General features: G+C 43.7%; 3 protein-coding genes across 12 annotated transcripts; 1 reads left to right on the top strand and 2 right to left on the bottom strand.

Annotated features, from left to right (window-relative positions):
- Positions 1–8,331: 8,331 nt before the first annotated feature.
- armc1 (armadillo repeat containing 1) lies at positions 8,332–20,360 on the bottom strand. Of its 2 annotated transcripts, none has more exons than XM_018744255.2 (7): positions 20,161–20,360; positions 18,948–19,156; positions 16,357–16,448; positions 12,711–12,891; positions 12,366–12,482; positions 12,172–12,246; positions 8,332–11,055 (listed from the first exon to the last, which is right to left on the bottom strand). In XM_018744255.2, the coding sequence occupies exons 2-7, from the start codon at positions 19,107–19,109 to the stop codon at positions 10,864–10,866; spliced, it is 819 nt and encodes a 272-aa protein (XP_018599771.1). In that variant the 5' UTR covers positions 19,110–19,156; positions 20,161–20,360; the 3' UTR covers positions 8,332–10,863. The 2 variants fall into 2 exon arrangements, with proteins under 2 accessions (XP_018599771.1, XP_018599772.1); XM_018744256.2 differs by lacking the exon at positions 20,161–20,360 and adding an exon at positions 19,662–20,151.
- A 353-nt stretch (positions 20,361–20,713) lies between these two features.
- Positions 20,714–28,089, top strand: mtfr1 (mitochondrial fission regulator 1). Its single transcript, XM_018744254.2, has 8 exons — positions 20,714–21,478; positions 22,329–22,456; positions 22,780–22,878; positions 25,520–25,641; positions 25,741–25,979; positions 26,315–26,585; positions 27,130–27,298; positions 28,015–28,089. The coding sequence occupies exons 2-8, from the start codon at positions 22,406–22,408 to the stop codon at positions 28,060–28,062; spliced, it is 999 nt and encodes a 332-aa protein (XP_018599770.1). The 5' UTR covers positions 20,714–21,478; positions 22,329–22,405; the 3' UTR covers positions 28,063–28,089.
- Positions 28,090–32,247: 4,158 nt separating this feature from the next.
- On the bottom strand, positions 32,248–63,947 carry pde7a (phosphodiesterase 7A). 9 transcript variants are annotated; one of them, XM_018744310.2, is made up of 15 exons: positions 45,338–45,482; positions 45,043–45,136; positions 42,274–42,334; positions 39,891–39,923; positions 39,343–39,432; positions 38,477–38,628; positions 38,207–38,270; positions 36,758–36,853; positions 36,342–36,442; positions 35,007–35,138; positions 33,644–33,735; positions 33,360–33,504; positions 33,153–33,249; positions 32,713–32,793; positions 32,248–32,593 (listed from the first exon to the last, which is right to left on the bottom strand). In XM_018744310.2, the coding sequence occupies exons 3-15, from the start codon at positions 42,278–42,280 to the stop codon at positions 32,367–32,369; spliced, it is 1,317 nt and encodes a 438-aa protein (XP_018599826.1). In that variant the 5' UTR covers positions 42,281–42,334; positions 45,043–45,136; positions 45,338–45,482; the 3' UTR covers positions 32,248–32,366. The 9 variants fall into 9 exon arrangements, with proteins under 9 accessions (XP_018599826.1, XP_018599820.1, XP_018599825.1 ...); XM_018744304.2 differs by lacking the exons at positions 45,043–45,136; positions 45,338–45,482 and adding an exon at positions 62,829–63,947; XM_018744309.2 differs by lacking the exons at positions 45,043–45,136; positions 45,338–45,482 and adding an exon at positions 60,341–60,783.
- Between the last annotated feature and the right edge of the window lie 7,428 nt (positions 63,948–71,375).

The following is a 71,375-nucleotide window of genomic DNA, read 5'->3' as shown; positions in this document are numbered from 1 at the left end:
GCCATAATACAGGAGGCACCTTCCCGCCCAGACACGGGGTGCCCCCCCCCCTCCCCAAGAGGGATGGTATCTCAGCAGAACAGTGCGTGTGCTAACAGGAGCCGATTCCTTTTTATCGGAGCAGATTAGCGCACTTTCAATCTCAACAATAAAGTACAAAGAGGATTTTACCAGCTTTATGACCAAGGATTTTTTTTTTCTGTGGCTCTCTTCCCTGTTGGGGATTTGTTTGCAGCGTTATTAAACTGCTAAGAATGTGAATGAATAATGTCTTTGAAACTCAAGAAAACCAGTTTTAAACTGTTGGTACTGCTTGTTTCCTAATTAACTTTTAAAAGTCTCATTGTTATACAGTAATACATTCTGTTCTTACTATAGTGGCACAGCGGGTACCACTGGCGCCTTGCAGACCCTGACCTCACAGTTTGGACATGGGTTTGAATCCTGTTCGGTCTGTGTGTTCTAACCATGTTCCTGCAAGTTTCCTCTGGATGCTCTGGTTTCCTCCCACAGTCCTAAGACAGCAGATTTCAAGTGAATTTGTGACTCTGAATTGCCCGTGGTGTGTGTATAACTGTTATATGATGGAGTAGTGTTCCATTCAGGGTGTACCCTATATCGCACCCTATGCTTCTGGGATAGACTCCAGACCACCATGGCCCTGCAGTGGATAAGTAGTTTTTCTTTTTTCAGAACCGCTTGTCCCATACGGGGTCACGGGGAACCAGAGCCTACCCGGCAACACAGGGCATAAGGCCAGAGGGGGAAGGGGACACACCCAGGACGGGACGCCAGTCCATCTCAAGGCACCCCAAGCGGGACTCGAACCCCAGACCCACCGGAGAGCAGGACTGTGGTCCAACCCACTGCGCCACCGCACCCCCTGGATAAGTAGTTATTGATAGGAATGTTTTCTTGGTTGCGGCACAGTGACACAGCGAGTAGCGCTGCTGTCTTATAGCACGTGGGTGGTGTGAAAGGATGTGGGTTTGAGCCCCACTCAGTCTGTGTGGAGTCTGCATGTTCTCCCCATGTCTGTGTGGGTTTCCTCTGGGTGCTCTGGTTTCCTCCCACAGTCCATAGACATGGTTTTCAGGTTCACCCATAGTGTGTGAGTGACAGAGAGAGAGAGTGTGTTCAACTGATGTATGGATGAGTGACCCAGTAGTGTATCTAACAGTGTAAATCACCTTGGTGAATAAGGTGTGTGAGCTGATAACACAACATAGAGTTCATTGGAAGCTGCGCTGGAGAAAAGCATCTGATAGTTAAATAAATTTAAAGGGTTGACACAGGGGCAGCTGATAGTGTAGTAGTAGCACTACTACCTTTGGACCCAAAGGTTGCAGGTTTGATTCACCCCTCCAGCTACAGTACCCTTGAGCAAGGTACTTACCCTAAATTGCTCCACTAAAATTACCCTGCTGTATAAATGGGTAAATAAAAGCTGCTTTGGAGAAAAGCATCAGCTAAATGAATAAACACTTATTTTCCTTTGAGAGCGTTAACATCTTACAATACATGTAGCAGGAGTGAGTAAAACTGCAAAGAGAAGTGCAGGGACCGGCGATGGAAACAAACACAGAGGCGGAGAGATGCTGTAACGTCTGAAAATAAGCGTGGAGAAAAATCCAGAAGGAGATGAGGGGAAGCAGATCTCCTAAGGCTGATGCTACACAAAGAAAAAACCCACAGAGCTGCAAGGCCAAGTGGCTGCCCACCCCCATCCTCACCCCCTGGACTGCTAACTAACAAACAGACTGCCAACAGTTATTATTTTTCATTGGTTATGCAACACTTTTATTCAAAGCACCTGACAGTTTTACTCATTTATACAGACGGCTATTTCACTGGAGCGATTCAGGGTGAGCACCAGGGCACCAGGTGGCGTGGCGGTTAGAGCCCTCACCTTGCAAGCCAAAGGTCTCATGTTTAAAACCCACTCCCGTTGCAGTTCCCTCGATCAGTGCACTTACTCTGAAGTGATACAGTAAGAACACCCTGATGTATAAAAGGGGTAAATCATCGTACGGCTGATTATCTAACACTGCAAGTCACGCTAAATGAAAGTGTCGGGTGAATAAAGGTTAATGATACTAATAAAAGTACCCTATACTGCAGAACTAAAGCTGGCCTGGTCCTGGAGCTCTATTGTATCTGTAGGAAATACTAAAATTAATGGGCCCCTCTCAATGGGGGTCTTATTGTATGAGAAACGGCTTTATAAATTAAGCTATTAATAAGAAATAAGTAAATAGTTCTTAATCAATATTTCCCCCGGTATACCTTGTCGCTATAATGGGCAGTAGAACAGATGTGTCGCTGATCTTTTCCCCTGAGAGATTCTTCCCATGTGTCTTTAATTTGGACACATTGTTTTTTTTTAAACATTGTAGGGTTCGAATCAGTCAGTCGATCAATCAGTCAGAGTGTAACTGGTGTACCATGTTTTCAGAAAGACATTGCTCACAAAGCATTTAAAGGTAAGTTGTATTCAATCAAAGGGTCATACTGTCTTGGGGGAAAGGCTATTATGGGTGTTGGGGGGGGGGGGGGGGGTGTTTCTGAGCCTCAGGGTAAAATCAGAGTGAATTTTCAAAGTGAAATGTCGCCATCTAGTGGATCATGACCATTTCTTTGAACAGTGGAAGCAGTGAGAGCCTCTTCCAGTTATTTATTCATCTATTCCCTCATGGTTATGGGTCACACTGAAAAGAATGATACGGATCACACACGCATTGACTAAAACCGCTTGTCCTGAGCAGGGTCGTGGCAAGCTGGAGCCTAACCTGGCAACACAGGGTGTAGGGGAGGGGACACACCCAGGATGGGACGCCAGTCCATCACAGGGCACCCCAAGCAGGACTCAAACCACAGACCCACCAGAGAGCAGGCACAGGGCAAACCCATTGATATGGATCACGCTGATACCTTTTCAATTGTTCATCGATAGTTATTAAAAATATAAGGGTCCCTCTTGCTACACGTGGAATCGTAGCAATAAAATCGTGTAACGCTCCAGTGATGTAACAACACTTCACTTTACACTGAGGGGAACCGGCTGCAGTGTCTCAGAAACATTAACCAATACACCTTATATATTTCCCACTTTTGTGACTAATGGGACAGTTGGTGGCATAACGGTCAGAGCAGCTGCTTTGTATGCAAAGGTCACAGTAAAATTAGAAAGGTGTATAAATAGGTAAATAATTGTAAGCAGCTTAACACTGAGAGTTGCTTTGAGGTAAAGTGTCAACTAAATGAGTAAATATAAAAGCCTCTAACTGTGTTATATATACATATATATATAATATATATACATACACAAAGGAATAAGAATGTCAATAAATTGAAGAAAATGCATAGTTTTTCCCTTGTATTTATACATAAATACACCAAATATAGGTTTTCCCTTCTTTTATATATGTATATGTATGCATATATAAAACCAGGGGAAAACTATATTTATTTTATATGTATAATAAACTGTACATGTACACACACACACACACACATTTTCTGAACCGCTTGTCCCATATGGGGTCACGGGGAACCGGAGCCTACCCGGTAACACAGGGCGTAAGGCCGGAGGGGGAGGGGACACACCCAGGACGAGACGCCAGGCCGTCGCAAGGCACCCCAAGCGGGACTCGAACCCCAGACCCACCAGAGAGGAGGACTGTGGTCCAACCCACTGCGCCACCGCACCCCCTGTACATGTACATGTACATGTACATACATATATACAGTATGTATGTATGTGTTCAGTGCTGTGCAAAAGTTTTAGGCACTTGGAGTAAAAAGCTGTAACATGAGAATGATTCCGAAAATAATGCTCTTAATTAATGAACTTCCTACAAATCTCAGTAACCATACATCGTCAAGAAGCGCTTGTCCCGAGGATGACTACCTTGTGTCTTGTTGCAATACTGACTCTTGCCACGGTGTAAGATCTGAGGGTTAATCTTACAAAACCTCACATTTACCTGACACTTTTCTCCAAAGCAACTTACAGTGTCAAGGTTACAACTATTTACCCCCTTATTCAGCTGGATAATTTTACTGGAGCAATTTAGGGTAAGTACCTTGCTCAAGGGTACAACAGCAGGAGGTGGGGATCAAAGCTGCAACCTTCAGATCCAAAGACAGTGGCTCTAAGCACTATGCTACCAGCTGTCCCACATTCTCAGTGCGGTTGTCCCTCGCCCAGTTTTATTGCCTCTATACAGCTCTTTCTGCTTCACTTAATCAGTTTGCCATACAAAGACCTCAAGTTCTCTATCTGGAAAGTGGTTTATTACTATTTTACTTTCTTGCTTTTTAACAACATACAAAACCCTTATTGTAATACTGGAACTTTTTGCAAAAATAAATGCTTGGAAATATAAAATATGCTCTTTCCCATTGACACTAATGCAGAAGACATTAAATAACCATCTAAAACAAATATTTTTATGAAACGTCTAAGTGCCTAAGACTTTTGCAAAGTACTGTACATTTATTCATTTAGCAGACACTTTTCTCCAAAGCGACGTACATCTCAGAGAAAATACAATTTGTGTATTACATTAGGAGAAAGAGAGACATAGTTGCAGACATGTGATTCTTAAGTAAACCTAGTTTGTTACTTTCCACTTTATGCACCGATGTTCATCGCTCAGGTAGGTGCATAAAATGCAGGACAGATGAATCCTGATGACCTTCCTACAATTTTTTTTTTAAAAAGGTACACAAACATCTATATACAATGCAGGAGTATCGACTGTGTAAAGGGTTATCTGGGGATGATCATAAAGTTACGGTGCATGAACATTTACACCTTACATGAGCTTGAGAGATCGTGGGCAAAGAGGGAAGAGGGGAGTTTTCAGACACTTCTTAAACGTGGACAGAGATTCAGCAGTTCTGAGTGAGAGGGGGAGGTCGTTCCACCACAACGGAGACAGAACCCAGAACCTCCATGCTTTACCTTTCGTGTGCGGGACCACCAAGCGAGCAGAAGTAGAAAAGCGAAGCAGTCTGGTTGGGGTGTACCAGTTGATCAAGTCTTGCACATAGCTAGAGCAGTTCTATTGATGCATTTGTAGGCAATAACCAGGGTCTTGTATATGTGTGTGTCTCTGGTATATGTATATATACTGTATATATAATACATGTGTGTGTCATAATGGAGGCGGTCAAATAAAGACAATGGATTGTCATCTAAATCTCTCCTCAGTGGGGTCCAGGGTAGGACAGCAGGACAGGAGGCAGGATCGGTACAGCCATCAGGTGTCCAACCTGCAGGGCCCACTCGCCCACCTCATGGCACGACGCTCGCTGCCAGCTCTTCCGGGTCTGGTGTCTTGCTGAAGGCTGTGACCCAGTTACCTGTGCCGATGGCTCCGAGGCACCAGGTGCCTTTCGATGCCTCACCAGGATTGATGACCTGCCCTCTGGAAAGCTTCGCACGGGTAGCCGGTCTGTCACTTTCTCCTCAAACTCCTGGGCAGGGCGAAAAACGGGGTGACTCGGCCACACGGGGCTGGATGTCCTGGAATAGGAGAGCAGCCGGACAAACTCCACGAAAAAAGCAAGTGTACACCTACAACAAAGCATGTAATCATTCCATAAATATTATCAACCAGCATTATCTAGCTGACAGCTTTCTCCATGGCAGCTAAGGAATGTTACATTTCCACAATAAGCTCTTTATGCTGACTTACCCATTCATATAACTTGGTCATTTTTACAGTTTCAATTCAGGTTAAGTACCTTGATCAAGGAACTGGAGCAGGGGGTGGAATTGCAGCTTGGCTCCATCAAGTACAAGGCAGCAGTTCTAACCACTGCGCCACCTGCTGCCACAGTGCTGATTACAGATACATTATTGTTTCCTTTCGTACACAAATTTCTGCAAAGCCTCCCTCTCTCCACCTAGAGCCACACTGGTTCCCCTTTGAGTTTTGAGTCACTCAAGGTAACTTACAATGCTAGACATACTGTACACACATCCGCTCTTTGAACACACACTTTCTATGACAACCAGCTTTTTTTGGTGGTCTAATGCAGATATCATAGCTATAAAAGCACCTGTTCTCACAAGTAGGGGAACGTTGTAAGGAGACAAATATAATGATTGCATACTATTTACACGGATCACATTCTGCACACAAGTAACACATAGATGTACACATGGAAACTTTACTAATAGGAATTCATCTCCAAGGTATCTTACAGTGCAAGATTAGTGTAATAAAGTACTTTCAGATGTTTAGCATTTCTACAGCTGGGTTCTTTTTACTGTAGTAAATCGGGGTAAGTTCCTTAATAAAAGGGTACAACAGCAGGGACAGGGATTTGGATTGTGAACGCACAGTAAAATGATGCTAAATATTCTTCTGCAGAGCATAAATTGACTCAGCAGGTCAACAATATCATGGATTTTATTTTAGGCTTTGTGTCTGGACTTTGCAAAAGACAATGAGAAAAATATGGCTTTTGATTAATAACCTTCAACGCGTGACTGAATCCATGTGCTGCCGAATTATCGGGAAACAGCGACGCCACGTGGCCGCTTGGTGTATCGCACTTTGGTGCAAGTCAGTTTCAGAGCACAGGTACAAAGCTTCGAAGTTCAGATAAGTAAAAAACCAAAACAAAACTATTTACATAAATCATTTTATGATAAATGACTTCTAACAAAAAAAATTACCATAGCCAAAATAATATATATGTGGGCTGGGGCATTGAAATTAAATGAAAATTAATTCCCATAACCCCTTGATGGATTTATAGTGGTCTTTAGCGCTCAATATAATCTGAGTGGCCATAATAATAATTAAGGTTGCAGGTAGCTATGCAGATTTATAATTTAAGCATTCAGGAGTCCTCTAGTTAACCTTAAATACGATCACGCAGGGACGGCGCGCTCCTATATAGGCATGAGAAAGCGAAAGGGGTCATTCCAGACCTAATCACATCCACAGGGATGCAACTGGGTTCATCACTGCAGGGGGCGTGTGTAGTGCCTGCTGGGATACATCATGTGGCCATCTATCTGCCGGTGCCCCCGCCACAGGGGCCGTCCTGCCCTGGATGTCCACCAGGAGCGTGGACGGTGGCTGGGAGGTGATCAGGCTGGGAACTGCCTTGCATGCTGGGAGAAATCAGGTTGACCCTCCTCTCCGTGGGAGTAGTTTCCATAGCAACCAGGCACTACACCACAATACTGGGGACCCTCTAACTCGACATGACAGACTAGGATGGGTAGAGCCCCGAACCGTGTACCCAGCATGTCAGTGGCTCAGGCCGCAGTGGGACTGGCACCCATTCGAGAGGCAACTGGACCTTCTGCACCCACTAGGGGCTGCATGAGGGGTTTGAATAATAATCTCCTAAACAAAGTAATAGGCTCCTTGTCCAGCAAGGTCCCATTCTACAGGCATTATGTGTACAGATTGATGCATTCCGGAAACCTGCTCACAGAAGAGGGACCATAAATCTGGACAAAAATTCACTGTCTATGCACTGCAGGGGTACGGTAAATGGAGCCTGAACATATTTCCCATATGACACATACTGTATGAAGAACGACAGGATCTGCTGACATCTCAAATGTCAAAGAACTATCAGTAATGCCTCGAAACAGTTGAAATGGTACAATAGAGAGGTTATTCTGGAGTTCAGCGCTGAATATTTCTCAGTATAACTAAGCACACAATGGATATGAAATTATACCACGGTTCACCGGTGCTGACTGCTTTTACTGACTTACAGGAAAAGTCGAAAGTGTGAGTACACCTGCCGAAAGCCGTTAACTGGATACGTTTATAAAGCTGTTAAGGCAAACGGTGACCATTTTCAGAAATCAAAGGTTCTGGAGTATTTTTATAAACCTGCATCATGTAAAACACTGCAAATTATGAAAACAGTTGCTACCGTAGCGATTAGAGCTGCTGCCTTCAGACCTAAAAGACCCAAATTTCAACCCCACCTTCAGCTGTAGTACCCTTGAGCAAAGTACTTACCCTTAACTGCTCTAGTAAAAATTACCCAGCTGTATAAATGAGTAACATTGTAAGTCACTTTGGAGAAAAGTGTCAGCTTTTTTTTTTTTTTTTTTTTAATAAATATACTAGTTTCCATAAACTTTAGAATAGTACTGCAGGTGCTGGAAAAAAAAGCTTACAAGGATGTTACAAAAATCTTTAAAAGACCTCTGCAGAAAACATTTGATAAACAACACTGTCACACCTCTTGTTTGAAGAGGGAATTACAAGTGAAAAAAGGAAAATCCTTCCAATTTTGCCAAAAGAAGCATTTAAAACACACAGCTTTGACTTCACGTTTTATTTTTTAAACTTTTGCAGTATTAGACACTGTTTGGCAATTGCAACTAAACAATCCTGTAACACATGAAAAGAACAGCGCATACAGGTTGTGAATGTGACACCATAATGCTCAAGATCAGTGACAATTCTATAACCGCATAATTATTAAGGTGTTTTTTCTGGCTTTTAAAAATATTATCTTAAGCAAAAACATTAAAAAGGATGACAGTAATGGCTATGACAGTGATTAAAAGAATTAGGAAAAAAAAAATTCAAGTATAAATTCAGCTCCTGTAACAGCACAGAAATAGTTTTAGACCTGACATTCCTGAAATGCAAAATACTCATTTAATTAAAATTTTGTGCGTGATAGAGACTCACAAAAAGTACGAGGACACAAAGTGGATTCAACCTCCACCTCAGCCCTGTGCCCAATCCACATTTAATACTTTCAGTACCTTGTTGATATGTAGTAAAACTCCGTGCCAACTAGTAAATGCATGTTACATGATGCTGGTAGGAACTCTTAGTTCCGCAGCTTACGCGTCACAAGGTTTAAACATTTTTACATACTGTCATGCTGTCCTAATAAACCTAATAGCATCCTTTTTATATTGGATTTGCTTAGAATATAAATCCGCACGTGATTACAAGGGACACGAGTCCATGTATAGGCCACTGTATCAGGAGGATCCATCCTTTGACACACCTCACGTACACATGGTGTGTTCAAACATGACACACACACACCAAAGTCTTCTACACAAAGGTCTGCTTGGTTATTGTGTCACCAGTGGGACTACTTTACCATGCAGTGGTGCACTTATTTACTGATTAGATCTGGGTTCGGGTAAGTACTGTGGCAACTACTTCAGGCGCCAACCCTAAACATTGCTGTGCCACCCCGTGAGAGAAGTTGCTCTCTTCAACAACGTTGGCAACCAAGGCTTCTGCTTAGTTTACATATGAGAGATGATGGGGTTCTTTGCAGCGATACACATATAAAGCACATTCGGAAAGCAAGGGCCCCATTTAATAAAGCAGTAAGGGAGGCATTTAGGGACCCAATTTGAGGTGACGTGAGATAAATTTACAAATCAGGGGTTTTTTTTTTTTTTTTTTTTTACAAAAGGAGACCGCTTCCCCATCTAGAGTACGTAGTTGGCGGACCGTACGCTTGTACCACACAGTTATCATGGCCCATCTGCACAACATACACCATGTAATGGTTACTCACACCGCTCACAATCATACAGTTCATACCAACATTTTTGTAATAGCTCCGGTTAAAGAAAAAGGGTCTCCTGGGATGTGAGCTTAAAACAGTTGACTTAGCACTCTTCCACAGTGTTTCCCTAGTATGTACAGAGTATAAAACAAAAACATTTTAAAAACAAACACATAGGCTACTAGGTCAGGTCTCTGTAGATGGCACAGTTAAGTGGTAGAGTGGTATCACATGCATCTACTGACAGACCACTCTTTTGGGCTGGAGTTTATCTTGCTTGGAGAAGTTCCACGGAGAGGTAGGAAGTCCTCATACAGCTGGTAGAACCATGGAAAGAGCAGCAGCAAAAGCGCTATGACTAAATCAGGACAATTTCAGAGTTTAACACATAGCAGCTATACTCTAAACTACCAACTTTATTACACTTTGGGGTAAACATATTTAGGTAAATAATACTTCATTTTTAGCCAAATGAATTTTGCTTCCAATTTTACCCTTAATAGAAATATAGACATTGTACTGCAGCAAATAAAGTTATACAGTGTACCTGGACACCTTGTGGACTTGAACCAGTAACCTAGGTCTTCAACCAGTACGATACACTTTCAATAGTAAAACAGTATGTTATCCTTCAATAATAATTAGTGTTCAGGAATTAAAGATGTTTCTTAAAAATTCCGATGGCACCATTACAAGTGAAAATACACAAAAGAACATTTTCTTCTTGTGAGGGGTTTAGAAGTTGAAACAAAAATACTAATACAAATAGTGTTCAAAGCAAAAAAGGCAAAAAATGTAGGCAGAAAAAAGGCCACTGAAACAGACCACAGTACTCATAATGCTCTGGAAGCACACATAATTTGTGTAGACAAATGATTACAGAAAAAAACCTAAATCTTTAGTAAGAAAAAAGTGTTAAAATTGACTTCCTGTTTTTCCCCTCTATCAGGAACCTGCTTTGCCTGGGACAAAGTCAGAGTCCAGGCTTCAATCTGATTTGTGTGAGAAAAGCTCAACATCCCAACAAGCCATGGGATTCAGAAGATGAGAAGATGGACCCAGTAGTAAACAATGATTCCTGTTTTTCCATGTTAAGCCAAAGGAATGGACAAAAGCTTCAGGTGAGCCCAACCTGAACCGGGTGTTCATCGCTAGCTGGTGGGGGTTTGGCGGTGGCACTGGTGCAGCTCATATGCAGCAGACAGCGTGCATTCAGCGGGTGTATGTAGCTATGGTTGTGCTTCTTTGCTCGTTTTAAATACATGGATATATTATTGCGTATTGCCCTGCTGTGGTCCGATACCCATGGGGGCTGGAGGAGGGTCACCAGTAAAAAGAACGGGACAGAAAGTTAGCAGCAGTGGCAAGCCAGCCCACACCATCTTGCATGGAGCCTACGCGTGATACAGCCTTGTCCAATGCTTTAGAGGGGCTCTCATCCTCCGGCAAATAGTCAGGGATGTCCGTGTTCTGCTCCACCTCCACCTGGGAATCCGCCTCAAAGGGGATCATCACCTGGGTGGCAAAAAGAACACAAGTCTTAAAACTATTACAAGGTGCTTTTGCTTAACATGAACATTAAATGAACATTCATCAGACCATCTTAAATATTTTCCTCCAGGAAATTCTTCTAAATTTGTCTCGCTTTATTTGTTGTTCTAGTTTTAGAAAACAAAAATAAAACAAATAAGAGTTGGCAATATGAATGACTCAGTGCTGCCACCTGCTGGGAAAGAGCTGAGCAGATGGTAAGTACCAGCTATTGAGAGTCACAATGGCCCAACTGTAGGTGGTTTCTAATTTTCCAGTTTTCTCAACGGAACATTTAATTAAATCACGGTCAAAGGTCTGTTTAACACCTCTGAACATGTTGCCTGGGGATACAAGGCTGGCGATGCTACTGCTTGAGAGACTTGTAGCCTTGCTGAGGCTGGGAAACATTTCAGAGCTGAGACCAAGCCCTTTGCAAAGCAGTTTCATGGGGAGAACCCAGGGCCAGTGGCCTTCAGGAGCTCAACATGTCAAGATCCACAACATTCATTTCACACTGCAAACTAAGGAGTCAAGACAAGGCAAACAAAACTAGCAATTTTATACCTACAATATATCTGGGTTTTCACACATACATTTACTCATTTAGCTGATGCTTTTCTCCAAAGTGACTTACAATGTTAAGGTTACAATTATTTACACATTTGTACAGCTGAGTAATTTTTTTTTTACTGGAGCAATTCAGGGTAAGTACCTTGCTCAAGGGTACTACAGCCAGAGGTGAGGCTTGAAGCTGCAACCTCTGGGTCCAAAGGCAATCACTCTAACCACTACACTACCATCTGTCCAAATGTATGCCTCTTCCTAACAGCCAATCTGTATTGTATTTCATTATTTAACAAGATACTTTCTCCCTTATCACTATATTACCTAAAAGCTTATTTCAAGTATAAATTAACAAGGGTTGCCAACAAACAATGGAATAAAAACAAGACAAAAGTAGTAAAATGTTACAGTAGAGGTAAACAAAGGAATATGCAGTAAATATGTAATAACTGCAGGAATATTTTGTCATGAGAAACATTTGTGACTGCACAACACATCAGTAGAGTGCGTTTACCGTGTGTGAGGAGTCCTTACCTCGCTCCCATCATCTCCCTTCACCACCTGCTTGGCTTTCATTACCTTTGTGGAAGCGATAGCTGTGCCTAGCGCCTGCAAAAACAGGAACCCAAATTATAAACACTCCACTTCATTAGCTCCCTTCCTGAACGCCCAGCGTGACGAACAGTCCTTGGTCTGGATGTGGGCGTAACCCCGTTCTGTAGACTCACCTCAGCTTTGAGATCTGAGCGGATCCGGACCACGCACCTCTTGACAGCCATCTGGAAGGTGAAGCTGATGACGCCCCGGATCTTTAGCAAGGCCTCCTCGCACAAGCTTCTCCGACTCTGGACGTGAAACAAAGTGACAGCACTTTTTGTTGGACACTGTTACAGAAAAACGCACTGCACGCAAGTATTAACTTTCACATAATCCAGGTAAAAAGCCAATGAGGTTTTCACTTTGGAACACGGACAAATGCACTAGCTTTAATACTGGATTATTCCTGACCTCTCCTGAAAACACAAACAGCCTCATTTCAGGAACCTCACTTGTTTACAAGGTTAAGTACTTACAGCATCGTCCAGGCCATCAATCTCGAGGACCACAGTCTTGGCACGCTTATTGGTGGCCCCTAGGAAGAACTGGGCCTTGCGGCGGCAAGAGGCAGCCCCAGAGGCCTCTGCTTCACCAGATGATTGCAAGATCTCATAGATCTCGGAGGCAAGCAGTTTGGTCTCCCCGGGGCTCGTCGATCTGTTGAACAAAGTGTCTTGGTCATTTATGCAAATAAACACATTCCTACCAGCTACATAATGTCAACTAGCAATACTGCAAACAGAAGTGATACAAGTCTTTCATTTTGATCTCTTAAATTCACGCAAGGTATAAATGATCATATCATGCTCGGATTAATCCTTTACAGAGCCACTCCTGCAATGTAACGTAAATGTTTATGTGCATCTCCAAAAAAAGTTAGTTAGTAAACTAGTAAAGTTATTAGGGATCAGCGATATTCTGGTAAAGTTTTATGCAGCTACTTGTGTGATGAACATCAGTGCACATGGTGAAGGAAACAAACTGTACTTAATCACATCTGCAGCTATGTCTTTTTCCTAATGTAATGCACAAATAGTATTTTCTATGAGATGTACGTCGCTTTGGAGAAAAGTATCTGCTAAACATAAAATGTAAATATCATCCTTTAGAAGAAAAATTCCTTCATTCATTACTTTATTTTTTCATTCATTCATTGGTAGTAAGTGCTTTTTCTAATGCAGTGTCAGTGATTCAGAGAATGTATAGGAAGCAGAGCAGGGTGCACCCTAGACAGGACACCAGTACATCACAGGTCAATTACATACACATTCATACATACACACGCTACAGACAATTTTAGTCACCAATCCACCTGAAATACGTATTTAGATCACAAAAAAAAAAAAAAAAAAAAACCATGCAAACACAAAAAAACATCTAACTTCCACACAGTGGATTCAACCACATGTACATACCCACCGCCCTGGGACTGTGGGGCACCAGTATTACAACCCACTGCATGCAAATTAAACTTTAAAGGACATGCTGCTAAGAATTACAGCCGAGAAAAACAAATCAGGAAGGCCACCTGAATGAATCAAAGTGCTTGGAAAGTATGTTGCCTATTCTAAAACTTTGCACCAAGGACTGTCCTAAGTGTCACAAGACCCCGTGGAAACTATATGGTAGCATGCGAGTTCGTTTGCGGGCGGTGGAGCCAGCCAACCTTTCCACTCTGAAAAATTGATGCCCTTGCAAAATATCCACAGGTTCAGTGCATTGGAACAGAACAGCTGAAAAGACTTGATAATGACCTAACCAAGAGTGCTTTCCGCTTCAAACTGAACTGATCCGACACGTCGGCATCTTCACAAATGGACTCCACAGGCCCAGTTTCCAAAAGCACTTGCACACTGCACAACAGGCCGGACTGCCATTCCTGGTATGCTTTCCAGCAGCCCACAGAGAAATCAAGTAGTATGCTGAACAAGGATCGATGTGCCACGGGGACAAAGAGGCAACTTGGGTAAAAGTGAACTGCACGACAGCATGCAAAGGGGTCATCATCATCACATATCTGCTGAGCTGAGGACAATTTTTGTAGCAATTTTGACACGGTTTGTCCTTGTAAATGGATGGGCTAAGGACAAGATAGAGCAGTTTCAGGAAATCCACAAAAAAAAGGTCAGCATAGATATGAAAGCCCTGCAACACCCCTACAAGCCACATAGACTTGAGGCTTCACTGACCTGTCACTATCTTTGCAACCAGACAGGACACTTGCGTGCTAAGACATGCCATACACATGCTTTAAACAAATTAGATTCTCTAACGGACACTTGTTTACACTGCTGTGCATCCATGAACCTGAACATTCCCTAACAAAACTATTCTAAGTCATCTAAGTCTGATATACAACATTAGCAGAATTGTACACTTTAATCCAAAAAGATTCTTTTTTTGGAATAAATTATTAAAATTCCCATTACTATTAATAAAACTGACTTCAGACAGCACAAACAAACATACTGTCCCTCCAAGCACTTAGCCAGAAGATACATCACGTTTAATGCATGATTTCATGCAAGATCAGAGACTTCAACCCTAACAGATTCCAGCCATGAATGACCTCCACCAAAGTCAAACACAGAAGTGTAGGTGCAGCATCCCCAGGGTAGGGCCTCACAAGACCAGCTGTAGCAAAAACAGGAAAGCTTCTGGGCTGACCGGCAGTTCAAGAACACGCAGCGGACCACCCGCCACCGGCATATCTCCAGAGGCACAACAATCCACAGGCAGACGTGCGCTGTCGCCGAAGCTCCAGAAATCCTCACTCAGAATCATCTCCCAGACCCAAACATGAATGACAACAGCTGTGTGAGGCCTGCTGAACAAGAACCCTGACACACAGGAACCTCCCACTATGTCAGTGAATGCTGTCTATTGTGGGTTTCATTGAACCACTTACGCTAGAGCAGTGGGATTTCAATCAATCAGGGATCACATGTTCTCTTTATCCAAATGTAATCCTCCAAACTAAACAAAGTGCCACACTATGAAACTGACTGAACTAATCAAGTAATAAGGAGCCACAGGAGGGGGGGGGGACTGTAAAGACATGGGGCTCAGCAGCATGCAAATACACACAGACCGTTATACATCCACGTGTTTTATAGAAATGGTACAGACCTTCACCAGTCAAACATGAGGAGCCAGTGGGTGGTGTAACAGTTAACTCCATCACCTTGAACTCGAAGGACCCAGGTTAGAATACCTGCAACCTATTGTAGCACTCTTCATCAAGATACTTATCTGTAACTGATAAAGTAAAAACTACCCAGGTAAATTATTGTAACTAGCTTGTTGTAAATACCTAACATTTCAAGATAACTGAGAACTACATCAGCTAAACAAATGAATATTAAGAAATTAAGACCAATTTCATATTTTTCTTAAAAAAAAGGTCTTCCTCTATTTGATCAAGGTCATGTGTTCCTGAAAACCCCTTTTATCAGCTGAATTTTCATTATTCGAAATGTAATTACCAATAATTCCAATGGTAAAAGTTTTTTTTTTATTTATTCCTGAAATATCACCAAACCGCATTAAAATGGACACCATTACTTATCACAGTAACACAGGAAGAGGGTCTGCTCTGGTATACAGATGGAAGAATGATTGTAGGGAGTTTAGTGTAGTGCATTTCACACCAAGTCACCTTGGATAAAGGTATCAGCCTAATACTACATTGCTTTCGTAGAAAAGCATCCGGTAAACAAATTAATATAAACGTCTCATGGTGTTCAGCTGTTGCAAAGTGCACAAAATCCAAAGTTCAGTTTAATAAATGCAAAGGAATGCCCCATAAGCTAAACCAGGAATATTAATAAATGAAACTCCTTGCAAAGTTGAGTTATTGTTGGGTGCAGTGTTTGGATGTACAGGGAATAGCATTTGTGACGTAAGTGGGACAAACTTCCATACTGCGGTGATTTCAAAAAGAAACGGATTCACTTTGACAGGGCATGCTGAGCAAACCACCTAGTGACACAAAACATTAAAATAAAATTTAATAAAAAAAAATGCTGATAACAAGCGCTGGCTCTCAGAAAACAAACACAGCGTTTATGAAAAATGTGCCTCGCGATTGGGCAAGGCTTGCCTTTACAGACGGGGACTTACTTCTGCACAACATTCTGCAGACTCAGCACCATGCCCAGCTCGCCCTTCATTTTCTCCCGGTTGGCGCGGCATTCTGCCAGGTAGCGCACGGCCTGCAGAGGACACAGCACTGTGCATCAGGGGTCACAGTTGCTATGGCTGAGTTACCATGATCTGCTCCACTCCACAACCTCCCACCCTGCAGTCTTCCCTGCCTGTGTTGGATTACATTCACATTTATTCATTTAGCAGACGCTTTTGTCCAAAGCAACGTACATCTCAGCAAAAGTACAATTACCAGCATGCTGGCCTCAGGTTTCATCTTACCTTCCTAACACAGTAAATGCCACATTTAATTTCTTTAAAGAACATTTTTTAAAAAATGGGGGGGGGGGGGGGGGGGGGGGGGGGGATACAGACTTGAAGAAAACTAAAATCATGTCCACTGGTACAGCACCAAATTTCAGTGTTGCCAGTGAAGACATAGAAGTCATTGACCACTTCTGCATCTTGAGACCAGTAGTCCAAAACAAGGGCTTCAGAAGTCAAAAGATACACCAAAGTGCTGCACTTGGCAGAGCTAAAATAAAAAAAACCTGCAAAAGGTCCTGAAATGTGCAGATGTTCATTAAGAATGGAGATAATTGTTCAGCCTTTCAGAAGTATTTTTCAATTTAATAGTATTTGAACAATATTGAACACTATTTTCCACAGCTTTATATGGATTTTAAACTTTTTCTTTAAATAAATAAATAAATGCAGAATAGACGTTTTTAGGACACCATGGACAGCCAGGAAAAAAGATGGATACTGGATCAACCAGGCCAAAACTATCACTGGAAGCACAAATGATTAGACTGAAGTTATTGTACTTTGGACAATATGAAAAGATTGGACTCTCTGAAAAGGACTATATGCTCAGAAAAGTCAAAGAAAAAAAGAATGAAAAAGAGGAAGACTACCAGCAACCTGAAGAATGAACTCAATCACAGCAACAGTGGACAAACCCCTCTCAACACTAAGGAGAGAAGAGGACGACAGAAGTTACTGGAGACCCTCTTTATAAGAAGAGTCGATATTGATTCAATGGCACTTAACAGGTAGCACAGTAGTTGGAACTAGTGCCTTCCACTCAAATATTCCAGTTTCAAATCTAACCTCCTGCTACAGCATCCTCAATCAAGGTACTTACCCTTAACTGATACAGCAAAATCACCCAGCTGTACAAGTGGGTAAACTGATGCAAGTAGTACACATTGCAAGCAGCAAAAAAAAAAAAAAAAAAGGCATCAGACAAAAATAAACACTCTGGGGATTTATATTTATGCCTTCTTTCTTTGGAAAAAATTAGATACATAAGAGAACCAGTGCATTACAGCACACAAAGAGAATAGATCCTTTTCACCACTTTGCCTTATCAAGATCATTCACCAAATTACATCTTAGCACTGGCACCAGATGTCACCGCACTGCACCTCCGAGTACAAGATGCTGCAGGGAAAAACATGCGTGCTTTGAAATGTGCAGCACACACGCATTCCCTCCACCACACAGGGCTGTTCCACATACACTGCAAACAAAAATGTGAGCTGACAGATATGCTCAGCATGAGAAGTCAACAATGAAGCCGTTATCGACTACCCTGACTGGGACAGTCTATCAGATGCCTCTTCACTGAAGGTGAGAAATTGTTATGGTCACAGCTACATGATTCTCATTACATAAACAATAAAACATTATTGAATAGAGTTTGAGCACTCAATAGTTTCAATGTGTGGAGTAGTTCTTCGTGGTGTGTAATTTAAAACAAAATAAACCTAACACACACTGTAGGGAAACTGCAAGCACACTATCTTCATAACAACAAAATAAGATAAAGGTTAGAAGTCCAAAGACATAAATATTCCCTAGTCCTGTAGTAGTACCCTTAATCAATGTACCCTGTTCTAAAAATTAGTAAATCACTCTAAAGTTGATTATATCATAGCAGCTCAGCATATGTAGGCGTTGCAAAAATATATACAAGTAAATGTTGCTCAAGTTAATAAAGTTCAGTCCACCTAGTGAAAAGATACAGAAAGTCCACTTTAAAACAATTATGCCACAAGGGGTGGGCAACCAGTAGACCCTCGATTTGTAGCAGTCTTATAATTTTTGCTTCCTCTTCTCTGCTGCCTTCTGACCTCCCCAATTTTTTTTTTTTTTTTTTTTTTTTTTTAAAATCAGTGAACCACTGTTGCAACGGTTTCGAAAAACACTGAATAAAATCAAGCTGAACCGAACTGAGCTTCCTTTAAAGACCTTGTCTTCTAAACCGATAAAAGTGAAAGAAAAGAGTGTAACCAGACTCATCCATGTGGAATTGTAAAACAATACAATTATGAAAACACAGAATTTGATTCAAAAACAAGTGCCCAACCTATTTTTACATGCATGAAGCATAGTCCAGGAAACAAAGTATTAATCTTGAAAAGAACTACACAGGTCTCTAAACACAGACTAAAGTACCACACCGTTAGTCAATAAAGCTACCGCGAGAAACTATGAGAATCCTTGAAAGAAGACAATTATTTTTGGTTACAGAATATCCCACGTTCCAAGCAAGACCTCACCAGCAGCGCCGAGTAGACGACTTGCGGGTTGGGGTGGTCAAGAAAGAGGATGAGGCCTGGCAGGCAGCCCTGATCCTCAACAATGGCTCGTCTGTTGAGAGGGTCAGCAGCCAGGTCTCGCAGCTGGTTCACCACGGCCAGCGCATCCGGCTCTCCGCTCATGATGCGACCTTTTACTCTGCTGCGCACATCAATCCGCAACGTTCAATCTGTGGGCAAAACAGAATCCGGAATCACAACACATGCAGTGGGCGTACGTGGTGAGAGCTGTCATCTTGCCACCAAAGAACCCCAGATTAAAATCTTTGCAACTGCTGCAGTACTCTTGAGTAAGGCGGTTACCCTGAATTGATACAGTAAAAACTACTCACCTGTATGAGTAACTCATTATACGCAACTCAACGTATAAGCCTGACATTGCAAGTCATTTTGGAGAAGGCCATCAGAAATGAATAAATGTAAAGGCAAAAATGGAAAAGATTCACTGCCTGGCAGACAGAAGAAGTGAAGCTTTCCTACATTAACTAACCAAGCAGCATCCTTCCTCAATACTCATGTTAATCTATATTACAAACAGCTTTGAAAACCTGTATCTACGGAGGATGGAAGGAACGGGAATAATCACAACTCGGTTTTTTCCCCCCTTGCATACAAAAAACAAAATATAAAAGTCTCAGTTTAGACTGCTAGTTGGCAGGGGGATGTCTTGCTCACCCTGTTCAGCAAACAGGTGACTCATGATCTGACAGCAGATCTCCTTCATTTCTCTTACAGTTCAGTTCTTGGGGGATCAGAGATGCAGTTGCTGTGGCTGCTGCTGCTTCTCACAGCTTGACACCTCAAACTGTGTGACACTGAGCTGTCAGGACTAATGCTATAACTTATTTATTTAACTATCGATAATGGCACAAGAACGTGTGAAAAAAGAAAAACTCCTAAGTGGGGAAAGCAGAAGTATTATGAAAGCCAGGAGCGAAAGCAGGACGTCACGTAGGTCAGTCAGTGGTTTGCATTAGAAGCAGCAAAATATAATAACGTGACGTGTGTGATTAAGTTAACTCACAACAGACCACTAGTTCTAGCTACTTGAAGCACATCCAATCTAGTTAAACAGTGTCGACCCGGTTGAGAAGACCCGCAGTGGAGCTGTTTATTTCCCCCGTTGTGTCGCCGCGGTGGCCATAACCTCTGGACAACGTCCAGCACCACGTACCTCAAGCTGGACTCTCTTCTTCAAACGAGCAATACACACAACGCACGCGTCCTCAAAACACACAGACGGCGATAACGATGAGAACAAGCCCCCACATTAAAAAGGACACCCAGATATCACTTGGTTAAAATTTAAAACACAAGTTGATACAGGTACGTGACATAAGGAGACACAGCTGACCGCCTGACTGCCGCCATCAAACCTTCACGTCGTTTGCTCGGCGCCTGTGATTGGCCAAAAGGACGTAGTTACGCAAAGGTGTACGAGCCAATCAGAGTAAGTTATGTTGACGCAAACGAGCGTAGAACAGTTACCCTGTTCCTAATAGTAAATGTAAAATAAAAAATTATCAAGCACATTTTTTTCATTAAATGCTAATAAAATTACAGAAAATTGGTAATTTTGCACTTTTTTATCATTTATGTAATATGATTTCAGGATGTAAAATAGCCTGTCTTGTTAGTCGGTTGCGTTGATAGGCAGTCGCCGCCGGTCAGGAGGTTAAATCAACAAGCAGTATCGCTGGTGACTTTATGGTGTTCCAATGACGGGGGACCATGTCGAATTTGTGTTTGTCCGTCAATTTCAGTTTTACCATGCAGGACTTCTATTGGTTCATGAAACGCATAATTTTACTATGTTGGACTCCGGTCCATAAACGAACGAGAACACCATCCCGGGTTGTTTTTATTGGTCCGTAAAATCATAAAAAATGCAACCGAGGAAAGCCCTTGTTTTGTTTTCAGTTAGACTGTTGGTGTTATAAGCAGGTAGACTTTGGGATGTTTTTAAAATTGTTTAATTTCGTTTCTAATCACAGCAAAAGCTACATCTTCATCTATCATTCGTTGGCACTGACTATTTATTACGTGGCTGTGATTGAAACAAAACATACTGGGTTCTTCTAGGCGTCTGGGAGTCAGTTGTTTTGCTAATAACTGTCTAATCCAGCGGTTCTGGTTTGGACATGGAAAAACGTTTCTTTGCGCCTTTAATTTTAAATTTACAGTAATTACTACCATGCGCCCCTGTAGAACAACGACGCATGCGGAAGTGCCCTCTCAGGCCAATAGCGCAGGCGAAAGTACAGTTACAGATCAGCTGCGCAGGCGGAAGTGCCGTTACAGATCAGCTGCGCAGGCGGAAGTACGGTGTATTGCTCAGATATTCCTGTGCAGTCTTACGTGTTCACGGGTCGCGTGGGCGCCGCGTTCAGTTTTCGTCGGAATGTGACATTGAGTCGCTACTTAGCTTCATTGCTAACTCAGGTGTTAGCTGAAGCGTTAACTAAGTCAGTGCCGCGCGAATGAAATAAAAGGTTGGTTGTATTTCTTTTTTTAAGACAGTTGAGATATTATATATATAAAATAATGCTTGTTTTACGAAAGAGATGCAGATGGCATATGATTTGTTTCGCTTGACGTCAGAATTTGTCATTCATTGATCATTGTCGTGTCATCACGGTTGTGTCGATTTCTGTATTGTTAGTTAGCAGACGTTTTTGCTTTTTATGCGTTATGAACAACACAGGCTCACAGCCCAGGTAATTTTTACAGACTTTTTTTGTAAACTCACTGTTGGACGTAAACATAATAGCATTACCATGTCATAATTAGCATTTTTATTTGGTTGCTAGGTGAGCTTTAGCGTAGTAGCCTACCTCTTTGAGTAGCTAAAATAACGTCACTGACACTAGGTCAATAGGGAACAAAAATGATTTTGTAAACTGGGGAGATTAGGGTTGTAAGTACCCTTCTTTCATCTTTTCTTGTTTATAAGTCTGTAATTGATTATCAGCAGAGTTCTTCCACAGAGGCTCTAGAGATGATCGATTAGTAATGTCTGACTTATGTCCAACTTGGAGCAGAAGAGAGAGTGACCCCACAGTGTGCTGGTTCCCTTTATTCACACAGCTGCTCCTCTACACTGCAGTGGCACCTCACCTGTGTTAAGGAGGCACATCATTCATTTGAAGTCACAGTCAAACATGGAATATTATATGGGAGTGTTTGTTTTTTGTCCTGTTGGTGTGTGTTGCAGTGTTCACGTGTCCCGGCTGCTCTCGGCAGGTTTGCTTACCTGAGGATTCCGACTCTGAGCCGCCATCCCGGATTGTGGTTGCGGTCCTTGTTTGCTGGGATCTAATGGCTGTTTTGTCTTCTTCTCAGAGATCTCGCACCCAGGCTTCACAGCACCCTGGTGAAGTTACCATGTTCTTGCCTGCATCTCTATGTGAACAGCCTAAATGACTGGCACTAGGAAGAACACGCAGCATGCTGCTGCAAAGATGGACCTTGTAAGTGACGGTCACATCATTATTATTATTACATTCACTTGACACTTTTCTCCAAACCAAATCACTATGTTAAGCTATTTACAATTATTTACCCATTTATACAGCTGTGTGATTTTACTGGAGCAATTTTTTGGTAATTACTTTGCTTAAGGGTACTACAGCTGGAGGTGGGATGTGAACCTGTGACTTTTGCATCCAAAGGCAGCAGCTCCACCAACACTCAGGAAAAGTCTTAACTAAATCAGTAAAAATCTCAGTCTAACAAAAAGTCTATCGCTCTGTTCTTTTTTTTTTTTTCCTTTTCTTTTCTGTTTTTTCTTAAGGCTTTTGGATCAGTCAAGCCATATGGATCCAGTCGGAGTATCGTGAGGCGAATTGCCAGCAGTCTCCCTCTTGCTCCTTGCCCTCGAGTCCGTTTTCAGGTAGGACTTGTTACCCTGTGGTTCTAAATAATTTCCCAGTATTGTGTACTGGATTGTCAGCTGTCTTTTATTGTCTTCTACTAGTAAAATGATACATGCTCAGAGAACACTTTGTAGTCTTTAATATGCCATGAAGCATACAGTGAATTTGCAGTAAGAGTATTTCACCTGTGTGTTTTCTTCCGCATCACTGATTGCAGTAATGAGAAGAGCTCTGCTTGGTAACAAGGCTGATTTCTGTTGTCATGAAAAAAATCATAAGAACTTTTGAAATTACTCTCCTCTGTTTTCACCAAGAGCTTGTTCCTTGTTAGTCTTGATTTGCACCATATAGTTTTAATTAGTTGTGTTTTTTTTTTTTTTTTTTTTTTTTTTTTTTCTCCTCCCCCCATTTAGCTGCTGCTTTTCTCTAAAATGACTTGTATTAGGTCTGGACATTTCCAGTATTTACTCTTTCATGCAGCTGGTGTTTTCTGAGTTGCAGAGTTTGTAAACCAGCTGGGTTTTGACCTCTTGTAGCCCTGCACTGTGTGTACGGTGTCATTTCCCTCTGCTTGTTGCTGCAGCTGGTTTTTGGATAATGAAAGTAAATACCGTGTGCACGTGTTCACAGGCACTCTGCTGCGGTACTACCTGTGATGCTGCAGTACTCGGGGGGTGGGCTGAATAAATTAAAAAAAAAAAAAAAAAAAAAAAAAAAACTGTTTGACTCTAGTGTTTTGTGACAGACCATGTAAACTGCAGGAATGTTTCTGAATTGTTTCTTCTCTCTTAAACTGTACTAATCTGAACATTTTCTTTAAAGGTGAGGGGCAGACTGTTATTTTCTTAAAGCTCACAATTATTTATGGGAAGTTCTTGGCAAAAACATAGGTCAGGTTCATAGCAGCAGCCCCGAGTAAGTTATTTTCTTTACTTCGCTTCAAAATTGCTGTTACATAATAAATGTTAGGCAGTTGTGAAATTATGCTTCATATTGAGTCCATAAAACTAACACAGGTGTAGTGCTGTGCCCCACCTTTGGCCTGTTCTCAATTCGAGAAAGAACTGTCTCTCATTTGTGTTTTTTCCTCCTCACTTCTGCCTCACCTGTTTCCCTTCTACCTGTCCTCTACACGAGGAAAGCAGGACTTCTGCTCTAGGTCAGTTCTCTTTATTCCTTGTCCTTCCTGTTCCTCTGTGTTGACACAGGTCTGCCGCTATCCCCTGATGCTTAGTGTGTCTCCTTTTTTGTGGAAATAAGGGCTTGGGCACTATTTACATAGACCTCAAGGCCAGTGTGTTTTACTTCTAGTTGCTTAAATTTTATTAATAGCTTGTAATTAAAGTCTGTGTAATGTCTTATTCCTTCATTAGTAAAATTCATATGTTTGTGACTAGTTGACGAAAGTACTTTCTAATTGTCTACAGTCTTTTTGTGTCAAATTAATTTGTCTAAAATTTCTTCTTAATTTGTTAGTGGGGAATTAATCCCCCCCCCCCCCCCCCCCCCCCCCCCCTTTTGTACACAAGCTTTCTTTATTGCACTTTAGGGACATTGTGTAATTAACAAGAGTTAAACAAGACTTTGATTAGAATGAAAACACCCTCAATTCCTCATTATGAACTAGAGCATCAAACTTTGTGCATTGCTTAAGTGTATAAAGTGTGAAATTATGAGAAGTCCATATAAGGCTTACACTTGAAAATTTCATTGTTAGATTCCAGAGATGTCCATCCCAGTCTTTCCATAACCTTTTTCCCCTTCTTTTTTTCTCACTGCTTATTACTTTAGGTTGGGAATGGCTTTTATCCTCTGATGTGCAAAAATAAGTTTACATTCTGTTGGTGTAAGTGCATTTGATAGCTTGATACTCTTTCAGAGTTGATTAAACATCATATGTGATGCAGGGCATTGGAGGAATTGAGTGAATGTCAGAACACCCAGAATTTTCATTGAACCTCGATCAAACAGTCCCTATAGCAAATAGTTGTGTTGAGATGGTCATAGTTGCCGATTGACCGATGAGCTGTGTCATTCTGGCTGTGAAGTGTGAAGGCGACAATATTTCTGTAGGACATCACAGGCACACTGGAGTTCAGCAACAGCACTGGTCATTGTGAAACTCCAGCTTGTATTTACAAATTACTATGGAAACGTTTCTTAGCTACAGATGCACCCCACACAGGCCCACTGTAATACATTAGAATGCCCAGTTAGGTTGGGCAGCCTCTGGTACTTGGACCACCGTAGCTTTATTTTTCTCCATTCCTTGGCCTGTTTCCTTGGCCTGTTTTCCTCTCCTCAGTTGCCAAATGGCTTATTTTAGATCAGTATATTAGCAAACTGCCTTCTTTGTTTACGGTCTCTCTGATTCTTTCCATTGTCCCTGGTGTGAGCCTATGCTCTACTGTTCAGCGCTGCGTCACGTTTTTGGAAGGAGCACTTTATACAAACAAATCAAACTGAAATTAACTATCCCACCAAAATCGAGTAAAAGTTGACAGTTATTAAAGATTCCTATACTTTAAAATGTATAGACAGGTACACAGATTTGGTGAAAACACCAGTTTTCATTAAAGACGAAGTAACTTTTTTTTCACCTTTAATTGTGAACAAGGCTGATATTTCGTGTTTCTAATTTTGTCTTCTGTCTTTTAGCTCCAGCCGTACACTGAAGGAGCACGCTTCCTCAACCGCTCCCGTGAAAAGAATGAGCTTGTGGCATCCCTTGCCGATGTCGCCTGGATTGACGGTGAGGATGACTTGTCCTCGGGACTCAGGTAGGTGTTTGAAGGACTCTCTGTTCCTGCAAGTCACTTGTGGTTCTGCTGTTGACCATACTGACCATTCTGCATTTACGTGGGCAAATGTTTGGCCAGGTCCGGGATGCAGCCGGGGTTCATATTCCGCTCCCACCAGAGGCAGGCGCACAAGAGGCCTGTTAGGAGACGGCGCTCTCTGCCTGCCGTCCACATAGAGGAGTCGGAGCCTGAAGATCCTGTTCTGGGTAGCACAGAGACCATCCAGAAGATCAGTGCCCTGGAGGCTGAGCTGGCCAGGCTGCGCGAACAGATCGCTCAGATTGTCCTGGCCCAGGAGCAGAACACACGGGCAGCTGGTAGAGCAACCCTCTCCCTCGTTTCTCAGACAGAACAGTAGAGCCTCAGCGTCCAATTTATTCAACTGCAGTTGCTTTATTCTAACTTTAGATGTCAGGTTTTACACTCAGTTAATGCTGAAATTTAAGCTGAAATGCTTTTTGAAAAGTGGCTAAGTCCATTGCCAGATTTGTTGATTAAAGTTGTAGTCATTTGTAATGGATTCACTTGCAAGATTTAGTTTTTTTTTTTTTTTTTGTCCCTGCAATTAAAAATCTTAATTTTTTTTTCCCTCAGATGTTTAGACCCTTGTGTCTTAAGCAATGATATTTTTTCCCTCCCTCACTTTATTCAGCATCTGGACCTGCTATACCAGCTGCTGCACCTCCCCCACTAGATTCTTCTCTGCCCTCACTGCTCTCACCACCTCCACCCCCACCCCCACCACCTCCACCCCCACCATGCTCGCAGAGTACATCAGCCATAGACCTCATCAAAGAGCGCCGAGGAAGGAAGGCCATGGGCTCACAGCCTGAGCAGGACAACAAGCCGAAGCCGTCGGAGATCCCCAACATGCTGGACGTGCTGAAGGACATGGACAAAGTTAAACTGCGTTCAGTCAAAAGGTCAGTAGGACATGCCCTTGTGGGTTATTTGAGCTGCTACTTTCATAGTTTTCTTGAATAAGGAAAAGGAACAGCATAAATGATGTCACGCATTGTAGGCGGACAGATGGATTAAAGCTTTGATTCCTGGGGGGAAGTTCATTAATCATAAAGGGGAGCAGGTATTGTAATGGTTAAGGACACACCTGTAATGTGAAGTTTGCTAATTGCAAGTATTTGGCTTAAATACCTTCAGTACTGTATTCAGCTGTAAAACATGAGAAAATTGTAAGGAACTTTGTGTAAATGTACTGTTTTTAGGGGCAACATTATAATAGTGATGATAATGGTCATCATTTATTACAGTACTGAGATGAAAAGTCTGGACCAAGTTTTAAACAGACCAGAAATATTCCTCCTTTAACTGGAAGCATTGGGGACATGATGCTGCCATGTTTCAGGTTCACAATTAAAACAGTCCCATTCAAACAGGTCTTTGCTGTAATATGAAATAAGTGAAAATCTGCGGCTGTTTTTAGAGGGGACGTGTTGTTTTGTATTTCAGTCGACCTGAGGGAGAGCGTGCCAAGCCCAGCGACTCCACAGATGCTGCTGCACTTATTGCGGATGCTTTGAAGCGCAAATTTGCCCACCGGTACCGGAGCGACAGTCATGCAGAAAGTGACTTCAGCCTTCCTGTTCGTGAATCGAAACCTCTCTCAGAGACGCCATTGGTGAGGGTATTAGTAAGTCAGAATGTGAAATGCTAATAGTGACTTCCTCAGTGGCACACTAGTGAAAATGAGCTATACAGTAGCAATTTATTAGGATGATTCTTAAAGAACACAATGTTTTCAGGGTTGTACAAGGTGGTAGGAGTTGTGCCCCAGTTAGTGCTCCCTAACTGATCATAGAGATGCCAACAGTCAGTCAGGGGACTTGGGGCAAATCACACTTTCTTCTAGTACAGCCTGTGCTCCACAAAGAGCTAAGGAGCAAATAACTCAGTACTTACAACAAAGGAGGTATGTGGCCATGCTGCACCCTTCAGAGTTGGTGTGAGTGTCATGTTTTGAGGGTGAGACAGATGAGTTAGGACACCGGCTATAACTAAATTTAGAGAAAAAGGGGGCAGAATTTAAATATGGTAATTGTTAAAATTGTTTAAACCATACCATAGTAAACAGAAGTATCCTCCTCTTGTCACTGCAGCAGTGATAAGGAGGAATGTAAGGGGTTCTGCAAGTTCCTATATACGGTAGAAAGGGGTTATTCCTTCATCAGAGAAGGGCGCACATGTTCACCTTAGATTGACTACATCAAGAATGAGCCTCTTTCCATGACACCATCATTGTTTATGACTTTAAAATAAAACTTTTTGTCTAAAACCGTGTTACTTTTAAACAGCTACTTACACTCACTTGTAATTGTTTGCTTTTCCCCATTTTAGTTTGGGCAGCACATGCTGAAGTCAACTGGAAAAAAGAAGCTTTTGTGAATCCAGGCTTCTTTTTTAAAAAAAAAAAAAAAAAAAAACTTTGACTCATCTGTTGTGGAAGGTTGTAGTCTTTGTGTGAGAGAAAAATATGCTACACTAAGGAGAATTCAGTCCATTATCTGTCTGCATTCTGTTTTTGTGTGTGACTTTGATTATCAAGGATTTGCACCTAACTGATGCCAATGTGACCGGTACTCTAAAATGTTACTTTAATTATACTTGTGATGACAGGTGTGAAGTTGTACTGCCACTGTCATTCTGTGGCAGCTGTTTGGCGATATTGTTTTAGATGTGGGCATACATACAGGCAGAGGTTATTTGATTTGTAATTGGTTCATTTATCCTGATATTTAAGAAAAAGTTGAGTGTTTCCAATCACACTTGCACCAATGCAGAGGATAAGAACTAGCTGTTTAAAAATGTGGTGTAAGTAGGTAGACCTCTAAAAGACCTTAAATGGGAGTGAGGCGCATACATACTAGAGGACTGAAAGCTCAGTATTTGGTCTCGTCATTGTTCACAATCTGCCCTTGGAGGCAACCTTTGATATTTATATTCAAATTATTGCATAGCAAGCATCTCATGCCTGCTTTTTTCATTAACATGACACACAGTAGGTAGACTGGCCATGAAGTGTGTTACTTCTTGTAGAAAAGAAATTATGCGTAAAATGGAAGGAATTTTATTTATTTGGTTTCTAGGAATTACTTGACTGCTTAAGTACATATATTTTCTGATTTCAGTGACTGATTGGATGTACTTGTAAACCTAGTGGAGTGACAAGCTGGAGTATTAACATGTTTAGGAAGTCTGCTAATTTCATTTACTACACATCTTTATACCTGCTTGTTGAATACACTACAAGTAACCTGTTACATAATAAAGGTGCAATTTGACTAGAACTAAGATAAGTTGAAGTATTAGGTGGTGTCCACTACTGCCATTTTGTTACCTAGCAGTGGTGCCAGTGAATTATCATCTTGCCAACGTCCTTCTGAGGAAGCCAAGTTCTTGCTGTACTTGCCTTGTGCTTTGCCATATGGAATCTGTTGAAACAACTGAAATCAGTGTTTCTCAGTCCTGCTTTGCAACACCCAGCTGTGTGAAGTGGTTTTCTTTTCTCCTGCAGCTAACTTGACCTGCTGTTATCAACAGCATGTATTTCATATTTTGCCAATACACCCTTTCAGGTGAGCTGAATTCAGACTTCTTTAGGTTGAGTATTTTGTTGCTTAAAATACTACAAAATGAATCAGTGGTCAAGATTCTTCTTCCACTGAGCCTGCAACAGGTATTGTTTCAGCACACAAAAATGTTGAACTTTGCACAAATGTGCTTTTTATTTTCCACGAATTGAGTTATGAGATGCAGTAAAAATTGCTTAAAGAAACTTGAGTGCAAGATGCCAATCTGATTTTCATTACATCTTGATGCTCAGTTATGTGAAGCAACACTTTTCCTTGAGGAAGAGCATTAATACTTCTGTATACTGTTAATTTCAGAAAAACAAGGGAATGTTAAACTAATCATATGTCAGCTGGTATCAGCCAGCTTTTACATACCAAAAATTAGTGTTTTAAGTTTCCTGAAGGTGTCATTTAAATATTAACCTTTATAAACAATGTTCTTATAACTGTTTGCATTTCTCAATAAAAGGATCTGTTCTAAATGAAATGCCCCAACTCTCAAGACTGCGTTCTGTCTGCACTCCATCTTGAAAGGAACACAGTGTTGCAGTGTGGGGATTACTCACAGCTAATTCTGTTTTTGTACGGCCCCCTGCAGTTAGTCTTGTACCTGTTCCACACTGGAACTGTACATAAGGTGCTTGTATTAAAGCTGCTGCTCCAGGAAGTCTCACTTTAAATTCAGACCGGGATAGAACCTGTCATTTTGTCTCTTGTAATGTTATCAATCCCAGCCCTACTACGTCACCATCGATGCTTTAGTGTAACGTTTTTTGGACTACAACATATACCCTACAAGTAGCAATTTTAATATACTTATAGCTGTTGTCCAGTGCAGGGTTGGGGTGGGCCAGAGCCTATCCGAAAAGCAGAGGCTGTGAGGCAGGGTACAGTTTGGACAAGAATCCGGTCCACCACAGGGTGATAAAAACTTCACTCACAAAGGTCATGTTAGATTTCCATAGTCACCTGGAGGAAACCTGCGGCAAGAACATGCAGACTCCGCTCGGACTAAACCGTTGCAAACATGAAGTCCTCGCAGCTGCGAGGCACTATGGCACCTAGTGATTGCAGTCAATGTTGAATGTGTGACATTCAAGGAATGTAGTGTTACATTTACTCATTCAGCTGCTGCTTTTCTTCGAATCAACTTGCAATGTTAAGCTTCCCATTTCTAGAGCCGCACTGGAGCAATTTAGGATAAGTATGTTGCTCAAGGGCACTACAGCCAGAGGTGGGAATCAAACATATGACCTTTGGCTCCTAAGGCAAAAGTAACCACTACACTACCAGCTGTGATCTACACCAGGAAGAACAATTATTTACAATAACCAGGCAATCAGAAAGACAAGACGGCTCCAGGCATTACATGTTTAGAAATAGTCAAAAATGGATCAAATGTATCAAGTTGTTTTATTAATCAAAAAGGAACTGCAACAGGCACGTATCAAAAGGTCAAAAGGTCAATACGGCAAAGCCTTCACAAATGGCTTGACACTGAAATCGCCTCCCCCAAAATGGCTGTTGCAACAAATTGTAAACAGTTTTATCAAAACAGTCTTACAGCAATTACAAGGGGGGGGGTACAAATTTGCCAAAATAAGAAAAGCACCTGTTATTCAAATTGACACAAAAAAAATGAACACAATTGTGCTTTCTGTATGGAATCAAAACTATACTTGGGGAAAAAAAAATGGAATGGTGATGCAAAATAAAAGAAAAAAAAATTTTAAAAACCTATTAAGGTCACCCCCCCCCCCCCCCACACACTAAAGGCTAACCAAATGGACAGCGTGTTGAGAAAACGAGACATGATGCACGTCATGAACATAAGAGCCAGTTTGGTCACGTAGCTTTTGTGCATAGTTTTAAGGCATCTGCAGCAGTCCTTTCGGCTCTCGTGGTGCTCTGTGGTTCTTGGACATTCAGAGAGCAGGATTCTGGGAGTTTTCTCATTTGTTGCCTTTAAAGGGGTTGGGGGGGGGGGGGTGAGGGGGGTGAGGGAGGGGAGGCAGCTCGCCATCAAGGCACCATGCTTCTTCCCAACCGAACTGGCAAAACCCTGAGCGAGTTCTACGCTTCCACTCCGGTCCTAATCCAGGGACATCCTTGTTTTTCTCTGTGGTCGTTTTCGCTGCCCAAAGCCGTTTTGAGAGTACTTTTCCGCTTTGTTTTTTGCGGCGTACGCTAGGTCGCAGTCATGTGCGCGATCCACGGGCAGCTCCCTGGCGCTCGCAGGACACGGCACCTGGGCTCTGTGCATTTCGCTTGAAATCGTATTTTATCACAGTGCAAGAAGTGTCGAACGGAGCCGTGCGGCGATTCTGTGGTACCTGCTGCTTTGCGTGTTGACTGGAGCTGCAGTCTGAAGTTTGTTCTGAATTTCAACAAGGGGTCAAAGTTCCCATGCAAGTGGTTCTTCATGTCTGTGCTTAAAAAGGCCAAAAAAATAAATTAAAAAAAAAAATTTTTAAAATTACAGAACCCACATGATTCATATCACACATACACACAACACAAAAACATCTGTAAACAGTCAGAGGCAGCAGAAGAATCGGGCTCTTGACTTTTTTTTTTTTTTTTTTTTAAAAACATATATTTTAAAACAGGATAATTTGTTTTGAATGCATCGATACACGGACTCTCCGAAAGTAAAAGAGCCTCTTTCTCTGAATACTTAAGGTTTTCAAAATCACTTCCAAAGCGATTAAAATGTAAAAATGTCTTCAAATGGCACTTTCACTGGAGAAGGTAAACTTCTTATACTACGTTCCCTTTTTTCGGTCTCCGTAATAAAAAGCTCGGTGCGTTTCATTAGCCGTGCCTGAAACATATGGAGGAGCAGAACCTAAAACGAAAATAAATAAATTAGAAAAGCAAAGTGAGAATACAGCAGAAGCCAAATGAGGTATCTATGTATTGCTCTATGTTGAGAGGAAAAAGGGGAATAAAATAAATTTTAAAAAATTCTTTTTAAAAAAAAAAAAAAAAAAAAAAAAAAAAAAAAAAGTGGTTTCTTGGGATGGGAGGTGTTGCGAACAAAACCCCGCAGAGGTGTGTGCGCTGGGTGCAGCGGTAGCAGTGTGATCCCGCACGGGCCCACGCCGTTCTGCAAGATCACGACTCTTTGCTTCCCTGAGGTAATGCTTTGGAGTTCCCGTCCTCCGCGGGCACCTCGGCCCCTTCCTGGGCGCCATCGTCGGCCCCGCCAGCCAGCTCCTGCAGCATGCCGCTCCAGCTGGCCTTGTTCAAGCCCAAGTGGCCCAGCATGGTCCGGGAAAGGCGCGTGTCGGAGAAGCGAGCCCACTCGGCAAACAGCGGCTCTACCACATACGTCATGAAGCCTGTCGATAAAAATAAAAAACAAACAGGTTAACAAAGCAGCAGGAAGCCAGAAAGCCCACGTACGTCCGTGGTTCAGGAGACACGTCACCACCGGCACACAAGAACGAGACAATCTTACCGATCTGAATATTGCCAATGGTGTTCGCCTGGCTGTCACACAGAGGACTCACTTCAAGTTTATATCTCTTTTCGATGTCACCTGTTGATGGACGGCAGGAAAGTACGGCAACTGCCTCAGTTTGGCCAACATCTCAAATGGATCCTTCAATATGACCGGCAATGGAGAGTAACAACACCTTTGAACACTGCGTTTGAGATCAAGATGGGTGGGAGAAGGGGGGAGAGCTTGTAGTGCAGTGGTTAGAATGACTGCCTTTGGATGCTGAGGTTGCAGGTTTGATCCCCACCTCTAGCTGTAGTACCCCTGAACAAGGTACTTACCCTAAACTGCTTTGGTTAAATTACACAGCTGCATAAATGGGTAAATAATTGTAAGTCATTGTAAGAAAATGGTCAAGTGTGGTGAGATGCAGCCTCACAGCCATGTTAAGGATATACCTTGGTGGAAGAACTCTTCAGTCACCTTCTCACTCCACTGTTTGCTCAGCTCCCATGGTCTACAGGGGTTGCAGATGTCTGCACACTTCAGGGCCATCTGTGGAGGAGCAGGAAATGAATATGTGGTGGGGGGGAAGTGCTTGGCGCATAAGGGCAAATATTTTAAAAAGCGGCACCGCGTTGTATCCGGCGATCAAAGCCGGTCACCTGGAGGACGAAGTGTCGGTGGCAAGCGTTGGCTAGACAGAGGTCCTCGTTGTCCAAGTGCTCCCTAAATTTTGACAGGTATTCATTTTGCCTGCTGATGTCTGTAGCAAGGATCAGCGATCCCAGCTGTCTTTCCATGTTCAGGCTGGAGGAGAGGAGGAGGGAAGGGAGGGAAAAAAAAAACAGCAGAAATTAAGCTTCAGTAACAGTTTGTTGAGGATTTTACGACTATTTACACACGACACCACCAACAAACGGTGCACCTTGTTTATCAGAATACTGACCCATCTTCAGCAGGCAGGTGTGAGAACAGTCCTGACTCGCGAAGCAGTCCGACAGCTGACCTCCAGTGATGATTCTCCAGAACTGAGGTATTCTACAGGGAAACAAAGCAATCGACCGTTATGCTTTGACCCCCAGTGGCCATGGAAACGTCGACAGGAAATTCGGGCTGCACTATGATAGCTATAAATTGTTTTAACCCCCCATCTTATTAAGGCAATTCATTCCTAAAATCCATCTGTAATGTGAACTCTGGTAACTGGAAGATGTAATTACCACTAGTTTCAACAGCAAAAGTTTTTTGCATTCCTGAGCTCCAAAAGTGATATCCGTTACACTCAAATAAATAGTTACTTCAATAAATAACCATCATAACACAACCTGGCAGTTTCCATTCATTCATTCGGGATAGCTGGTAGCGTAGTGCGTAGAGCTGCTGTCCTTGAACCCAAAGGTTGCAGGTTTGAATCTCACCTCCAGCTTTAGTACCCTTGAGCAAGGTTCTTACCCTGAATTACTCCCGTAAAATTACCCAGTTGTATAAATGGGTAAATAATTGTAAGTAACTTAACGCTGTAAGTCACTTCGGAGAAAAGCATCAGCTAAACAAATAAAGATAAATGCAAATCACGCCTGATAAAGGTGTTGGCTGAATACTAGTTAATCGTTGCATGTAACTTTTGAGAAAAGTGAGCGCTAAGTTAATAAATGGAAACTGCCTTGTGGCGATCAGCTGACGGGAGGTGCATTAAATTCACATTCGGTCCTTGTAAAGGAGAACAAGTTTAACAAGTGTTTCGTGGGCTGAAGTAGATGTATTATATGAAACTTTGTGAAGTCAAATACCTGAATATGCGTTTCTCGAGGTACGACTTTTTAGCAAACCTGCGATTCTGAGCTCATTGGCACGAATGGACTTCATCTCGTTCTGTTCATGTCCACCTATCATACTGTAGCAACGTGTGCGATACTGCATTTCTTGGCATCATCAATTATCATCGTTCGTTTTGTTGATGCTTTTCTGCACAGAAATGTTAAGCCACTTGCAATGATTTACGCATTTGTACAGCAGGGTAATTCTGACCAACAATTCAGGCGAAGCACTTTGTTCAAGGCTACTGCAGCAGCAGGCGGGATTTGAACCTGGGTCCTTGGACCAAAAGCCAGCAGCTCTGACCCTTATGCCATATAGCGCCCGTTTCCCCAGGATTTAAAACCAAATAAAGGGTTCCAACTGACTACAACTGCTCTGATGAAATGGACCCAGCTGTCATTTATATCTGTGCATTCCACACATAGGTCTGTGTGCCTTCAAAGTAGTGTCTGTAAAAGATACGGGCTGTCCTTTGCTTTGCCCAGTTTTACCTTGTACAATGCTGCTAGGTAATGGTTGGTCTTGATGAGGAAAGGCTCGTTGACACCTGGGTGGTCCAGATCATGGGTGGCAGCAGCCAGCAGGCCCAGAAGAATGTCGCAGGAGGTCAGGGACTTGGAGAGCTGCACGAACACGAGGCCACATTGCAACAGAGTGAGGAAAGAGGAGAAGGGCAGGGACTTTCACGTGATACACAACGCCTAAACGCTCCAGCACTAGGTCACAAGGGGCCGGCAGGGTTGCGGGCGAACAGCTGAGCAGGATGTTCCCCGATCATTTTATAGAGCACTCGAGCTACAGCAAATATTGGCACCGAGCAGTTCTGCGCTCTCATGTATGATGAAGCCTTGGAATAACAGTTTGATTTAAAAGCTGTAAAATATTTGCACTGTTAATTTTATACTGACAAAATACAATAGCGGCATTGTAACTGCATTGCATCAGTGTAATAGGAATTTCTTGGTTTTTACTGTGTGTGTGTACTACCATCATTGCCTTGACAAGCATTCATTGATACTAGATAGAAATAGATAAGTAGATGGAGACAGATAGATGGATATATATGTATATATGACAGAGAGAGATACAGTTGACCCTTGAACAGAGCAGGGTTTAGGGGCACCGACCCCCCCGTGCAGTTGAAAATCCGCGTATAACTTTTGACTCCCAAAAACTGAACTACCAGTAGCCAACTGTTGACCCGAAGCCTTACAAATAACATAGTCGATTAACACATATTTTGTATGTTATATGTATTAGATCCTGTATCCTTACAATAAAGTCAGCTACAGAAACATTAAGAAAATCACAAGGAAGAGAAAATACATTTATAGTCCTGTATTTATCGACACCGTAAGTTTACATCGTCTCTTTACAAGATGAATCGCCTGTGTCAGTACCTACGTCAATATTGTCTTATATGATACGGAACGCTGTCGATGTTATACGTATTACGTATATATTTTGTGGTAGTAAATGACTAGCATCTACATATATTTTATGCGTTTGACATAACTTTAATTTTTTCGATATTTCTAGGCTACACGGTTCGTCTGCGAGTTGTTTCAAATTGTCGCAAATATCCAAAAAAAAAATTTTCCAATGTATTTATTGAAAAAAATTTGCATATAAGTGGACCCGTGCAGTTTAAACCCGTGTTGTTCAACGGTCAACTGTGGATAGATAGATAGATAGAAGTAAAATCAATTATCTATCTAATTTTACCTATGCTGTAACACTGTGCACTCGAGTACCCTGGCAGGGCATTTGCTAATGGGAGGAGCGGCACACTGCACAGATCTGCCGCTACCGACATAGTTGCTCACCTTGGGCTCCTGAAGGTAACAGTACATAGCCTGGGTTACGTCAGCCGCGTGGACGGCATTGTGGTACGGGTTCCGACTGTGGTAGTCCTCCTGTATCATAACTGTTTAAAAGAGGCACAGCCAAAAAGAGCACTTCACATGCGAGTCACTCTTAACCGCTCAACAAAACTTTACGTGTCAGTAAAAGCCGTGACCAACGTGATCCCGTTAATGATTATAAATATAATGAGCTTCCATTATATTTTAAAGCAGTTTGTTTGCCAGCAGTGCCGCTCAAAACAATACATGTGTATTTCAGTTGTAGCTAACAATAAGAAAGTATATGAATATACATTAAAAGTGGAGATGACAATTTTTAGTGTGTGTGACCATTCTTATCGGCATAAACTTCGGAGGGAAACCGGAGAAAAAGTTACCTAAAAATCTACGAAGTTTTACCATGTCTAACCGGAAGAGCTCAATTAATCCATAATGATTAAACAAATGAAATGTCAGGGTGACGAGACTGTTTCCTGAAACAAGATTGGGGAGGGGAGGGGAGGGGAGGGGAGAGAGCAAGACATCAGTGAGTGTTTACGGTCTTGACAAATCAGTGTTTCATAGCAGACAAGTCACATTCAATTTATGTCTCATTCCATTCACTTCTTTAAAAGAGCACAACTTTTACACATTTGACTCATGCAGTACCCTGTGTCACTTAGCTCAAGGCGAACGGCATGGTTCGTAGCTTTGGTCGAGATCAATCTGAATATGCTGGCCTAGAATTTCAGATTTCAAAATATGTGCAAAAGATGCACCGTCTGCATTTATTCGTTTAGCTGATGCTTTTCTCCAAAGTGACTTACAATCTTAAGGTTACAATTACTTACCAATTTATAGAGCTGGGTAATTTTACTGGAGCAATTTAGGGTAAGTACCTTCCCCTAGGGTACTACGGCCAGAGGTGGGGATCAAACCTGCAACCTTCTGGATCCAGAGGCAGCAGCTCTAACCACTACACTACCGGCTGTTCTATCACATATCTAGGGCCCTTTCATGGTGGGAAACAAACACTTTTGCAAAGCACTTCCTCTCACTAATTACAATTATAATTGCAAGATACAAAACATTTGGTTCAATCTGCAGAACACTAAACACACACACACACACACACACACACACACACACACACGAGCAGCAAAATTCTACAGGAATTATTCCGACCGCACCATCACACACGTGCAAATCAACGAAAGAGAAGAGCCAGTAGAGGGCGACACTGACTGAAGGACTGTCACAGAATTGTTTGGACTCCTCACATGTGTGTTCTTACACAGACGCCACACGCGGACCCCCCCCCCCCCCCCCAACCCACACATACACTTCCAAGTACTGTGGCTAACTGATGTCCCCAGGCTGGCAACATGACAGTATTAGAAATTGAAATGTATTGATTTGTTACAGTCAATGACTCGTTGGCGTTAAAAACTAAACTGACAAGTTTCTATTGAATTGGGAAGGAGAGCAGCGCGTGTTCCAGTAAAGCGGTAAAAAGCAGAGCGCAAAAGAATCAATGCTTCATCGGAAACACTCCTGCAGTTAAAAAGTTATGAAGTTAAAAAATGTACAGTTTCCTGGTTCACTTTTCTAACTGCACACTGTAGGCAGGACATGCAAATAAATTTTTGTGTGTAAATATGGATCCATACACAGTTACTTCCGCTGCTGACAATAGGAGTAAGTGCGGAAGTCACGAGGACACTGTAATCCATTTCAAAACCTTGGTTTACGTTGCCCTCTCAGTGTCACATAACTATAAAAGTAGATTTATGAGTATACATTATTTTTCATAACATGCATCTCGAAGCATGACGGGTCACACTTACCATTTGTTAATCTGTCAAAGAGGAAAATGTTGAAATTCCAGCTTCCAATCTTCTCCAGCATACACTGCACGGAGATGTGCGAGTTATCCAAAAACCCAACCTTAACTCTGCACAAGTTACACAACAACCTGCAGGATGACAGCAAGCATCGCCGCGCGCACACACACACACACACACACACACACACACACACACACACACACACACACACACACACAGTCTTGCTGCAAAGCAGTAACACGAGAACATGTGCAGGAGAGCGTGGCAGACCTTTGCTTGGCCAGTGTAGTCGTCGTCGAGGATGTGAAGGGGGTTGCGGGGGGGCACGCCACGGAAGAGCCGCGAGGAGCTCAGGTACCTTTGGAAGCTGAGCAGCCTGCGTACCCTCCTGGAGGACGTGGATGCGGTGGGATCGGGCTTGGCTGTGAGAAACAAACACACGGCAGCAAACGCAACAATATGAGCCAAACGTTCACTCAAATAACTACTTATTTAACTTATTGCCCAGATACGCACGGTTAATTCTGAACTGAATTAATTTTCCACAGCTTCTTCTGAAGAACCACAACATGCGAGGACAAAATTTAACCAATCTATAGAGAGACAAAGAGTTTGACAGTCTTCAAGGGTAAAAGTTCAAAAAGGATCCCGCCCATAACTGTTGCATAAACAAATCAAAAACAGAAAAGTCACCTTGTTTTCCTCCCCTCTAAGGGTCTTATTAAACTTGCCTGTTGACTCAAATAATCACTGATCCAAAGTCCTCCAATTAATTACATTCATTTAAGCATCCAGTAGTTATCTGCACTTTTAAAGCGTGTGCTAAAATGTTTTAATTCTGCAAATTGTGCTCCGCTGCATGACTTATGTTGGAGACACCTTTATAAATTTTTTTACAAAAAGGGGGAGAGCATTCTTACCATACTCAAAGTGTATTTGCACTTGTTAAACATTTACAGTGTTTATTCCATGCTTTACGTGCACTTTAGAGAAGCCTATTTTGGAACAGTTAAAAATATCCATTCATATTGCTGAAGCTCCATGGCCGATTCATTTCGAGCATCGCGATCAAAGGCACAGCAACAGGGTCTTACAGCGGGATTTAAAGCAGAACTGCCGAAGAGTTTTGTACTTACAGTGCAAAATTCGGAAATCGACACACAGGTATGGGTGAGAACCTCGTCTCTCCGGTTCAAAGCCAGCGCGGCTTCTCACTCTCACATCTCCTAGAACGTATCAACGAGAAGATCCTCAAAAGAAGGGCAACAGCAAGCGCTTTCCAGTACGGGCAGCGCAGGTTTAGTGGTGAGGGGCAGCACAGAATCTGAGACGGAGGGGATGGGGGACGGGGGGGGGGGACAGACAAGCATGCCACATTGTGCCAAGAGTCACCATTAGTATTCAAGTTGACAGCAGCAGAGAGCGCAAAAACAAAGCAAAGCTTGTGCTTCACATTCAGATGAAAGAAAAAAGGGAGGGAAAAAAATTATACTAATACTTTCGTAAATGATGCTGGTCAGTGCACCCAATAGTCACATCTGTTAAAGTCATTCATCGATTCTCTCAAAAGGCTTTCGGGGGGAATTGCATGGACTAATACAAAATAATGGCGTTTCCAGCAAGTCAGTCACTAATGGTTATATGCATCAGAAGTTTGAAAGTTTCCCACTAGCACATTACTTACTTGAAAACAGCTGTTTGAATATTACACAAGCCCCTATCAAAATACCAAAACTGTGAATTACATTTCAGTTCAACAAAGTTTGTATATATTATTAGTTCACAGTAAAACACACAAATTATTGCATCCCAGAAGAGCTTCAACACACACAGGACGAAGAACCAACTACACATGCAACGCAAGGCGCAATCATCAAGTAAAACAAAAATAAAAATAAAAACTTTGACACATGCAGTGAAATTAATGTGGGAGTTAAGTGTGAAAATCTGTAAGAAGTCCATCTATTTAAGGGTTTTAAAAAAACCTCTCCCAAAAAAAAAAAAAAGAAAAAAAAAAAGCTACTCATACAGTACTATCATTAACAATCATGGGTCTGTTTAAATGCAATACATTCATCATTTCTGGTTAACTGCTTAAAGAGTATAATTATATATACAGTATATATGTATATGAAACTTGACACTTTGTGGACCTGCCAAAAACAACCGTGTTAATATTATTAGTAATTATGGATGTCACAGTACATCCATCACACCTTACTCCACTGAGCTGGCAACTTCACACATTAAATAAACATAAGTTGCCTTTATGAATTTTGGAAGAGCCTCCACACTCCAACATGTATATGTGTGGCTTTATCTGTGCTCCCAAAATGCTAGTGGGACTTGCCTCCAAGTGTTGCTAAGCAACAACCCGGGTGTGTATGTGCATACATATCTGTGATTGCTTATGCTACTTTTTTTTTTTTTTGGTGTTTTTACGCAATGATGTTTATTATCAGAAAAGCACCTGCATGAACATTTGGATGAATTCTTGGTTGCTTTCAACCCAAGACCATAGATCAGGGCCATTTTATAAAGAATAAAGATCTTTATTACAGTTTGGCAATATGTCAAATGAACTTCAAAACAATCTAACCTTTAATAATCACAGTTGCTCTTATTGTGACCAATATAAGAAAAACTAAGTTAAATGTGTTATTGTCGCAGAACTCACTTAGATTTAGTTCCTCACTAACACTATGTTGATAGACAAGGTATGCTTTTTAAAAATAACCATATACTTCAAATGTTGGCTTAGTTGCCAAAACTCCCCCCCCCCCCCAAAATTATACTGATGCAAGTTCCTTTTTTTAACTAAATACTGGTCTGCAGACCATTATCAAAACGTACATGAAGCAGCATGTATTTAACACAGACGGAAAATTATATCAATTTAAATTTAATGTATAAATTGGTTAATAATTGTAAGCTCGTGATAACTAACCTTAACATTGTAAGTTGCTTTGGAGAAAAGCGTCAGCTAAATGAATAAATGCAAGTTTGACGTTTTTGTTGTACGATCACCCCCCTCTACAAACACTTGTTTGCTACGAATAAAATAACTGCAGGTAATTTCAAGTGGCCAGAGCATCTGGATATTAAGCTGACCTTATGAGTAGCACATGTAATATTAAGTGGGAAGTGATGCTCCAATAATCATTTGCAGTGATTGAAACACTGGGGGGGGGGGGATTTCACCATTAAAAAAAAAAGTTTACAAGACTCTTGTAGTGTGACATCCAAATTACTGAATACTTTACTGAAGGTACCATAAGCAGAGGAGACAACTTAACCAGAACATTCTTGCAAAATGCACATACGTCATTTGCATTAGCTACACAAGGTTAAAGTTACATTCCAGAAACATGCACATTTTCAGTATTAGTACTTCAAGTCAAAGCAAATGTATATGCAAAAACAAAACAAAGATGTACACCCGGTTAATTGAATGCTTTGTGAAAGAGCGTCCGAGTTAAAGACTGCACCACCCAGTTTATACTGCGAACGTTACACTGATACTACTTTAAACTTTGCAGTAATAAACAGGGCAGGAAAACAAAGTGAAGGAAATGCTGAAGCAATTGGTGTGGCTCTGGGTACATATCTAAACATTTGTTACTGTAAAGTAATTCTGGGCTGAATAAAAACATGTAGAAATTAAATATTTAAAATCAACAAGATCAGCAATAATAATAATAATAATATTTTTTTTTCCCTCCACAGTACACCTCCGCTCGGTTCACTTTGGCCAGAGCGGATGGCTCAAGTGAGGTCAGCGTGAGGTTCGAGGAAACGCACTGTGGACGCAGCAGCGCTCCCGTGCCACCGGGCTCCTGCCAGACCACACGGACCCACAGATTGCAGCAGAACCGCTGAAAAGGGACCGGGGTTTGGCAAACCTATCGGCCGCTGGAGCGATTCGCTGCCCGTGCGGAGCAAAACCAGGCTGTAACCGTTACACTGGAAACTCCAGCTGTGCAACACTACTGGATTCCCCCCCCCACCCCACAGTTCACATCCATGAGAAGTGTGTGTATTTGGCGAGATGGAGAGGCATTACTTACCGAGCATACGAATGTAGAGGGCAGTTTGATCAGAACTGTCATACGAGATTGCCCCACGTCTCTGGAGAAAAGATGGGTGATTGAAAGGTTAAACATGTTCATGCGAATTAAAGAGGACTTTTCAATATCCTGCTCCAGCGTCCTTGATCAAAGCGCTAAGGGTATAAATCCGGAATTAGTCCGGTAACTGGGCAAGTCGTTGTACGTGGTTCGAAGCGCAAACTCAACACTGAGTCTATTTTAAGTGCCATCTAAATTAATAAATAATAAATTAATAGGAGCATTGTTCTGAACTTCAAATGCAAGGGGAGGAAAGGGGGAAAAAAGAGAGAGAGAGAGAGAGAGAGAGAGAGAGAGAGAGAGAGAGAGAGAGAGAGAGGGAAAACCTTGTTCCTCCTACAGCGAAGAGCAGACATCCTAGAATACCGTGGTCCAACAGGCTGTAACAGACCACAGGCAGCAGAAGTGCCAGTTGAACCATTTACTCCAAGCAACCCACCAAAGTCCTTTGGAGTTGTTAGGGGTGTAAGAAGCGCTGAAAAGACCTTGCACAAAAGAGTACAGCAATTATACCGTGATGTGTCCTTATATTCTTAGAACGGATTTACATTTATTCATTCTGCAGATACTCGCCTTTTTTCCCCCAAAGCAACTTAGCAAATCATGGCGTACAAAAGTGCAGTCCACAATAGCTTATGATACACACACATTGACGGAGGCTGCCCAGCATCCCTCTTTTTCCCAGCTCATAATTAAATAAGTAGCTGCCTATAGACTTGCAAGTCCAACAAGAAATATAAGCATGATAGTGAGAAATGGTGTGGTGGAAATCTATGAAGCTAGAGGATTGGGTCCAAAGGAGACCTTTCTGAAACGCTTGAAAGGATCCAGAGGTTCCGAGGGACTAAAAACTACGGACGCATTTCTCTTACCCTTTATAATCATGTTTAGGGATCTGCTTAGGGATCTATGGCTGTATTGACCAGCTGAGGAACAAGAGTGTCTGTCCTGGCAAGAGGACTGGAGGTTTAAATCCCAGGAATGTTATATGGTCCAGCAAAAAGCGTTTCAGCCAAATATACCCTGGTGTAAAGGTCATTAATGCACAGAAGGGAATCAGTATTCAAGTGGAACCAGTGGTGTTGCACACCTGTTACCTGGAAACTACAGTCATGGATGTAGATATGAAGAATGGGCCACATGAATGCAGGAGGGGGGAAAAAAAAAAAAAAAAAAAGGCAGAAATACATAAACTCTGAAAATAGACTGAGATAAAAGCATCTATTAAATATGAAATAGATTGTTGCTGGGATCGGACAGCTTTAGCTGAAGTTCAACCTTAATGTCGACAGTCCATTTTCTGATGGTCCATTATTTGAATTGAGTGTGCAAATGGATAAAGGCAGGAAAAAGGCTTAAATAAATAAATAAATAAAATCGGATTGAACCGGTCCAATCCGTGCAAGCTCCGTTTGGCTCAAATAAACCGGTACGCACATGCATGAGATACTCCATCAAGACACTTGAAGACTGAAGACTTTGTTCAAAGTCTAACAGATCCTTCCAAGTGTCAAGTTCACGGCTGCTAGATGCCCTTCTACCCATGTCCTGCACCAAAGACGGTGCGCAGAAATAAGGCATAAAAAAAAAAAAACAGCATACATGCAGGCAGTGGTGGAAAGGTAAAAAAGAACTTGTTAAAAAAATAAATAAATAATAATAAAACAAACAACCAAACCTTCTCAAAAAGACTGCCACTTCCTGCCATTGTTCTTCGACAACTCGGTACCTTCCTGTGTCAAACTCTGAAGTCTCGACAGTTTGTACGCGCTTACGCCGTACCCTTAACCAAGTACGCCACCGTAGGTCTGCGTTACTCAAACAGCATTTTTGTGTCACGGGTCTCCACCTGGGACCTTTTCAGGTGGCTCCCCCCCCCACCTCATTTCTCTGACCACCTGTACCACATACAGGTGGTCCCCAATGTACGATGGCTCGACTTACGAGTTTTTCGACTTTACGATTGTGAGCTGGCAACAGACGTTCAGTAGAAACCGTACTTCGAATTTTGATTTTTGATTTTTCCCGAGCAAGCGATATGCGGAGCGATGCTGTCTTGCGATGCCGGGCAGCGGCAGCGACCCGCATCTCCCAGTCTGTCACACAGAGGTGTGTATTAGGTGTATTAAATGCATATTCGAGTGACGATATTTTCGACTTACGATGGGTTTCGCGGAACGCAACCCTGCCCTCCACCCCCCAAACCAGCTGGCAGTGGCTCCACTCCAGGCCTGCTGCTCACACAGGCAGCTGGGGTGTCCCCAAGTGACACCGCGTTCACGTTATGACGTCAATTGGCTGAACCAATTTGCATACTTGATTTTTTACCCATTACCAACCCATCTCCATCCCCCACAGCAATCATTCTGAAAGCACACAAATGCTTTAAAGCTACACTTCCTCATGACTGTAATAATTTTTAATTGCAGTCCAAAGTGAAATCATACCCCAGTGTTATTCTATTTGGAAATAACCTCATACTTAGGGTGGTGGAAAAAAAAAAAAAAAAGGCACTCGAATGAGGGATCGAGATACATCCGAAGCACGCAAGAGCTGCCCGACGAGCAAATAAAACGTAGCGTGCGGTAACGTAAAAAGAACTTCGCTACAGGCCGCCTTGTCCGGGACAAAGCCGAGAGCCTCCACCCACCGTGATGTATTAAAGGTCTTTATAAATTACAGCCCGAGCCCAACGCTGTTCATCTGCACCTGCAGCGTTGAAGAACCTGTAAGCCGTAGCTTCGCATCTCAAGGAAGCGCTGTTGTACCTTCGAGGCTGAAACACGAGCAGAACTGCATACCCCTACATCAAAACAAAGAAAAATAAATTAAATCATAAAACAAAACCATGCAAGCTGCTCTTCATTAGGGATTCCACGAAGCAGAGCTCCCATCCTGGACGCAACGGAGATGATCGGCTAACCGCCGAAGCAGGGCAGCGCCAGACGCACCAATGTTTGCACACATCAGCTCTGTTTATCGTGTGAGTAATTGCATTCCTCACGGGGACGGAGCGCTGTGTGATGAACGGCCCTCTGTGCCGTATCGGCTATGCTCAAACGCCACCGCCGCCGCCGCCGCTGCCAGCCTCTGCAGACGGAATGGGGGCAGGGATCTGTGTCACCGTTCGCTCCGCTGGCCACTTTGAGCTCCAGAATAAAGACAAAAAAAAAAAAAAAATGAAAGGGGGGGGGGGAATTAAAGAGTTTTTTTTAAAATAAAATTTTTAAAAAAAAAAAAAAAAAAAGTTTTTGAACTCACCAAGCCAATTCCAAATAAGCCACAAAGACTTAAAATTTCGTTGCTTAGCAGAAATTTTAATCCAAAGTTATTTTAGCCATTAGGATGAATGCGGGAGCTACCATTGTCTTCTGGTCAAGGGTATTAACAGTAGCAGCGAAAAAGGACCTGAGTGAACAAGCTGAAGATTGTAAGTACACTTACACCCCGTTATTCTGTCCTATTTCATTCCTGAAAAAGGACCAAATGTTTAAAAACCAGAAAAATTAAGTATTATTTCTATACATTATGGAAAACTTTGAATTCATTCCAAACCCTCTTCCCAAGTTCACCCCAAATTAACTGATGATTAATTAATTAATGATGCCCAACAGCACAAGGAAAATCATAACAATTGTACTTTTTTTTTTTTTTTTTTGGTATAGACCCTTTCAGGCTTGCACTGAAAAGGCAGTAATGAGTGGATGGCTGGATGGAGGTCCTTCACCACCACACCTCCAGCGCTTCAGATTTACTCGCCCGAGTTGCCCCTTTTCCCTGTAAATGGCGTGGAAAAAACATGGCGGGGAACTGTCAGGCAGCAGATGGCATGGATCTCGTAGTTCAAGACAAAGTGTAAGACCCCCTAGCAAACTGTATGTACCACTAGTGAGGAGCACAAGACATTCAGCTCCTCGGATTATGCCTTTCCGTCAAGAGATGGGTGATGTTCCCAGCTCAACATGTCCCTGTGGGCCATGTAGGAACAAAACAGACCAAAAAAAAAAAAAAAAAAAAAGTCTTATTATACAGCACCAGTTAAAAGTTTGAGTACATCTGGGGCACGGTGGCACAGCAGCACAGCGAGTAATGCTGCAGTTTCACAGCACCTAGGTGGTGTGAGAAGATGTGGGCTTGATCCCCGCTCAGTCTGTGTGGAGCTTGCATGTTCTCCCCGTGTCTACGTGGGTTTCCTCCCACGGTCCAAAGATGTGCTGTTCAGGTTCCCCCATAGTGTGTGAGTGAGTGACAAAGAGAGTGTGTGTGTTCCACCGATGCATGGATGAGTGACCCAGAGTAAGTAGTGTATCCAGCAGTGTAAGTCACCTTGGTGAATAAGGTGTGTAGGCTCAACACTACATAGAGTTCATTGGAAGTTGCTTTAGAGGAACGTGTCTGCTAAAGAAATAAATGTAGATGTAAATGTGGGCAACAGATGTATGAGATGAATTGGACACAAGAGAGGAAATGAGTAAATGCAACCTGCATGTCCTACATCTCGAACTTGATGCAGCAGGTGGGTTATATCAGTCTACTTCCTGTCCAAAGTTGTCAACTAAATATTTTGTGGAGGCTTAGTTTCCAGCAAGTTAACTCATGCACGACGCTGGTACTGAAGCCAAGCTTTCATTGTTTATGCACACACGCAGCAGAAACGGACGTTCAGCCATCCAGCGTACATGTGGCAGGAGGAGCACGTTGGGTTCCGGATTACGTAACAGCAACAGGCGCACGGACATTGACCGGGTCATGGAAACCCTCCGACGAGCTCCACTATCGCATTTGAGCATCGGCGCTTATTTGCCGAAACACCTTCAACTCAGACCAACTCCACCCACCCTCAGCCACTTCCCGTGGTTCTGTCAAATGAAGAAATGTTTATACTATCACCTCAACAACAACAAATCAAAGCAAGCACAATTTCTCCACCAAACCTCTGATTTGGTACAACACAAGAATCAAATACAGATGGCCCCCAACTTACGATAGGGTTACAATCCTTAAACCCATCGTAAGTCGAAAATAAATTTAATACACCTAGCTTACGGAACATCATCGCTTCTTATCCTTTAAGATGGTCGAGATCGTCGACTGCAAAAGCCCAAGTTCGCGTGCGATGGCCGTTAATGTGTTGTCTTCTAAGTGTGAATTAGTCATTACAAGTAGTCAGTTCCCACGAGTCCAGGGATCTCAAACGCTTTCGTGCGGATGTGTATAATCTAACTTATAGTTCGATGTAACACACAAGGCTGAGAGCAAGATTTATTTTCTGAGGGTTGTCCATGATCCATGCCATGGCATCTAAAAAGCAGCCAAACTTCAGAGCTATGGGCTCCTCTGAAGCATCCGTTTGGCTCGCCGCCACGGTCTTTATACTTGGCATCATGTTCGTGAGCTATTTGGTCATTGTGATCGTTTCTTCGTACTGGTACGAACTTACTACGGACACGGTTAGGGTAATAAAAAGCTGGGGAGACAAGATGACAACTGCTCCACGTGTTTATGGGATGAATGAGTCAAAAAAGTGGCACTGAACACAAGTCTGTGGAGCCGGATGATCTTCGGTGATTTTAAATTAATTTTAATTCAGCTGGAAGTTTTTCAAACGCAAAAAAGCACCGCCCCATATGGTTAAAGTGATATCCGAAGCGCCTACGGTCCAACCCACAAATAAATCATGGGGCATTTGTATTATGAAGTTATTATGACTTGGGGTGTAAAATAAATGTAGAGGTATGACTAGAGCAGGATGGGAACAGCCTCCTAAATGTAGTTTCTTCCGTAAAATGAAGAGCCGGTGGATTTTTACTCTCCGCACAAGGGAGTGACGTCATTCTGAGTATAACCATACCACAAAGCAGAGCCTGGGGGGGGTCAGAGAAATATTTTCTACCAAACAAATCCTGAGGACTTCCAAGAATTATATTTTGTGCTGACACTTCTCAAAACAGCAAGAGAGTGAGAATTCTGGACTCGCTTTAGCCTCAATAAGACCTCATTCAAATTCTATATTTTCCTCCTACCTGAAAGTTATTTTACATTCTTTCGCAAAAGGAGCATCCGATCATTTGAGCATTCCCTCGAAGCGTGAAGAAGCATCGCCCCAGCCCCTTTTTTTTTTTTGGCACCGCGTTCAACGTTGAGGTGCATCGCTGCCGTAGAGGCGTAGCAGGACGTCCCCCCCCTCCCTCCCTCCCCCCCGCTCCCCTCCCCTCCCCGTCACACCCTGCCGAAAGGCATCTGCAGCTGCCATGTGACCGAAGAAAACCACGGCCCGAGGACTAACATGCGAGGTAAAACAGGGTCTCGGGTGACGATATGCCAAGATCACACATGGCGCACCGCACTTACACACATCACGTGCAGACGCCGGAAAGATGCGAAGATTCATTTGCGGCCGGTGATCCCCACCAGGGCCCGATACACGACCGCGCCGGTACCTCGCGGGGCAGCCACCCGGCAAGAAGCACAACCTCCTTCCCTGGAACCTAGGCCGGTCGCAGTCTCTGCAGTGCATGCGTGTGTGTGTTTGCGCGGGTCCCCACGCATGTGTGCGCGCATTTGCCGCAACGCAGCGGGAATCCTCGAGGCACACAAGTGGCTCCCTGCCACAGCCTTGTGCAGCTGTCCTAAGAGCTGCTGCTGTTGGCTGTGTGAGCAGCGCTGCGGTGACCCAAGCTGGTGAGATCGCCAAACACCCCCCGCCCCACCCCCCCCCCCCCCCCCCCCCCCCGCTTCCTTTTCTCACCATGGCGACGGCCAAACAGCTCCATAAACACACCGCGTGCACGCAGTCGACTTCTCAAACAAATCAGCATGTGCTGCTATGACGCATGACCAGGGTTTCATCAAGCACCCGACACATTAAAAATGTACGCTCGGTGCAACGTGATAAATATTATATTTAATATCAAGTTGCAAATGTAAACACGGCATTTCATTATTATTCATTGACATTTAATGCATATCGAAAGCCTTGGCAGCGGTCCCATTCAAATAATAAATATAATCAAATATGCTTAAGCGCAAAAACATTAATTCTAGTCCACGGAAGGTGGTCCGAGAGCGCGTCTGCGAGTCCGTGCATCTGGGTACCAACTTGCGACCCTCGCGGCTGGAGCACGAAGTCTCGCCACGCAGTCCGAACCTCAGCGCTCATTTAAACGGGCATCGGCCGCAATCCACCTGGTCTCCAGGACACTCCGCCCCAGACGGGGCGAAACAACCGAGGGCAAGTCCCCCCCACCCCCACCCCAACAGGACACACCTGTTGGTCTTGCAAGTAGTCTTGGCTAACCCAACTCCAAAGGAGGGATTCGGGACAGAGGGGTGAGGGGTTAGGGGTTACGGGCAGATCCCCCCCCCCCCCCCCCGACTGGAGGAGCACAGACCAAATAAGGTCCCCAGCCTGATTCATGATGACATCATGATGGATATCCGCTGAGGCCAAAAATAGCCCCGTCACGAGGTCTGACGTTTAATCCTGCGGCACAGAAACTCAGAACTCCACTGCAGAAACGTAACAGGCGTGCATGGCCCTAAAAGTAGGAAATTACTGCCAGGCCTGCTGCTGAAGCGCACCGCCGGTCTTGCGCGCAGAATCCCGAAAAAGAAGAACCTGCCAACAAGAAAACAGGAGAGAAACTCAATCCCGGGCGAAACGAACGTATCAAGACGTCAAAGCCTGAAAGAGGCCGAGAAAGCTCCCCGGACCCCACGCGGGAGACTGGTATCCTGAGGGCAAAGACCTACCATCACATCACCGCGACATTCAAAGTAAACGGAGCACGACGACAAGCGGAGAACTCTGGGGTCATAGGAAATCGAGTGAAGGACCCATTAACGCTTTCTGGTCTGCAGGTCGAAGTCTCGGGAAAATTCGGTATAGGCCAAATCACGTTACTCTGCATAAACCACAAACAATTTCTACTATAAAACGTGTCTTAATTACCTGTGTGTCATGATACAATACGATGAATAAACAGCAGAATGCAGTTTGCGCAAGTCCAACTGCAGGAAGTGCAATTTTGGGAACGATGTGCCCCCATCCTCAAAACGCTGACTCGCTACAAGTTTATAATTTTTAAAAAAAGTGCTAGTAACTGCACTGCATGTATGAAGTTCATTTGTTTATATAATTTTGTTTTTGGTAGGTTTGGCACCATATTCGGTTTTTTTTCTATTTCTTATGTGATGGCTACAGTATTTTATATTATCTGCTACTAAACTTGTGTTCCCACATTGAATGTAATTTCCAATTTGGTTATTACCGTAATGTGATATTTTACATTTACATAGTTAGACACTTTTCTCCAAAGCAACTTCCAATGAACTCTATGGAATGTTATGAGCCCACACACCTTATTCACCGTGGTGACTTACACTGCTAGATACACTACTTACAGTGGGTCACTCATCCATACATCAGTGGAACACACTCTCTCTATCACTCACACACTATGGGCAAACCTGAACAGCATGTCTTTGGGCTGTGGGAGGAAACCAGAGCACCTGGAGGAAACCCACACAGACACGGGGAGAACATGCAAACTCCATGCAGACTGAGCAGGGTTCGAACCCACGTCCTCTTGCACCGCCCAGGGGGGCTCTGAGACAACAGCACTACTCGCTGTGCCACCATGCTGCCCAATTCACAAGAACATGACTATCACATTAGAACAGAAGCAGCTATTTCACCCATTAAAGGGACAGCTGGTAGCGTAGTGGTTAGAGCTACAGCCTTTAGATCCAAAGGTTGCAGGTTTGATCCCCTCCTCTGGCTGAGTACCCTTGAGCAAGGTACTTACTCTAAATTGCACCAGTTAAAAAAAAAAAAATAAAAAAAAAATACTCAGCTGTATAAATGGGTAAATAGTTGTAACCTCAACATTGTAAGCCACCTTTGAGAAAAGTGTCAGCTAAATGAGTAAGTGTAAAAGTATTATTTCTCTGATTAAGAATTCTATACGGAGCTCAGTCATACAGATCATCAATAACTTAACATGTCAAAGGACAGCGTGGTGGTGGTGGTGCTGGGTGTTGAGAGTTAGGGTTTATCCCATCTTCCTGGAGAGCACTGAAGGACAAGCAACACAGATGGCCGGCATTTCAGACGTGTGACAAGGGACCGAAAGAGCAGAAGCACGGCTACGGCAAAACACAGCCTGAGCACAAACGCCATTTTATAATGAATAAACAAGGCTTCTGGACGCCCCTCGCGCAGCACTTGCCAGCTCCACTCCTAGGGAAGTGCAACAGTTCCCTCTCCGCCTCCGCTCCTCACAGCTTCGTGGAATTTATTACCTGGAAAGCGGCTCCGCTCACCTGCCCGTTCAGGTGTAATGAAAACTATTTCCGATACCTGTGGCGCCATGGGGGGACAGGAGTATCTGACCATTGGTTTAGTTCAAGCAAAGCCCAGAACGCTGACAAAACCAGTATTGAACTAGTACATAAAGGTATTGCGGGTGAACGGCCTCCACGAGGAGCTCGCTCCATCGATACCTACTGCTAGTGGCATTATGGCCTAGCCCTCTGGCCATCCCGCCACACTCCGTTTGGGGCGGGGGCGGCTATAAGTAGATTAGATTGTAGGGACAGCTGGCAGCATACTAGTTAGAGTGCCTGCCTTTGGACCCAAAGGTCAAAGGTTCGAACCTCATCTCTGGCTGTAGTACCCTTGAGCAAGCTACTTACCTTAAAAAAAAATTGTTCTAGTAAAGGTTACCCAGCTCTGTAACTGGGTAGGTAATTATAGATCGATTAAGAGTGTAAGCTGCATTGGAGCTAAATGATGTAAATGTAACTTTCTATGCAGCTACTCAAGTGATGACCATTGGTGCATGAGAATCACATGTCCAACTACGTCTTCCTCGTAATATAATGCACCCATCATATTTTCTATGAGATGTACGTCGCTTTGGAGAGAAGCATCCGCTAAGCGAATAAACGCAAGCATAAATCCACAAAGGCCTTAACGTAATCCCAGCTCCGCAGCCAGGCCGCCCCACACAGGCCCCCCGAGACCAACGTCGGAGGACGACGTCTTTCCCGAAGCGGCCGCTCGTCACCCTCCTCCCGAAGAGTCCTCCTTCCATCTGCACAACTTTGCGCCGGGGCTATAAGTAGGCAGTTCTGAGGGATCTGAACTTGCACGTTCCACATGTTCTCGGGTGCCTGGAGACACGGGTGCGTTTCGGCACACTCGTCCTTTTCCTGAACAACGGAAAAGAAGCACGTTTGCGTTTGCACAGCCTTTTCCAAGACAACCCGAGTCTGTTACTGTCTGCTCAGAAGGCCCACTGTGCCACCTGTAGCCACGTGAAAGTCTCCAGACAAACTCAACAGTCTCAGTTTTAGCCTCATAAAACAAAAACACCTCTGAGTTCTCATCAAAAAAAAAAAGAAAAAAACTTCACAGATGACGCTTTCCAACTGAGTCACATTTACACGTCAGAGTACTCAAATCCCATTAGCGGTTCTCAAGCACACCGAGTGCCACATGGCAAACCGAACACAGCTCCTTTTGTGCGGAATGGAGAACTTGTCGCACAACACGGCACAGAGCGACACCCTACCAACAAGCGACGCCCAAACCCCGGGGGTCACGTCGCTGCCGCTGCCGCCGCCGTCCCCGACGACGTTCGCCCTTGGACGAGCTGAAGCCCGCAACAGGTAATCGAAGAAGGACCAGCCCGCCCACCCGGATGCCCCATAACACAGCGCTGACCGCTAACAGGAAAGTGCGTTACAAGGGGAACAAACAACTCGGGGCCAACAGACCAAGACTGGGACTGTTTCCAGCACTGCAACAGGAAGTTGTTCACTGCTGGCACATGGTACCCACATTCACACCTTAGTGCTTCACATCTCTCTGGAGATGTGGTCTGACACACACACACAAAACCAGTAGAGGGCACAGATCATCCAAATAACCTCCACTCTGCCAAATCAGCAGGCTTTAGAAGGCAGTCCTGCAAATATAAAAATTAACTGTGGAAAACCCATGGGTTTGTTGAACACGTTGGTGTGGAGCTCAACCTGAGAAAGAGAGACACCCCAGACACTTTGAACTTGTTAGTTTCATAAAGTTTCACTGAAACTATGCGAAAAACGAATGTCGTTAGATGAACTCGAGTCCCTAAAGTGGAAATGGCCATACAAACACGACCGACGTGCAGAAATCTCACATCCCGCTAACAAAGAGAAGTGCTGCTGACAAAAGTTGCCTCCCCCCCCCCACGATCCATGTTGGCTTCAACAATCCCAGGAGTACAGCTACCTCCAGGGCCCCACCACACACACACACACACACACACACACACACACACACACACACACACACACACACACACACACACTTCATCGCTGCCACCGCTCTCCCACATGCTGTAGTCTGAGCGTGCCGCTTATCGACCAGTCAATCGCGGCACGCCGAACCCCTCAGCGACCACCAACAGAACTTCCCACCGCTTGCAAAGAGACGTGCTCCGGAGGCAGACGGCGGTGAAGCAGAGCATCGGGACGCTTCCTCGCTCCGAGCCCACGTCTCCAGGACGGAGGCGATCCGACCGTCACGCTGAAAAGTCGGTAGGAAAAAAGCCACAGCAGCCGGTTCGCCGTCGCGAAAAACTGTTGACACATGCAGAACAAACACATTTGTGAGATAAGAGAGGGAAGAACAGCAACTCTGCTGTATTTCACCGCAGTTTAATAGCCAGGCAATAATTATTTTTGTTTTCATAGAGGAACCTTAAAAGCAGACTCCCTTGAAGGGGGGGGGGGAGGTGACCCCAAAAAACTTCAGCGTTCAGCAAGTTACAAGAAACAGATTTCGAATTTTTTTTCCTTTAAAAATCAAGTCAAACCTCAGTGTAAATTCCAAGTGATGCTCTGCCTGCTTCTAACACACCAGCAGCAGCAGTCCGACAGCTAAAGACAGCATGAAGCATTAAACATTAATCAGCAACAACATGCCCAAGATTATATCAGACAAGCCTCTCAAATAACCAGCGTGTGCCTCTCAAAATCTTATCTGCCGGCTGATATATGGACCTTCGTGCCGTTAACGAGGCTATTGCAGCGAAGCCATTGGTGCCAAGTGAGTTAGTCACCTTCGACCCCTGCGCGAGAAAACGTGACTCCATAGTGACGACCCCCCCCCCCGGCAACTGCAAAGACTACGGCAGAGCCCAGAAATCGCCGATCCCATTTAGCTAACCTCGGTGAACGCGGTTTCTATAACTTCTGTACAAACATTCGTACGAGTCTCAGAAGCTAGAGAGCAGAAGATTGGCACCACTGATTATCCGATATAAATCGAAATCTGATTCCTTCGCATAAACGCGCCGCTTTGTGAAGCGGGCTCTTCTCGCAAGTCAGACGCGCGGCCAACGCAAGTCGTCCCCCCGAATAGCGCTCAAAAAACTTCTCGGAACCCCTACAGAACATTTTCCACATGTTGCATGAGGGTTAGGCCTAATCTGCTGACATCGGCAACATTTTCAAACTCTTTGGGGGGTGGTGGGCTGTGCTGTCTGCCAGGGACTGGGACTTTTTTAAAATATATACGATTCCCATCCTAAGCGCACACGAAAACCATCCTCGAAAAAGAGAAGAAGGTTCGCCGCCGCAAACTCTTCCACACCCTCAGTACACACCTTGTTTCCAAGCTCACGGGGATTAAAGCGACACCGTTTGACGCGGCTTCCTAAATTCGACGATGCCACATGAAGTACCACGCTCCTTCGCAAAATGTGGCGTCGGGGGGTGGGGGGGGGCACAGCATTCCTGGAAGCGTACCGCCGCGAACCCAGCTCCGGCCAGAGCCAGCGCCACATAACTTTTCTCTTACACCGGCACGCATGAAACCATAAGCCATGAAAAATCCCTCGCAAAGCCATCGACAACACAAGGCCAAGCTGCATGTCGGAAATTAGCGACGATTTGTCTCGGGTGGAAAGCCACAACTTGGCTCCTTACCTCCCCTTGTCGTTAAAAAGTTGGGATGAAAACAGCTGTAACTGTAAACGCCCAAACAAGCATATAAATTATGCTCTGAAATCCCGTCACATGACACACGCTCGGTGCTTTTTATCTCTGACGCTTTCCTTCAAGGCATCTTACAACGATAGGAGCTTGGCTTACAAACCTACTAACCCTTTTAAACAGCACAGCAATTTTAACGGTATCAACTCAGGACAAGTACCTTGCTCAATTACTACAGCAGGAATGGGATTCGAACCCATGTCCTTCAGATAATGGAATGACTTTCAACACGACTTTTTTTCCCCACTACACGTTACAGTTTCTAAATGGGAAAAACACTAGGGTATTTCAAATTACATCATATATGAAAATCAAGCAGACGGCTGGTAGTGTACTGCTTAGGGCTGCTGCTTTTGCACCCAAAGGTCACAGGTTCGATCCCCACCTCCAGTTGTAGTTGCCTTGAGCAAGGTACTTATGCTAAATCAGTCCAGTAACATTACCCAGCTGTGTAAATGGGTAAATAATTGTAACACTAAGTTGCTTTGGAGAAAAGCATGAGCTACATGTAAGTACTCCAACGGCTTCAGTGGTACAAAGCAGAAGTACCAAACTACTGAAGCCTTCGTACGTGTTAATCGGCACGTCTGTCTTTTGGCCGAGCATTCGTCCTCACAGCTGCTCACGAGTCACACGACTGGTTGAGGTGAGCGGGGCCCTGCGACGCAGCCAGAGGCCCGAACGGGGCCGGGCGCGCATGTTTGTCCTGGGTGCGTGCCACTTCCACGGGGAGTCGCGGGGTAGCATCCAGGAAGAGGGAGTGGACAAGCAACAAACACCCCCCCCCAAACTCAAGAGTCCACAGGAGAGAGTGGGGCCGGAGGAGACGCGCGTGTGGGTGTGCGTGTCCCCATTGGAGAGCACAGCCCCTGCCGCTCACTGCTTTGTGCACATTCCAGGAGAGGAGAGGAGGGGAGGGGGGTGTTTAACACAAACAGGTTGCAAAACGCAAAACCGCCGAGCGACTCCTTCAGAGTTCTCACCACATCCTGCAACGACGTCAATCCACCGCGGCACACGCTATCAGAAGCGCCCTTATCGCAACCCAGCGAGGATAAAAAAGGCTTCTTCAACAAAGTGAGCAACGTTTCATTTAACCAAGCTCCCAAAAACAGAGCGGTGCCCTCAGCTCAGCCTACCCTCAGTGCAAAACAAAACAAAACAAAACAAAACAAAAAAAAAAAAAAAAAAAGACGGGGGGGTCTTTCTCCAAAGGTCCTGGTTCCTACTGCACATTTTGGTCACAGACATTGTCAGGAAAGGGAGAATTCCCAAAGAAAAGGGGAGGAAAAAAAAAAAAACGTGGTATCGGAGAGTCGACAATCATTGAGGTTCCAGTGAGGAGTTAGAGTGTAGCCTGCATCTCAAGAAGTTACTGTGGTAAACGGCCGAAGAAGCCGCTATCTCACGCCCAAGGACACGAGAGACCCAAACAAGAACAGTGCACTTGAGTTCGGTGCACTTTCAAGGGTACCGTGTCTCAGGACATCAACAGTAAGTCAAGGGAAACAGGAAGCATCACAGATCACTGCTTTTTTGCAGTTATTTAAGAGAAACTGCATAGTCAGAGCTTTTTTCTCGTTAATTCAAATATATGGTTTTTTTTTTTTTTTTGGGCCATTTCATTCCAAAAAGGTTTGCGTGGCGCTTTGAGCACACTGGCTCGTTTTCACTCTTTCAAACATAACACAAGGCTTTCATGTCATCTGCCTGCAAACAGCACGTCCCTTAATCGGCTCAAGTGCGGCGCATACGCACCGTTAAAAAAAAAAAAAAAAAAAAAAAACGCAACAAACTACATGACAAAACACTGCTTGTCATTGTCTTTTTTTTTCCTGTATAATGTAATGTGAGCCGGTTTTTCTTGTGCAATAATAAAGAAGCATTGTGTTATCAAAAAAAAAAAAAAAAAAAAAAAAAAAAGGGCGAGAAAGGGAGCAAGCAAGAGTCCAACTTTGACCATCTGCGATGCAGGCAACTTGCCACACTGCCGACCCTGGAGCCAAGGCACAAGGTTCAACTGCTTCTCTCTGCAATGGCAGCCTATGGGACCTTCTCTACAAGCACAGGAACCGAGCACACGCAGATCCGAACAAGGGTTCTGGCGCTAGCTGGCTGTGCACGTGTGTGGGGAAGGAACATTTAAAAAAAAATAAATAAATAAATAAATAAATTTTTTTTAAAAAAATTAAGTACTTTTGTTTCAGAAGCACATGGAAACAGGAAACGAGGCCCTCAAGATGTCCTCATTTTTATGGATTTTCTTAAAAAAAATTTTCTGCAATATTTCTTTGGACATAATCATAAAAGCATTCAACAGTACTCTAAGGCTAGGCAGATCAAGTATATTCTGAAGAATGGGAGGGAGATGATTATTATATTTAAAAAAAAAAAATCACAATTTTAACTTGACCTCTAAGCTTTTCACACTTATGGTTTTGACCCCAGAACGCGATACAGGACAAGCACTGTTTGTCTTTTCATAAATGCAAACATCATTCTTCTCAGTTCTTATAGATTAAAAGATTGTTTTGTGTTTATGTTGCCTGTTGATAAACTGCAACAGCAACCAGAGCCAACAAGTGGCTGTGGCCCTAACCATTGCACCGTGCAATTTAAAGACCAGGATTTGACTCCCCCTCCTTCTGTACTTCCCTTGATCAAGGTACTTGCCCCCACTTGATATCATAAAATTACCCAATTTATAAATGGGTAAATAATTATAATCAGCTCAAGATACAAACCAAGATGCTTTGGACAAAAGTGTCGAATAACTACTGCTGCAATGCAAATGCAGCAAACATTTGCCTTATTTCATAAATTAAAAGTAACACTTATGCGCACTGAACTTTGTTGATGCAACTTCTCATTTGAAATTTCTCCATAAGCAGAGGTACAAATAAACGCTCTACTCTCCCTAGTCGTTGTGAAAACGGCAAGAGTGCAGCGACTAATTAAAACCAACACGCATTGCAACACGCATTCCAAAATGTGCTGCTTGTTCCCTTCTGAATGCCCACTGTTGCTCCATCTCATGAATTTGTGCCATATCATATGAAAGGTGCTTCATTGACAGAAAAAAAAGTTCAGCTATGGTCAGTGCCACGCCCTGTGGTCATGGCGCGAGGCCAGCACTCAGACAAAGGGATGCAGCAACACCACACACAGCCCAGCTCTCAGGTGTGTTTTTATGAGGTTAAATCTTCAGCAGTGTCATGACAGTGCACCAGAACAGGAAGTAAGGCCACCTCCACAGGCCCTACAGAGCCACTATTCTCTAAAGGGGGCAAGGGTGAGGATGGGAGCAAGACAGGTCAGAACGGGTCTGAATGGGAGACATGAACTTCCAGCTCCTACAGGACAACCCAAGTCACAGAGCTGCCCCTCGAATTGTTACTGATAATTGATTGCATATGAAGTGGGGTTGGGTCCATCAGCAGGTGATTCATTTGGCATAGTAAGACGCAATGTTTTACAGGGAACTGTGCATCACGCAGGGTGGGACTCAGTGAAGCAGTGTGAGGAGATGCAGCTGCCCCTCCTTTATGGATAGATGAAGAAACAGCAGCCCAGTTACTGTGGGCACAGGATCACACTCAAAGTCATTCTGATCAGCTCATGTATTTCTGCTCCCTTTGTATTACAAGCTTTTCCACTAAAATATATCCATCCATCCATCTGCTTTCAATAACTTTTGCCTAATGCAAAGTTGCAGTGGTCTAGCCTATCCTGGAAGTATAGGGAATAAGGCACGGTACATCCTGAACAGAATGCCAGTCCGTGACAGGGCAATCACACACAAGCTACTGGTGTACAGTGTCCCCAGGTCACCTGAGAGATCTTTGGATTATGGGATGAAACCCAGCTTGAAGAGGGGGGACCAAAAAAAAAGTACACTATACACACACCGAGCTAGATTGAAACACATCCAAACTCACCGCCCAAGAGCGATAAGGCACCAGTACTTTGTGTTAAAATAAAGCGAAAATGGAGTCTTATTTCACTCTCTTTGCTACACAGTCATAAGAACAAAGGACCTGGTGAGGACAACTAATCAACAGTAAATATTTCCCAGGTTTGCTGTAAAAGATCATTCCCTTTGCCAAGTCCTGCAACTTCACTGTTAAGACACAAAGCACAGATCCCACAGCTATGAAAACCTCATTATTTCCTTTTAACATTGGTATGCTTGACAAGCTAGAGCAGTCTAAACACTGACTGTACATCACTCCCGCATAACCTCCCTAGTAATGCTGTGGTTGCAGCAAACACCAAGCAGTGCCAGTCTCTCTCCATCAGCTCCAACACCCGCTGAACAGGCAACTCTCGCAGATTAGCACGGATTTAAAACTGTAGCGTAATTGATTCTGTCACAACAACTTTCACTGGGTCCCTCTCTTGGCACACAAAGCTCCTGAACATAGTCACCTTTATGTGCATGAAATGCAGTTCGATGAACAATAAGAGCATTATTCCAAGAATTGGGAGGTCACCAAAACTGCACTTACAGTACCCAGAATGCCTTTCACCAAGTGTAATTTCTCAAAGCGTCTGTTTGCATGTTTCAAGTCTATTTTTCCAGAATTCAAAAAAGCCATGTGTCCAATCTTAGGAAAACAACAGAAGCAATACTGTGAACAAAAACAATGACAAAATCTAAATCAATACTTGCAGAATATGAAACAACTATGAGCCAATTAGCAAATGGAAGGTTTGGGGTACAATCAGACTGTTTTGACAACCCCCCCCCCCAACATGGAACATAATCCAAGATCTCTACCTCCAGCTCAATTAAAATTTTACATAAAAGGGTGGTAAAACAAATATGTTCAATCTTAGACACATGAACATGTACATGACAGCAAGCATCAACACCTAGGACAATGTACAACAGAGGCACAAGGCCACTACCACACTACGCTAGTGGTAAACTTGAACAAGTCCTCCACTGTCCACATACCAGCTGGGAAAGAAGATTCCTCTGTGACACCAGGATCCACAGGCTTCCTTCTGCAGGGGGCTTGGCCTGAGCAAGCTTCTCAATGCCCTCATGGACCCAACAAAGAATTTATTGTACCAGTACAAGATCTACACATTAAATTACATGTGTGTGTGTGAGCTGATGGTTCCCAAAGGGTCAGTTAAGAAGCAGCTGCTTCTAGCAACCCTGCCATTCTGATACCAACCCACATAAAGGCGGGGCAGTGTACGTAGTATCACCTCCTAGGCATTAAAAAAAAAAAAAACCAAGGAAGGTATTCTAAGATGTCTCACAAAGCTCTGACTCAGATAAGCAACAGAAGTTCTAGGTTACACAATGGCACAGGTATGAATAACATGCCTTTTATGGAATTTGATAGGTTATCTTTAAGTTTAAAAATTTCACATATTTGTGCAAGCTAGAGTGGATTGCAAGCAAAGGTTTTAGATGCATACCCAGAAGTACATAAAAAAGGAAGAATGAGAACACACAATGCAAAGAGTTCTACCTCTGTTTAACTTCTGTTATGATCTACTCTCATGCCATTACCCTGCATTTTGTAGAATAAAAACATAAAAATGACATTGTAACTAAAATTGCTTAACTGACATCAGATTGTAATGATTACATGCTTTTATAATTATTTCATAGTAAAAACTAAGCATGATGGAAATACGAGCGAAAACCCATTTGACAAGCACCCCTTTAACTTCTGTTTAGATGTCCCAAGTTCTTTTATAAGCAGGGAGTTGTTTTCAAACAAACACATTGTTGTCATTGCTGCACTTCTTATCAATGTAGGGAGTCATCACTAAAAAATTACAGCCATTAAAACTTTCTCAATGTCCTGGCAAGCAGAAGCAGGAAAAATCACACACCTTAGTCTAGATTTATAGTGTTTTGTGTACAAGGACACGCAAGGAGCACACAAAAATCTTACACACAGGTTTCATCTGATACCAACCTATGATAAAAAGACAATAACAACTGAGGCAGCAGGCAGCATAGTGGTCAGAACTGCTGCCTTACACTCAAATAAATAAATAATCCAGGTTTGAATCTCACCTCCAACTGTAACACCCTTAATAAAGATGCTTACCCTGAATTGCAACAGTAAGTTACCCAGCACTGTAAATTGGTAAGTTGCTTTGGAGGAGGGGGGGGGAAAGAGCTACATTAACAGATGTAAAGGCAGACTGGAAGTCAGTTATTTTGTGAGAGTATCTGCACAGTATGTAACACAGTGGTTTTAATAAGCAGTCAGAAGGATGATAATGACAGTAATTCAAAGATTTAAAAAAAAAAAAAAAAAAAAAAAAAAAAAAAATCAAATGAAGGTCCAGACATACCAAATACCTTCTGACAAGGAAATCTGCAGCAATGAAACCACAAGAAAGCCAACAAAAGCTTTGCTCAATGAGTAATAGGTACCCAAGAAGTAAGCCATAGAAGTGTCCATTTAGGGTTAGACACACATGGTCTTTGCAAACACCTTAAGAAAAACATAAGATGGCTGACAACACACACACACTATTGCCAGACTCTACTTCGTCACAGATTTCAACTTATGTTATACAAATACCTCAGTCCTGCAGAGTTCATTATGGCAAGACATAAAAGAAAGTTAGACTGTTCAAAGTTTGTTGTGTTGAAGAGCCACATCAGTTCATGAAACTGTCAGTTTGACTGTGAGAAGAAAATACCAAACTCCCATACAAACAGCCCTGATGTGGGACCCGTTAACAAGGCCTAAACAGCCCATTTTTATGTACCACTGAAAATGAAAGTTAACACACAAAGCAGTCTTCCTGTGCTTCCTCAGGTGAAAATATTAGTATCACCTCAGCAGTTTCTGCAATGACTAGCTTGTCCCCGACATGGCAAACATTAGCCAGAAGCAGAAAGTGCCTGAGAGGGAAAATTAACTGTATGGTACAAACTTAAAATTACGTAAAGAACGCGTCAGTTCGATTACACACTTTGGGAACTCTTTCACATACACATAAAAAAAAAAAAACTTGGAGCCAAAGTGAGCTTTTTGTCGCCGTTTCTTTTTTTTTTTTCTCTCTAAACTCTGACGAACGCGAGACGTCAGCCGTGGCCTCGCGCCGCTCCAGAACGTTCTGCGCTCGCGACCCGCTCTTTGATTGTGCGGCTGCAGTCAGCGCCTCGCGGAGCCGCACTTCCCATAACGTCCGCGTCACGGCGATGACCGTGTACCGCACTGCCACTGGGAGAGCGGGGCACGAAAGCCTCACTACGCCACCTGCTCGTTTTCTGCGCCAAATAACAGAGCCAGCACTTGCTGCCACCCCTGGATCAGAACCGAAAGACGGCTTTCCCCTCCCGCACCCCGAAACCCCGAAGCAACACGGTGCATTATTTTAACACTAGCTCGTTTCTGTGCACGCGCCGCGGCGCTGCGTCCGCACGTGCCGGAGGACGCAGCCCCCCGCGCTCCTGGTACCTGTGACAGCTGCCTGGGATCAGGGGCGCCGAACAGGGACGAGCTGGAGCTGAAGCTGATGGCCCCCCTGCGGCTGAGGACGTGCTTGGGAACCGGCCTGTCCAGGGGCAACACCGGCAGCTGGTAACATACTTCCATTGAACAGAGTGGAGCGCCGGATCCAGATCAGCAGTTTAATTACGGAAAAAAAATAAAATCTATTAAAATATATTAACTAAAGATGAAAAATATTTCTGGAGGAAAATAGGATGGGGTGACCTAAGCGCCCATAAACAGGGAAACTTCCTTAGTGGAAATGATCAGTTCGAGCGCTGGACACACATAGTACTTTCTGTTGGCGCAGACTGACTCGGCACGGCACCGATCGCCGTCGTTAACGAAACACGAGTGCTCCTCTGGTCCCCTGGAACCGCGGCGCGTCCCATGTTCGACCGGGGTCTCTCTTCATCCGCCTCCTTTCGCCCCGTTTCCCGGCCTAAAAAGGACGAGGCCTCGATCTCCTCCGTATGTCTCTTGCAAATTGCTTCCTCATTTTTTTTTTTTTTTTTTTTTTGCTAAAACTCCTTTTCGACGCGCTTCATCGTGACTGGGCTCTCGTGTCAAAACAAAAGGCACGAGCCCACTCCAAAAAAAAGGGGGGGAGGGGGGGAGGTTAAAAATAAATAAAGTTATAACAGATCTTCAGCAAGAACGCGAAATCCCAAGCTTTTCAGCCTGCTCTGCAGCAGGAGCAATGAAACCATCAACATTTATTCAGCCCCTTTTTTCCTGTTCCCTGCCCCCCTCATTGCAGGCATGCATTGCACCCGTAATTCAGCACGCGCGTGCACGCTCACGCACACACACACAGCAGACACACACGCGCGCGCGTACGCTATTGGGCTCGCGCGAATGCAGCACGGAGTGCATCGAACGCAGAAGTGAGTCGAGCGTAAACACGGCACGAGCAACCGCGCTGCAGTGGCGTGCGCGCGTGCAACGCATATGCTGGCACAAGGCACGGGGCAAAAAAAAAAAAAAAAAAAAAAAATGAAAGAAAAGGAAACCAAAAGAAACGCGAGCTACACTAATTTCCTACCGCTACAGCGCTTCCTAAACATCACGGGCTCCTCACGAATAAACCCCACCTGCTGGAGATGGAGCTGTCAGAGCGTCTTTAAAAAGCCGTTGTTCGTGTCGTCCAATCGCTGCACACTGAGTTTTGTAACGCTCCTTTCCATTGGATGAAACGACGTTCTGGCTTTGTTACGTCGCTTGCTGTTCGGTGAACACGAAGGGTGATTCCGAGACCGATTTATGCAGCTGCCGGAGTGTGCACGGACCTCCACAAGGGTATACCTCCACGGCGGGGTTTGCCCTGCCGCCGGTCTGCATCATTCCTAGTGATTACCTTCCTTGCATGAGTCATCCGGTCTGTGCCTGAGCGGTGACTCTGTTAACTGTTCTTAGTGCTTTTGCCAGCTGAGTTATGTGGCAGAATGAGAGCCATGGAATGGGTTTTTTTGCCTTTTCTTTTTTTTTTTTTTCTTTCTTTCCCGGGGGAGCAGTTTCTCCTGTTCTGGTGAAAAAAGACACCTCTAAGATCAGAACCAAGACAGGACAGTGACGATTTTACTCATACCTTACCAGGACAGCAGGGGGTGAAGTGGTTAAGGAACTGCCAAGGTGAAGATGTTCCAGTCCAGATCACAGGGAGGGCCCTTCTGTTGTATCATGGAGAAGCTCCTTTCCCTAAATTGCCTACATTTACATGTACATTTATTCATTTAGCAGATGCTTTTCTCCAAAGCGACATACATCTCATAGAAAATACAATGTGTGTATTACATTAGGAGGAAGGGAGACAGTTGCAGACATGTGATTCTTAAGTTAGTTTCTTTCCACCATATGAACCAAAGTTCATCACACTAGTAGCTGCACAAAACTCAGAATATCGACGATTCCTGATCACCTTCCTACTATTTTTTTTTTTTTGGGAAACAAATATTTACGTACATTACAGGAGTAGCTGTGTAAAGGTTTACCTGGCCATGATCTTAAAGTTATGGTGCATGAACATTTACCCCTTACATGAACTTAAAGGATCTTGGGCAAAGTGAGTCTAGAAGAGGTGAGTTTTCAGACCCTTTTAAAATGTGGACAGAGGTTCAGCAGTTCTGAGTGAGAGGGTGACATTGTTCCACCACAACAAAGCCAGAACTGAGAACCTCCGTGCTTTACCTTTTGTGCGTGGGACCACCAAGCGGGTAGAAGTAGAAGAGCGAAATGGTCTGGTTGGCATGTAGCGAATGATCAAGTCTTGTAGATAGCTGGGAGCAGTTCTATTGATGCATTTGTAGACAATAACCGGGGTCTTGAATTTGATCCTGGCAGCTATAGGAAGCCAGTGCAAAGAAACGAGTAGAGGAGTTACATGGGAACGCTTCGGCAAGTCAAACACAACTCGTGCAGCACCGTTCTGTATCAGCTGTAGAGATTTGATGGCAGCAGCGGGAAGGCCACACAGGAGAGAGTTGCAGTAGTTCAGACGGGATGTCAAAATGGTCTGGACAAGTAGTTGGGGAGAATACTTATGCCAAATATTTCTTTGTGTATGCGGATGGAGAAGGGCAAAGGTTCCAGCCATGTCTGTCTGCTTAACAAATAACTAGCAGTTAGGTTAATTTTGAAGAAATGCAAGAGCGAGACTTGTACTTTGTACATTGAGGTACATGGCAAGGCTTTTTTTCCAGCTGGTTAGTACGTAAATATCAATAGAAAATGCTGTTATTTGAGCGACGCCGATGGTTACCCCATGCGTTTCTGAATTAGCCTCACTACCTATGAAGTACAGGTACATGTTTGTTTCTGCGTACTGCGTTTCCGAGATATGAGGAATTTAAATGACGGAAAGAGAGACAGAGCTAATTTAGGTATTTATGTGTGTGTGAGATGTCTCTTTGTAATAATCATCCACCGCATTCTGCGTTTCGATGGATGGCATTTCTGTACACGTGGCCTGTGAATTGGCGAATTCTTCTCCGAAAATGACAGCCTCATTTCGTCGATGTGCCCGAAGCAGCTCGGTAACGTTTGCCGCCTTTTTTTTTTTTTTTTTTTTTTTTGTTTTGCTTTCAATTCTGAGTCTTGTGAAGGAGAACGAAGTGAAGGGACAGCGGCGAGCTGCGCCATGGCAACAGTCAGGCTGTATGCCAGCGAAGGGCATAATGACTGCTCCCCCCACCGTAACACTGAATGCATCCAAAGCAGCAACACCCCCCCCCCCCCCACCCGCGCCCATCCTTTTCAGCCCTTCCCCTTTTTCAGGCGACACATCCAAATTGTGCCACATCGTCCAGACGGCCAAGTTCATCCACTATTGACCAGAGCAAGAGTCAAACTAACGGACACACAGGGGGATGCCGTAAACCTCTGCTGCTTAGCCCCCTACCCCCCGCTCAGCACTCCTGAGAACTGTCAGACAGAGCTAGTTTTTTTTTCCCCCAGCTGCAAAACCAGGCAAACAGGCGTCCTCTCGCTGCACGGTTATTGTAAATAAAGACTCCAGCCCAGGCAGTAATCAAAGTGTTTACCCTCAGATAGATGTTTGACTGCTGTATGAAACACTTAGCACTTGATGTGGGCTTTTGCCGCCGGCTGGAGTTTCAAATTACACAACTGATGTCACACTTAACAATGGTACCTTACACCATTGCCACTTCAGGAAAAATATAATTAGTTATTATTATATCATTTGAAAGTGTGTGCATTCAAGGTCACATTTTAAAGTTTATGAGAGTGGATATGGCCTGGGAAAGCAGCCGTAGATACTTTGACTGGAAACCGTTCCTTTCTGCGGGCCTTCAGGTGTGTGTAAACAGCACTCCGAATTGTGACGATTGAGCTGCGTGTGTGTGTGAGGGAGAGGGACAGAGATTGCCTTGGGATTTTATCCCATCCAGGGTGTTTCCTGCTTCATGCTCAGTGTTTCTGGGATAGGCTCCGGACCACCGTAACCCTGCGTTGGACAAGTGACTGCTCATAACGTAGAGCTGCTGCCTTGGGATGCGAAGGTCATAGGTTTAAATCCCCCTTCCAGCGGTAGAACCCTTGATCAAGGTACCCAAAATTGCCCAGCTGTGTAAATGAATAAATAATTGGAAGTTGCTTCAGCAATAAATCAATGGGAGAGCCAGTAGTGCAGTGGTTTGAGCTGTTACCTTTGGACCCCAAGGTTGCAGGTTTGATTCTCCTCTCTGGCTGTGATACCCTGCTGTACACCTGGGTAAATAACCATCAGTAGATTAATGCTGTAAGTTGCTTTAGAGAGAAATATGAATCAATGGCTATTTTGTTGCATGTATAGTTTTTCCGCAGGCGCTTGTATGAAAATGAATGGCTACGTGAGACATCAGCAGCACAAGTAAACATACTTTAAAGGTAACTATTTGTGCTGGAATTACTCGGCGCCTCCTGAGCCGGGGTTAGTTATCAAAAAGGTAGGAGTGACACCACCTGTTAGACAGTCTAACTGTGATCTGTTTGCCTTCTGCGTATTACTACCCTCTGTTTGGAGGCTCATCTCGTTTTACCGTGGGACACTGGCTCCTTGTTCTCAGGCGCCTCTCTTTGGGGCCGTAAGCGCACAATTTCGACTCTTTCGCTTTGAGAAAAAGGGGCTCCTTCATGCCTGGCATTTGGGCCGAAGCTGCGTGGGGCTTTTGTCGGACATACACAGGCTATTCTGTCCTCTCTCCTTTTGTTGCTCCCTGTTTTCCTCCCTTTGCAGCTGAGGCTGCGCACAGGGAATCCTCTCCTCTGAAAGGGCTTTTTTAGCAGGCCGCTCATGCCCAAAGCAGGAGTTCCACACGTCCACACTTTCATGCGGCTACATATTAAGACTTATCTGGTTCTGGAACAGTATCATGTTCAAAGATAGAATAAACCTTTTTTTTCTGTTCCTTAAAGAAGCTCTAAGTTCAGCTTTAAGGAAGAGCGATTGGAGTGAAAATGCTTTGAAATGAAGGCAATATTGTAATGTGGGGTGGCAAAGCGCCTGGGTGGTGTGAGAGGACGTGGGTTCGATCCCATGTCTCTGTGGTTTTCCTCCGGGTGCTCTGGTTTCCTCCCACACTCCAAAGCCATGCTGTTCAGGTTCATAATGTGTGAGTGACACAGAGAGTGTGTTCCACTGATTTATGGATGAGTGACCCAGTGTAAGTAGTGTATCTAGCAGTGTAAGTCACCGCGGTGAATAAGGTGTGTGGGCTGATAACACTACATAGAGTTCATTGGAAGTTGCTTTGGACAAAAGTGTCTGATAAATAAATGTAAATGTAATGTTTCACTGACTGAAAACGTACTCCAAATTATTGGTTCATTAGTTAAAGGTTGGCAGAATCTTTATTTCAGCCACAGAAACGTGCTTGTAATGCAAACCGTGCCGTACCACATGTGTTTGGGTGTTTTCACTTTACACATGACGGGGCCCGAGCGCCTGGTGCTGTTGCAGCTGCAAAGCGAAGATGGGGATGATCCCGTCCAACTGCTATGAGCTCAGCAGCGCAATGCTGACTCAGTGCAGAGGAGTCTGCGTGAGGTCGTTTACAATCAGCTCATGATTCCATCATGATTTCACGGTCTGCATGCAACTAATGTACCCCGTTGCGCGTAAACAACGATGATCTCAACAAACGATCAGATTATCTGAGATACTGTTGGGTTTGAATCGTTGTGTGCCACGCCATCCATCCACCATCAGAAACAGCTTCTCCTGACAGAGGGTCACAATGGGCCGGAGCCTATCGCGGAAGCACAGCGTGGGAGGCAGGGTACACCCTGGACAGGACGCCAGTCCATCACAGTGCAATCTCCCACACACAGACACACACACACACACACAGAGACAGACTCACTCAACAGGCAGTTTAGAGCAACCAGTTCACATGGACTGTGGTACAAAAACACAAAACGCAGAGACTCCATTGGATTCGAACCTACGTCCAAATCCGCACCACCATTATGCACTGTTATGCAACTTGCTGTTTTTAATGCAACAAACTCGAATCTTTTATCGGTATTTTGATACTCTACACGTGTCCGAAATGCTTGGACAGAAGCACAGAAGCGTTGCAGTGGAACGAAATGTTTGATGGTAGTTAATTAAGTCGTACTCAACAAAATATTCCGCACTTGAGCTCTTAATACATAAAGTTTGCGGAACTTTCAAGCATGCATAAAACGAGATGCATTAAATACATGCAAATGAATGCAGGTAGCACAGTTGTGCGATGTTTGTTGACTGTGCTTCTGCAGTTCGAGTTAATATCTTCTCAAAATGTTTTGGCCGTAGCTTTCCTGATAAATATGTAAATATGTTAAATTAATGTAAGCAGCATAACACTTTGGTGTCAGTGTTCTGCCGGTGTTGATTTTTTAAACACCTGTCTAATTTCCTCTCAGGGGGAGAGCAGCTACACTAAATAATTTTGTTAACAAACAGTTTTAAACACACATTAGTCCCTAGGAAGCCATCCTTAAGTTACCACCCCTCGGATCTAACCGGAAAGGAAGGGAACAGGTGGAGTGCGCACCTGCCCAATCCCCCCTGCACTCCCCACCGGGGACTGGAGGCTGGTTTCTGCTCCCCGGGGTAGATTCCTGTGCGGTACTCCTGAGAAGCAGCACCCCAGATGGGAAGAGTGCAACTGGCACTGTTGCCTTGTGCCACAGAACCAGTTTCCCTGAGGTGGGAAGTCAAATGTATGAGTCAAGGAGTGTCTATGATTGGCAGGAATTCCATCGTCAGTATAAATAAGCTCCAGACCATGGGGACCTTGCATGGGGCAAGCAGTTATCTGGATGGATGGATGGATGGATGGATGGATGGATGGATTGATTGATTGGACTTGGTAGGAACACAGGAAAAGAACAGTTCTGAACTGAACCTAACTGGTGAGAAAGGGACAGTCTAAAAGAAAGCAGTGCTCACATTCCACCGGACTGTTGGCATGCAGCAGCGTTCGTTGCCGAGGGCAACAAGCTTCAGAAGACTAGGAAGCTGTCTGACCACAAAATCCAGAAGCACTGTATTTGCCAGCATCATTTTAGCAGAAGCCAGTCTGAACTAGTTTATACTAGCTTGCCCAGATTATGGTCCTCATTTCACTTTAGTCTTTGACGTTCAGTTTTTTACAAGTTTACTTAGATGCAAGGTTAAAAAAAAAAAAAAAAACGTATAAGTTATTATTTAATCATTTAGATGGTGATCTTCTCCAAAACAACTTACAATGTTTTTGTAGTAAACTTCTTAGGCCTACAGTTATTTGCTGGGTTATACACTAGGGTATTTTTTCACTGTATCAGTTCAGGATTTAGTGCCTCGATCAGGGGTACTAAAGTACGAACAGGGATTCGAAGGTGGGTCCTGCGATTGCAAGGCGATGGCTCTAACCACTAAGCGACCTTCTGGGGTTAAGCAAGATCAAATGTACAGAAATCTTGACTCATCACAAATTAATGATTGCTCTCTAAAATAACTTTGTGACTTCAGCTGTCTTACTGTGAGATCCTCGTGCTGACCCTGTTGAGCGCACAGTGTGCACTTTCCTCCACCTTCTGTCCAAAGAGTGTTACTACAGAAAGTCTGAAATGCCATTGGATGGTGGGAAGAAACCAGAGCACCTGGAGAAATCCACATGCATGCACAGAGAATATGCAAGCTCTGCACAGATAGAGCCACATCTGAACTGATGTCCAAATCCTCGGCCCAGGAGCTGTGCGACGCCGGTGCTGCCTGCTGTGCCGCCGCATTGTCCAAACAGAAAGACTGTTCCAGGGAATGTGTGATGCATCTTCTTCTTCAGAGACCACACCGTATTTCCAGTGCAGCTCCTACAGTTTTGTATAGAAGAGTAGCAAAAAGTCAAACAATATAGCAAACAGAGCACAGTAAACACACCGTGGGGCTGAATTTATCCAAACAAATGTGGCACTGAGTAAACAGTGTAAGTAAACAGTGCGTAATTATTCCACACCACAAACCAGTGTGACAAGCAGGCACGGGTGGACTGGAGGTCCTGGGAGGCTGTGCACAGCCTGCTATGGGATTTCAGGATCTATTCTTGTTCGTTAGAAGGTATTTTTATGTACATTTCTTTTCTAAAAAGCATCTGATAATGTTAATCTACTTACAATGTTTCACCCACTTATACAACTGAGTCATTTTACTGGAGCAGTTTTAGGGTAAGTACCTTGATCAAGGGTATTGCAGCAGGAGGTGGGATTCAAACCAGGATCCCTCAGGTGAAGACTCTAAACACTGTGCTACCAGGTACCTTATTCAAAGCAGTTTACTCATTTCACTGGTGCTCCGTTTCTGATTTTAAACCGACTGTGGAAGCCACGTGGCGCATACTTCCGCTTATCGCACAGGATCATGCCGCAATTTCAGGAACGTTGACAAAAAGTCCACCTACTCATCTCTTATCGGTAGCACATTTGTCCAACGCTGGCTCACAGTGTGTACCGAGATGGTATCTGCAGTATTCCAGGTAACAGCTAATAGAG

Source organism: Scleropages formosus, chromosome 9, assembly GCF_900964775.1.
Source record: "Scleropages formosus chromosome 9, fSclFor1.1, whole genome shotgun sequence".
NCBI classification, from domain to species: domain Eukaryota; kingdom Metazoa; phylum Chordata; class Actinopteri; order Osteoglossiformes; family Osteoglossidae; genus Scleropages; species Scleropages formosus.
This window is presented reverse-complemented; position numbering and strand designations above follow the sequence as displayed.

Excerpts from the sequence above, each read along its gene's own strand:
- pde7a (XM_018744304.2), bottom strand. The coding sequence starts at position 62,966 with ATGGAAGTATGTTACCAGCTGCCGGTGTTGCCCCTGGACAGGCCGGTT. Across the intron at positions 39,924-42,273 it reads CCTCTACATTCGTATGCTCG|GGGCTTGTGTAATATTCAAA; the intron begins GTAAGTAATGCC and ends GTATTTTGATAG. Across the intron at positions 39,433-39,890 it reads ATTCAAACAGCTGTTTTCAA|GAGATGTGAGAGTGAGAAGC; the intron begins GTAAGTAATGTG and ends GATACGTTCTAG.
- mtfr1 (XM_018744254.2), top strand. The coding sequence starts at position 22,406 with ATGACTGGCACTAGGAAGAACACGCAGCATGCTGCTGCAAAGATGGAC. Across the intron at positions 22,879-25,519 it reads GCCCTCGAGTCCGTTTTCAG|CTCCAGCCGTACACTGAAGG; the intron begins GTAGGACTTGTT and ends TCTGTCTTTTAG. Across the intron at positions 26,586-27,129 it reads AAACTGCGTTCAGTCAAAAG|TCGACCTGAGGGAGAGCGTG; the intron begins GTCAGTAGGACA and ends TTTGTATTTCAG.
- armc1 (XM_018744255.2), bottom strand. The coding sequence starts at position 19,109 with ATGAGCGGAGAGCCGGATGCGCTGGCCGTGGTGAACCAGCTGCGAGAC. Across the intron at positions 16,449-18,947 it reads TCGTCTACTCGGCGCTGCTG|GCCGTGCGCTACCTGGCAGA; the intron begins GTGAGGTCTTGC and ends TGTCCTCTGCAG. Across the intron at positions 12,483-12,710 it reads TTGATGGCCTGGACGATGCT|AGTCGGAGAAGCTTGTGCGA; the intron begins GTAAGTACTTAA and ends TTTCACGTCCAG.